At 53.7% G+C, this 69,458-nt stretch overlaps 3 protein-coding genes across 24 annotated transcripts in view; 1 reads left to right on the top strand and 2 right to left on the bottom strand.

Moving 5' to 3' along the window:
• JAKMIP3 (Janus kinase and microtubule interacting protein 3) overlaps window positions 1-2,669 on the bottom strand; it is a 92,791-nt gene extending 90,122 nt beyond the window's left edge. The window contains exon 1 of one of the 3 annotated variants that reach the window (XM_043925541.1): window positions 2,513-2,669. The gene's annotated coding sequence lies outside the window, so the exon portion shown is untranslated. Of the gene's footprint in view, window positions 1-1,294; window positions 2,087-2,154; window positions 2,284-2,512 lie in introns of those variants that run through there. The other 2 variants (XM_043925539.1, XM_043925542.1) reach the window with 2 other exon arrangements.
• A 15,503-nt stretch (window positions 2,670-18,172) lies between these two features.
• On the top strand, window positions 18,173-29,466 carry BNIP3 (BCL2 interacting protein 3). The gene is made up of 6 exons (XM_043925064.1): window positions 18,173-18,379; window positions 25,062-25,212; window positions 25,402-25,486; window positions 26,925-27,034; window positions 27,100-27,252; window positions 28,401-29,466. The coding sequence occupies exons 1-6, from the start codon at window positions 18,334-18,336 to the stop codon at window positions 28,444-28,446; spliced, it is 591 nt and encodes a 196-aa protein (XP_043780999.1). The 5' UTR covers window positions 18,173-18,333; the 3' UTR covers window positions 28,447-29,466.
• A 2,904-nt stretch (window positions 29,467-32,370) lies between these two features.
• Window positions 32,371-67,486, bottom strand: LOC122708690. Of its 20 annotated transcripts, none has more exons than XR_006345266.1 (9): window positions 67,206-67,456; window positions 42,963-43,124; window positions 41,027-42,566; window positions 38,646-39,104; window positions 36,999-37,315; window positions 34,636-35,034; window positions 33,607-34,561; window positions 33,125-33,402; window positions 32,371-33,058 (listed from the first exon to the last, which is right to left on the bottom strand). XR_006345266.1 is itself a non-coding variant. In XM_043925061.1 (7 exons), the coding sequence occupies exons 4-7, from the start codon at window positions 37,204-37,206 to the stop codon at window positions 33,263-33,265; spliced, it is 651 nt and encodes a 216-aa protein (XP_043780996.1). In that variant the 5' UTR covers window positions 37,207-37,315; window positions 42,454-42,566; window positions 42,963-43,124; window positions 67,206-67,456; the 3' UTR covers window positions 32,371-33,262. The 20 variants fall into 20 exon arrangements, 2 of the variants coding, with proteins under 2 accessions (XP_043780996.1, XP_043780997.1); XR_006345265.1 differs by having other exon boundaries at window positions 32,371-32,985; XR_006345257.1 differs by having other exon boundaries at window positions 32,371-33,402; window positions 33,607-34,065; window positions 34,365-34,561.
• Between the last annotated feature and the right edge of the window lie 1,972 nt (window positions 67,487-69,458).

The raw sequence follows: 69,458 nt of genomic DNA, 5'->3' as shown, positions 1-69,458 counted from the left end.
GAGGTCAGCCACGGGCAGGTCACCCTCAACAGGAAATGCTGGCTGGGCCTTAAGGACAAACCCTCACACCTCTGCCCTGGACTATGCTTGGCACAGCATGGTACTGGGGCTAAGTCCAGCTCACAGCCAGCTGAGCCCTGATAGGAAGGGTCCAGGCCTGGGGCCCTGCAGAGGGGCAGGGGGAGCGTGCAGGCCAGGCAGCTCTGCTGGGAGAGGGGGTCTTCAGAGACCCTGGCCGGGCAGGGCAGAGGGGAGGGAGCAGGCCGGAGGAGGGTGGAGGCCCAGGTGGAGGTCCCCTCTCTGGACTGTGCCTGAGAGACACGGGGCACCCTGCTCATCTGTGACTCGGACAAGGGCCTCCCGTGCCCCGGGCTCAGGCCCCTCGCTTCCGGAAGGTTCACTGTGAGACAGCCGCTTCTGCACGTTCCAGCTCCTGAGGACGTGCCCCGAGCCTGGCTCCCCGGCCACACCCCACCCTCGGGCCTCTCCTGGGCCCTGCAGTGCGCCTTCCTCTCAGGGCGACTCCCGTGCACAGGAAGGGGTGCCAGGACGGTGCCTGGCATGCAGCAGGGGCTGTGCAAGGAGTGACACTTTTATTACGACGTCCCTCTTTCTCACTTTTTTCTCTCTTGTAACAGTTTTTATCATTGCACCATGTTCACAATTGCCCAGACCTTGCCAGTATCATGAATGCAAACTTAGGGTTTCAAAATCCCAGACCCTGAGACTTGCTGGTGGTGTTAAGTCAGTGTCCGATTCTTTTCAACCTCGTGGACTGTAGCCCGCCAGGCTCCTCTGTCCACGGGATTCTCCAGGCAAGAAAACTGGAGTGGGTTGCCAGGCCCTTACTCCAGGGGATCTTCCCCCTCCCAGAGATGGAATCCAGGTCTCCCACATTGTAGGCAGATTCTCCACCGTTTGAGCTACCTGGGAAACACTCCTTAATACAAAAGAGAAACGTTGCTCCTTAATACAAGAAGGTCTGTCTGCCAGAACTGTGGGAGAAATACTGCAGGTATTAATAGTTGCCAAATCGAGTCTTAATTCACGGACACAAATCAGCTTTCAGAGACCCCCAAAGGGCTAGGAGGGTCCCAAGCCCCCGTGTTTATTCCACTCTGAGCCGAGCAGACACCCTGCCTGGCACCTGTCCCTCCCCCTCCCCAGGTGGGCGGTGGTCCTCCCAGCCCCTGACAGCCCTGCTCCCTGGCGGCTGGAGGTCGAGGGGCACTTCCCATTCCCGCTGTCCCACAGCTCAGAGCGAGGACCTGCGGAGTCACCCAGGCCCCGATACCTGCAGACAACAAGCGGTAGAGAAGCTCCCGCGCGCTCTGGCAGCGCAGGAAGAGGAAATGAATCAGAACCTAGGATGCGCAGCAGGAAGCGGACCCGCTTCTCCGGAGACGCAAGGTCAAAGGGAGGGGCGGGTTTTTCTAGGAAAACTGGCGGCCGCCGCCTCCTCTCTGGCTCCTGACAACCAATCAGACCTTTCACTCCGCAGCTTCCGATTCTGCGAGCCTCAGACAGCTACGCCGCCACCCCCGGAAACGGGAACGCAAGAGGTTGAAAACTGGACATCAAAAAAAAAAAAAAAAAAAAATCGCCAGGGCCGCGCCTTCCTGAGGTGGGCGACGCATAAACGCCGGAGTCGAGGCCCCCAGCGCCCACCTGCGCGTCCACCCAGGCCCGGAGGCCGCGGCGCAGTGGGGCCTGTGCGCCTGTGCGCCTGCCGCCGCGCCCCGCCGGGTCCCAGGAAACAAGCTCGGCCCAGAGCGGTGGCCGAGAGCCCGCGGGGGCACCTGGAGACCCCCTGCCCCCGGCGAGGGCGCCTCGGGGGCGCAGGACCCCGGGCCGCCGGGATGTCACCCCGCCAACCTGCCAACTTCGGGCCACCCCCGGACCCCCTCCGGGTCACCCCAAGGCCATCCCCGACCAACCCTGGGCCACCTTACGGCCACCTACAGACCACTCCCATCCCAGCCCTGGTCCATCTCCGGGCCATCTCCTGGGCCACCTCCGGGCCGTTTCCCGGCCGCGGGCGGGGATGAGCGTGCGCTGCCGGCCGCCACCCCGCAGCCACCCTGCCGCGCAAGGCGCGGGGGACGCACGGTGCCAGGCGCTGGCGCAGCGCGGAGGCCCGGCCGGGTCGCTCACCGAGGCTCCCCGCAGGCGGGCGGCTCCGGGACTCGGGCGGCGGCGTCCGACGGCCCGGCTCAGCCATTGCAGTGGCGCTGCGGCGGGCGGGGGGCGCGCGTCACCGCGGGCGGGCGCCCCAAACCCCGGCGTTCCCCGCCCTCCCCGCCCCGGCGCGCGGCCCCGCCACACCCCAGCCCCACCTCCTCACCTCTTCTTCTGCCCCTCCGAGTCCTTTCGGGAGCAGGTCTGCGGTCTGTTAAAATCCGGAGACCTCGTGGCCGTAAATAGCCCGGCTGCGGCGGGGAGGGCTCTGGGCGGCCCGCACGCCGCAGCCGGGCCCGCGGGGTCTAGGGGACGGTCGAGGGGGATCGCTCACCCGCACTTCAGTCGGAGAGCAGCCGCAGGAGGTGGTCGCACGCGTGTGTTTAACCGTTAACTCTCGGCAGCCCACCTCCAAATGCTGCCTGTCTCGGAGGAGGGAGAAGTGGTTTTTGGAGCCTCGCGGGGAGCAAATGAGCCCTGGCTCAGGACCCGGATCCCCAAATCCATGGTTAGGCCGCGCCTCCGGGGCCACCTGGCTCCAGGACCGCACCCCCCCCCCCAACCCCTGCCGCCGCTCCATCCTCCGGGGGCCCCACTTCTTGAAGTTTCTGGAGAAGGGCAGGAAGGAAGAGTGAATCGTGTCTACTATAACCTGTGTACGGGGGAAAGCTTCCCAGTGGGACGCGATCTTTCCCTGGATACCAGGATGTAGGACTGTCGAGGCCAGCGTCCGAGCTCAGAGCGCAAACGCGGGCCCTAAAGTGTGCGGGTGCCGGGGCTCGACCTCCGTGTCCCGGCCCTGCTCCCTGGGCACAGGACCGCCGGTGCCGCTTAGCGGCTGCCGGCTGAGAACACGTCTGAGAGACCGAAGTCTGGGTCCTCAGGTCGCCCGTCTGAATGACGGACACCGGGAGGCCCGGGCGCATGGGTGTCCCGCCCCTTGGTTCCTTGGTGAGTGGCCATCGTGGGGGGTTAGTGTGAACTGAAGAGGGCTCTCAGGAAGGCTCCGGACAGCAAGGAAAACCACGGCCAGGATAAGCGTCCCCTCCGGGAGGTCCCTGGAGAAGGAGGCGAGTATCTCGCCTGGAGAATCCCATGGACAGAGGAGCCTGGCGGGCTGCAGTCTGTGGGGTCACAGAGAGTCGGACACGACCGAGTGACTAACGCGCACGCGCGCACACACGCACGCGCGCGCGGAGGGCCCATGGGGTTAGGCTGGAGCCCAGGCTGGGACCCCACACCACCCACCGCTCCGTGTTGGTCTCACTGCCGATAGACTGCGTGCTGGGTGGCGGCAGTAGCCAGACTGGCCTCGGTGGGGAGAGACCCAGCTCGGTAACCCGCAGATGGTCTGCACCTGTGCCGACATTGGCCGGGACGACTTGGAAGGCTGTGTGCTCACTCCGTCTGCTCCAACGGCACACTTGGGTGGCTCTGGGCGGTCCATTTTTCAGCGTAACTCATTGAAGGTGACACAGACTCAGTGAGTCAGCCCCTTGGGCCCCCCACAGCATCACACACACGAGACCCCCTTTCTGAGGGAAAAACAACGGGCTGTCTGGTTGTTCTGACGCTTGGCAGGTGCCCGTGGAGGATGGACAAGGTGCCGGACGCCAGTCCAGCCTCTGTCCTCAGGGAGCTTGTGTTCCAGGGGGAGGAACAGGGAGACGTTAAGTCATCGGCTGGTAAGGCTTTGGAGAGAGGTTCACGCAGGTAAAGCAGGTGAGGGAACCCAGCGATGGCGGCAGGGGGCAGGGGGGTGTTCCTGTTTCACTAAGGAGGTCAGCCGGCCTGATGAGGCCACATCTGAGTGAGCAGGAAAAAAGAGGGAGCCGGGCAGGGCTCGGGGGAGAGCATCCCAACAGCGGCAGCCAGAGTGGACAGCTGAGCGTGGGCCGCCACCGTGCGCCGGGACGGCTGCTGTCACCGGAACCGACCGGCCTGAGCACCACTCACGTGCACGCTGGGCCTGCTGAGAGCTCGCGGTCAGAGACTGAACACCCCGGGGCGTCCCGGACGCCCGCCAGGGCCGGGACCAGGTGGGCGGCAGCCTCACGGGTGTGAGCCCTGGGCAGAGCTGCCGCTCCGGGCTTCCGCCTCCTCACCCGGACGTGGACCTGCCTGCACTTGCCGTCTGCCCTCTGCCCTCTGCGGGCCCCAGGCCACCAGCAGCGCACCTGCCCTCGCCACCCAGCACCAGCGGGCCCATCGCTCAGCCTTTAGCCTGCTCGATCTGTCACCGCGACCCTTCCCCCTCCGCACCGTCCGCCCGTCCATCCCGGCCTGGACGCTCGGGGCTGAGCTGTGCACACCTCAAACCTGGCCAGCCCACTCCCAGCTCCTCCCAGCCAGTCTTCCCATGGTCTTTCCCGCAACAGTAAACTCCCCTTGCTGTGCAGACTGCAAGCCTGTGGTCCTGGGAAATTCCCCTCTTTTCTTGCCCCGGTCTAATCCATCAAGGAATCCCACAGACTCTGTCTTAGCAGCACTGTGCCTTCAGGTCTGACAGTCTCTACCTTTCCACCCAGCCCAGGGCCAGGCCACGATCCTGGATTCTTGCCGCCCCCTGAGGAGTGGTCGGCTCCCACCCTTGCCCCTGAAGTGTGTTCACGCCCCGTCTTGGCCCAGTGGCTCCCTCTGGCCTCCGAAGCCCCCCTCCCACCCGTTCGGTCTCCACCCGCTTCTGCCCAGCGCGCCCAGGCGGCTCCCCGGGGGCCTCTGCATCAGCTGTCCCTCTCCCCGACAGCGGCTAGCTGACTCCCTCCCTTGCTTCCTCCAAACCTCTCTGAGCCCCAGCCGTGTCCTTACTGCGTCTGTCTCCGTTACACAGTTCAGCCCCTGAGACATGGTGTGTTCATCTGACCGTGTGTCTTTATGTGTCTCCCCAGGAGGGCACAGGCTGTCTTGGTCCTGCTCATGCTGTGTCCCCAGACCTAGGACAGTGGCCACCGCGTCCCGTGCGAGGACGGGACAGACCCGTGCAGGGCCCAGCACAAACGCTGGCCACGCTTTCTCCGCGTCCTCTCCAGCCCGCCTTGGTCCTTTAGCTCTAAGTGCATCTTCTGCAAATGCAGATCTGATCACACCCATGCCCTAGGGCAGGCACTATAAGCCTCTCCCCGACATCTTATCATGAAAATTTCCAAACACACAGGCAAGTTGAAAGAAGCGTCTGTGAGCCTGCACACGCTCACCGTCTGGAATCACCTTCCCAGAGAGCGTCCTCTGACACCGTTCACCATGGACTAGCTCCGCCTGGAGCGTCACATAGACGATCTTTCATGTAAGGCTTCTAAAGGGCTGCACGGATCAACAGTGCGTTCGTAACTAATACTGCATGGGTTGCTTGTGTGAATTCACCACCGTTTGCTTCTCGTCTCCGGTGGAGGGCCAGCTGGGCTCCCCCGACCTGCGGGTCTGTTATGAATAAACCCGCAGTCAACATCCTTGCACCAGCTCCCTGTCCGGGGGCTTGCCGGATTCTGCGTCTTGGACAGCAGGGGGCGCGCGTGAGCCAGGAGCCGGAAACCCGACTCTCCCCGAGGAGGAAGCGGCGTTGGTACCACCATCCCTCCGAGGCGATCGCAGGGGGAAGTCAAACTCTAGCCTTGTCAGACCTCAGTCATCGGAAGCCAGTTGTCATGGGATGCCCCACGCGTGGAGGGGTCCTCACGGTCCAGGGAGGGAGCCTGCCCGGGAGGATCGGACCGGGGGAAGAGGACCCGTGGCGCCTTCCCGGGACCTGGCGGGGATGTGCCCACGGGCGTCGTCACGCCAGGCCGGGGACGGGCATCCTCCCCGCGTGCCCTGTGGCGGTGGGGGGCGGGGAGGGGGTCCTCAGGGAGTCCCCACGGGGCCCCCGGTGCTCCCGTGACCTTTGCATTTCCGGGTGAACGCCTGTCTCTCCTGAGGCGTGTCCTGGGCTAGAAGCCCCAGGAGAAGCTCCATCTGGACGAGAAAAGCTTGAAGGGGTGTGACACAGAAAGACTGTTTTATAGAAACTATTTGTTTGTTGCTGGCTGCCCTGGATCGTCATGGCTGTGTTTGGGGAAGCATGCTGACTGAAACCGCCCACCCTGGCTGAGCACCACAGTGACCATTTGCATGAGTGGTTTTATGACGGGCGGTCCTGGTAAGGAACACGGAACTAACAAGCCACCAAAACTGGAAGAGCTTGGGAAAGGTCACAAGGAGACGCGACGTGTCCGACCACCTCCCAGAACCCTCCTCACTGGCGTCCACCTTGGCTGAGCGGCGCGTGCACCACCAGGAAGGACTCTGAGTCAGAATGACTGGCCAAGGACAGCCCGGACACTAATCCCATCACCATAAACCCCGGGACTGCGAGCCTCGTGGCAGAGCGGTCCTCCTGGGCTCTCTGACCCCACTCCTTTCCGCCGGGTGCCCCTTCCCAAGAAGTCTCTTGCTCTGTCAGCATGTGTGTCTCCTCAGACAACTCATTTCTGAGTGTTAGACAAGAGCCCACTCTCAGGCCCTGGAAGGGGTCTCCCTCCCAGTAACTGCAGGATGCGGCTTTTCTGTAGCTGTGGTGAGGACGGGCCACTCTCTATCTTCAACAGCATGTGAACCGAGAACTTCCAGGTGGTGAACTCGAATCCAGGTCAAGCTGGATTTAGAAAAGGCAGAGGAACCAGAGATCAAATTGCCAACATCCATTGGATCAGAGCAAACAGCAAGGAAATTCCAGAAAAACATCTTCTGCTTCATTGACTATGTGAAAACCTTTGCCTTTGTGGATCATGACAAACTGTGGAAAATTCTGAAAGAGATGGGAATACTAGACCACCTTATCTGCCTCCTGAGAAATCTGTATGCAGGTCAAGAAGCAACAGTTAGAACTGGACATGGAACAACAGACTGGTTTCAAATTGGGAAAGGAGTATGTCAAGGCTGTATATTGTCACTCTGCTTATTTAACTTATGTGCAGAGTACATGATGAGAAACGCTGGGCTGGATAAAGCACAAGCTGGAATCAAGATTGCTGGGAGAAATATCAATAACCTCAGATATGCAGATGACACCACCCTAAGGGCAGAAAGTGAAGAGGAACTAAAGAGCCTCTTGATGAAAGTGAAAGAGGAGAGTGAAAAAGTTGGCTTAAAATTCAACATTCAGAAAACTAAGATCATGGCATCTGGTCCCATCACTTTGTTGACTAAAAATTATACACAACTTGAGAGTTTCGAGTTAAGCTTTATTTAGGGCACAATGGGACTGCAGCCTGGGAGGCAGCACCTCAGATAGCTCTGAGAGACTGTTCCAAAGAGGCAGTGGGAGGAAGGTCCATATATAAGGTTTTAGTGAAGGTGGAGTTCAATACCATTAAGCACCCATTTTACAAAAGGTTTTCTGCTAGTCCCAAGGATCTGATGTCACCATGAAGGGGGTTAGTGCTTTTCTAGGCATGAGGAGGTGGTTCCAAATTGGGAAAGGTACGTCGAGGCTGTATGTTGTCACCCTGCTTACTTAACTTATATGCAGAGTACGTCATGCAAAATGCCATGTTGGATGAAGCACAAGCTGGAATCAAGATTGCCAGGGGAAATATCAACAACCTCAGATACGCAGATGACACCACCCTTATGGCAGAAAGTGAAGAGGAACTAAAGAGCCTCTTGATGAAAGTGAAAGAGGAGAGTGAAAAAGCTGGCTTAAAACTCAACATTCAGAAAACTAAGATCATGGCATCTGGTCCCATCACTTCATGGCAAATAGATGGGGAAACAATGGAAACAGGGACAAATTTTATTTTCTTGGGCTCCAAAATCACTGCAGATGGTGACTGCAGCCATGAAATAAGAAGATGCTTACTCCTTAGAAGAAAATCTATGACCAACCTAGACAGCATATTAAAAAGCAGAGACATTACTTTGCCGACAAAGGTCTGTGTAGTCAAAGCTGTGGGTTCTCCAGTGGTCACATATGGATGTGAGAGTTGGACATAAAGAAGGCTGAGCACTGGAGAACCGATGCTTTTGAACTGTGGTGCTGGAGAAGACTCTTGAGAGTCCCTTGATCCTAACAAAGGATTGGGATCGTGAAATCAGTTCCTGAAAATATTTAGCTCTCTGAAGACCTGTCCCACCAGATTCCCTGGAACACAGAGGGCCTCCCTCCACCCTGCACTCCCTCAGGGGTGTTGAAGTTTGGCAGCTGCAGCAGCACGCGTTCAGTCTCTGCAGAGGCAGATGGCAAATGCCCTTGTTGTCCAGTCAGTGGCAATGTTCTTGGCAAGTGCCAATTTTGGCAAATAGATGGCTGGAAACAGTAGCTGATTGTATTTTCTTGGGCTCCAAAATCACTGCAAACTCTGACTGCAGGCTATGACAAACCAGAGACATCACTTTGTTGACAAAGGTCCATCTAGTCAGGGCTTCCCTCATAGCTCAGTTGGTAAAGAAACTGCCTGCACTGTAGGAGACCCCGGTTCCATCCCTGGGTCAGGAAGGTCCCTTGGAAAAGGAAATAGCAACCCACTCCAGTATCCTTGCTTGGAGAATCCCATGGTCAGAGGAGCCTGGTGGGCTGTAGTCTATGGAGTGGCAAAGAGTTGGGCATGACTGAGCAACTGACACACCATCTAGTCAAAGCCATGGTTTCTCCAGGGGTCACGCGTGAACGTGAGAGCGGGACCATAAAGAAGGCTGAGCGCCGGAGAATGGGTGCTTTTGAACTGCGGTGTTGGAGAAGACTCTTGAGAGTCCCTTGGACTGCAAGGAGATCCAACCAGTCCATCCTGAAGGAAATCAGTCCTGAATACTCATTGGAAGGACTGATGCTGAAGCTGAAACTCCAATACTTTGGCCACCTGATGAGAAGAGCTGACTCACTGGAAAAGACCCTGATGCTGGGAAAGATTGAAGGCAGGAGGAGAAGGGGACGATAGAGGATGAGATGGTTGGATGGCATCACCGACTCGATGGACATGCATCGTGTAAACTCCGGGAGTTGGTGATGGACACGGAGGCCTGGTGTGCTGGCCCATGGGGTTGCAAAGAGTCAGACACGACTGAGCGACTGAACTGAACTGATGTCTTTGGGGCAAACCTGCAACTTGTCCCAGAGGCCACCAGAGAGGGGCCAGGGTCAAAGGCAGTTGGGTGGGGCAGCCTGGGAGTCCACTCCACTCCCTATGGGCAGATGGCACATCTGGGGTGAAATGGGAAAGTTCCAGGCCGTCGGAGTTCTGGAGTGATTCTGCTGGTTGCCCAAGTCCAGCGCTTAGTGGTGGCTTCCGCTTCCCACCTCGGCTGAGGGCTGTGAATCGTGCCGGAGCTCAGGCCGGCTGTGGGCCGGCTGTGGCCCCGGCCCGCCCTCCTCCTCCCGCAGGTGCCTGGCTGTGGCTCAGGTCTCTCGCGCTCTTCCGGGTCCTGGTCTCTCATCCACACGGCTGCTGCCGTGTCCAGGGGCTGTGACCTGCTCCTCCTGCTGCCTCCCGGCAGTCCCCAAGTACACCCAGCCTGCACCCGCCCGTGAACGCCGAGCCTCCTGCAGCACCAACCCTCTGCCCACCCACCTTGTGCCCACCCGGCTCCTGAGCCGCGCTCCGGACTTGGCACATAGCATCCCCCACCCGACCCGGGCACCGAGTCAGCCCTGTCCTCTGCGCCGCGGGCTCGATGTCCGCAGCTTAGCAGGGTCATCGTGGCCTTCCCTGCACAGCCCTGCTGGGCCCCTCGGGGTGCCCCAGAGACAGCCCCAGGCCCCCCACTCCCCCGGGGGCAGGGAGCCGGCTGGGCTGAAGACGAGGGCTCTGGAGCCGTGTCTCCAAGCTCTGGCTGAGGGCTCTGCCCTGCTGGTGCGCCCAGGCGCTCCTGTGGCGGGGCTGGGCCCTGCCTGCTGCTCCGGGATCATCCAGCTCTGGCCCCTGGTCTGACTGAGCGGCTGCACTGCCCCGGGCCGTGGTCCCCAGGCCTCTCAGACTGGTCCCCTTGGCTGCACCGCTGCCCACACAGGCCCTGTCTTTTAGGGATGACAGAGTGGTAAGACCAGGCCTTGGAGCAGGAAGGCCTGTTCTCAAACTCTGGCTCATTCATAGGCCTCTCTGGGCCTCAGTCTCCTTGCAACCCTGTGGCCCCCTCGGCCAGCGGCCAGCGGCCAGCGAAGGGCATTACCCCACAGACCTCCGCCTTCAAGGTAAGTCTAAGCATTTTTCATGCACACAACCGATGGCTTGACCCTGGGGCTGCTCCCAGCCCAGACTTTTGGGCATTTGAGAGCCGTCAGTCCAGCCCCTCACGGGTCCGCCCGACCCGCAGCCTCTCCCCCTAGGCCCCTGGCATGCTGCGGGCGCGGGAGGGTTTGGGGGCTGAGCTCCTGTTGAGGCCACCTGCTGGGCCTGCGGGCGGGGTGTGTGTGTGTGTACGCGCGCGTGTGTGTGTGTGTGTGTGTGCATGCGTGCGTGTGCCCCCGCCCCATGCTCAGGAGCAGCTGCGCCAGTGCTTCAGAAGAGAGGCAGACAAACAGCCCCGCCGCCCCCGGGCCTCGGCCCAGGCTTGGCAGGGACGCGGCTCCGCTCTGGGAGCCCTCTCCTGTTGCGAATGTTTCACGCCAGGGCAGGCGGGGATCCTAATTGAGGTGCAGCCTCTCCTTGGAAAGGATCCCATTCCTCAAGCGCCTGGACGGGAGCTGGGACACGCCGGACCCCATGAGCACACACTGTTTACAGCTCCTAGTGTTGCATCACGCCGGCCGTTCCTAAAAGCAGCCTGGCATGGTGTGTGGACATCGCTGGGACTGCGTGGAAAAACCCAGGTTTTCCTGGAAGAGGATGGGAACCAGGACAGCACAGTCAGAGCCCAGGTCTGAGCCCCAGGGCGGCGTCTCCGTGATGACGCCTGGCGGGGATCCTAGAAGGCGAAGGATAAGCCCTCCCCAAAGGCTCTGGCCCCCACGGTCAGGGTCAAGCATGTCCATCTGGCCTCCTCCCCTCTGGCAGCAACCAGGGCCCTAGGGGAACCAGTGACTTGTGCATCCTTCCCTGGGGCAGCTCCTCCCTGCCCTGGTGAAGCCACACCTGAGGCTTTTTCATCATTTCCAGGTTCCACAGAATGTCCTCCACTGGCCTTGGCCAGTTCAGTTCAGTTCAGTCGCTCATTCACGTCCAACTCTTTGCGACCCCATGGACAGCAGCATGCCAGGCCTCCCTGTCCATCACTAACTCCTGGAGCTTGCTCAAACTCATGTCCATCAAGTCAGTGATGCCATCCAACCATCTCATCCTTTGTCATCTCCTTCTCCTCCCACCTTCAATCTTCCCCAGCATCAGGGTCTTTTCCAGTGAGTCAGTTCTTCTCATCAGGTGGCCAAAGTATTGGAGTTTCAGCTTCAGCATCAGTCCTTCCAATGAATATTCAGGACTAATTTCCTTTAGGACTGACTGGTTTGACCTCCTTGCAGTCCAAGGGACTCTCAAGAGTCTTCTCCAACACCACAGTTCAAAAGCATCAACTCTTCGTGCTCAGCTTTCTTTATGGTCCAGCTCTCACATCTATACATGACTTCTGGAAAAACCATAGCTTTGAGTAGATGTACCTTTGTCAGCAAAGTAATGTCTCTGCTTTTTAATATGCTATCTAGGTCCCTCATAGCTTTTCTTCCAAGGAGCAAGCATCGTTTAATTTCATGGCTGCAGTCACCATCTGCGGTGCTTTTGGAGCCCAAAAAAAGAAAGTCTGTCACTGTTTCCATTGTTTCCCCATCTATTTGCCATGAAGTGATGAGACTGGATGCCATTGTCTTAGTTTTTTGAATGTTGAGTTTTAAGCCAGCCTTTTCACTCTCCTCTTCCAATTTCTTCAAGAGGCTCTTTAGTTCCTCTTCACTTTCTGCCATAAGGGTGGTGTCTTCTGCATGTCTGAGGTTGTTGATTTTTATTTAGGTTTTCTCTTTAGGTCTTTTTAAAAATAATAAAGTATCTATTTCTGATTCCATAAACTTTAGACAGCACCTTCTGGTGTCCACTCCCTTAGAAGGAAAGCAGAGCCTCAGCGCTTCTCGTTGCCCTTCTCCCAGCCCCTAGTCTGCCACGCGTGTCAGGGCGCCTGGCTCGGGAGGCCTGCCCTGCCCACCTCCTCCTCTCTCCTGCACCGAGGCCAGCTTGAGAAGGGCTTTTGTTAACACCCTGTTCTCAAGCTGGGGTGCGGCTGAGTACGTGTGAAGACTTATCAAGGAGGGAGAGGCAGATAGTTTGAAGGAAATCAATTTCTTTCCAAAAATTGATCTGCCTTTGAACGGTTTCTGCCCACACCCTTTGACCATCATCTCTTCCCACTTCAGTCCATTAGATGCTGTGGGGTTTTGCCCTGAGCTGTGCAAACTTTCAGGAGCTCCTGAGGGACAATTTGAAATGTGTTCCTTTTTGCTGACAATGTGAATGTTTGCAGGAACTGATGACTCCTTCAGCAAGTCAGAGAAATTCTAATTCTTTAAGTTTCAACAGACTTGAAGAGAGCTCAATTTCTCTCCAGTTTAGCATAGTTTTTTGGCGAAAGATCAACATATGACCTTTGGTATATAACTCACAGTGTTCAGAGAATTGAGCGTCAGGACTATTAACACACACACAAGCCCACAGTGCTTTCTGTTCTCATTTGTTTATTTATGTGACCAAGGCTTCTCAGGATTTACAGCTGTAAAAAGGAAAACTCTAAACTGAATGCGGCTATACCTGTCTCATTCTTAATAATTACTTACCAAGATTTCAGATTTGTTATTATGTTGAACTGTGAAATGCTGACCATCAGAATGACAAGCTTATCAAAAAGAAATTTTTAAAGAGCCTTAGGGTCCTAAGAACTTTTTTTTATTACATTTAAATGTAGGTTCATGGTCATCTGGCAGAAAAATGATAGGGTGATAAATGAAAGATTTTCAAAAGTAAAAAGGTATTCTGTGTGTGCCCAGCGGTGTCCAGCTTTTTTTGACCCCCTGGACTGTGGCCCTACAGACTCCGCTGTTCATGAGATTTCCCAGGCAAGAATACTGGACTGGGTTGCCATTCCTTCTCCAAAGGATCTTCCCAACCCGGGGATCAAACCCACACTTTCTGCCTTGGCAGGAGGGTTCTTTACCACAGAGCCAAAAGGGAAGCACTGAAAAGATTACATTATGATAAATTTTTAAGGAGAAAGTGAAATTGATATAAAAGTTGAAGAAGAAAATAAAAGATATAAAATTTTCTGTTAAAGAAGGATAATTACCAGTGCATATTTATGATGAGAAAATCAAATTGTTTTGGTAGTTAGTAGCCACTGTATACCTGAAAAGTGTGATGAGTAACTTCCCTAGTAGTCCAGTGGCTAAGACTCTGCACTCCCAATGCAGAGGGCCCTGGTTCAAGCCCTGATGAGGGAACTGGATCCCATGTGCCATAACTAAGAGTTCGCATGCTGCAAATAAAGCTCTTTCATGCTCCAACCAAGACCCAGTGCAGCCAAATAAATATTTTTCAAAAAGTGTTAGAACTTGACCTGCCTCTTGAGAAACCTGTAGGCAGGTCAGGAAGCAACAGTTAGAATTCAGCATGGAACAACAAACTGATTCCAAATAGGGAAAGGAGTATCTCAAGGCTGTATATTGTCACCCTGCTTATTTAACTTATATGCAGAGTACATCATGAGAAATACTGGGCTGGAGGAAGCACAAACTGGAATCAAGATTGCCAGGAGAAATATCAGTAAACTCAGATATGCAGATGACACCACCCTTATGGCAGAAAGCGAAGAACTAAAGAGCCTCTTGATGAAAGTGAAAGAGGAGAGTGAAAAAGCTCGCTTAAAGCTCAACATTCAGAAAACTAAGATCATGGCATCTGGTCCCATCACCTCATGGGAAATAGATGGGGAAACAGTGGAAACAGTGACAGACTTTATTTTTTGGGGCTACAAAATCACTGCAGATGGTGACTGCAGCTATGAAATTAAAAGATGCTTCTTCCTTGGAAGCAAAGTCATGACCAACCTAGACAGCATATTAAAAAGCAGAGACATTACTTTGTCAACAAAGGTCTATCTAGTCAAAGCTATGGTTTTTCCATAGTCATGTATGGATGGATGTGAGAGTTGGACTATAAAGAAAGCTGACTGCCGAAGAACTGATTCTTTTGAACTGTGGTGTTGAAGACTCTTGAGAGTCCCTTGGACTGCAAGGAGATCCAACCAGTCCACCCTAAAGGAGATCAGTCCTGAATATTCACTGGAAGGACTGATGCTGAAGCTGAAACTCCAATACTTTGGCCACGTGATGTGAAGAATTGACTCATTGGAAAAGACCCTGATGCTGGCAAAGACTGAAGGCAGGAGGAGAAGGGGATGACAGAGGAAGAGATGGTTGGATGGCATAAGTGGCTCAATGGACGTAAGTTTGAGTAAGCTCCGGGACCTGGTGATGGACAGGGAGGCCTCTTGTGCTGTAGTCCATGGGGTTGCAAAGAGTTGGACACGACTGAGTGACTGGACTGAACTGACAAAAGTTTGATTAAAAATATAGTATGTCAGAAATAACATCCTTCACAAGCATTTACATTTATAATGCAAAACTTAAGACGTCTACTTGAAGTATGGAAGGAAAAATTTTTCAAAGTTTTTCAGCGACTATAGGAGCAAAAAGTTTGATGAGCACTGCCTCAAAAGCCACACTGCTTTTTCAGGGCAGGGAAGTGAGAGCAGGACAGGGAAAACATCTTCAGTCACTGAGTTTGCTTTTCCATTCCCCACTTCTGTTTTTCTTGAACCACCAACTCTGACTTGGGGCTCCTTGGGCTTCCGCAGGGCAGACTGGGCTGTGATGTGTTTAGGCAATTCAGTTGTGTCGAACTCTTTGTGACCCCATGGACTGTAGTCTGCCAGGCTCCTCTGTCCATGGGATTCTCCAGGCAAAAATACTGGAGTGGGTTGCCAGGCCCTCCTCCAGCGATCTTCCAGACCCAGGGATGGAACCCACCTCTCTTAAGCCTGGAATGGCAGGCAGGTTCATCGCCACCCAGGAAACTACCCCACCCCTAACTTTAACCTTTGGAAAGGCAGGCTACTTTACAGGGATGCTGTTAATCTCTAGGCCTCAGGCCTCTCCCTCCCTCTCTCACGGCAGCCTCCGAGTGATAGAACTTGGTGGGAGTTGTGGAGGGCGCCATAAGAGGAGGGAAAATCAGGTGCAATAAGAAAGATTTTCCTTTGAACACTTCCAGGTAATTGCCTCTAAAGACTTCAGAGGACTTAGAAAATCTGTAGATTTCAGTGAGCTTATCAGGTTGCAACAATACACACAAATCCAGTATATTTCTATATCAGAGGCTTCCTTGGTGGCTCAGTCAGTGAAGAATTGACCCGCAGTGCGGGAGACCTGGGTTTGATCCCTGGGTCGGGAAGATCCCCTGGAGGAGGGCCTGCAACCCACTTTGCCAGTACTCTTGCCTGGAGAATCCCATGGACAGAGGAGCGTGGCGGGCTGCAGTCCATGGGGTCACAGAGTCGGACATGACTGCGGGACTAAGCACGTATCAGTGAGCAACCAAACGGAATAGAACAATGGTGATCACAACGTTATAAAAGCATGGCTAGGGGTACAGCCAAAGAATGCTCAAACTACCGCACAATTGCCCTCATCTCACACAGCTGTAAAGTGATGCTTAAAATTCTCCAAGCCAGGCTTCAGCAATACGTGAACCATTAACTTCCAGATGTTCAAGCTGGTTTTAGAAAAGGCAGAGGAACCAGAGAACAAATTGCCAACATCTGCTGTATCATCAAAAAATCAAGAGAGTTCCAGAAAAACATCTATTTCTGTTTTATTGACTATGCCAAAGCCTTTGACTGTGTGGATCACAATAAACTGGGGAAAACTCTGAAACAGATGGAAATACCAGACCACGTGACCTGCCTCTTGAGAAACCTGTATGCAGGTCAGGAAGCAACAGTTAGAACTGGACATGGAACAACAGACTGGTTCCAAATAGGAAAAGGAGTACATCAAGGCTGTATATTGTCACCCTGCTTATTTAACTTATATGCAGAGTACATGATGAGAAACGCTGGGCTGGAAGAAGCACAAGCTGGAATCAAGACTGCCAGGAGAAATATCAATAACCTCAGATATGCTGATGACACCACCCTTATGGCAGAAAGTGAAGAAGAACTAAAGAGCCTCTTGATGAAAGTGAAAGAGGAGAGTGAAAAAGTTGGCTTAAAGCTCAACATTCAGAAAACTAAGATCATGGCATCCGGTCCCATCACTTCATGGCAAATAGATGGGGAAACAGTAAACAGTGGCTGACTTTATTTTTCTGGCTCCAAAATCACTGCAGATGGTGATTGCAGCCATGAAACTAAAAGACCCTCGCTCCTTGGAAGAAAAGTTATGACCAACCTAGATAGCATATTAAAAAGCAGAGACATTACTTTGTCAACAAAGGTCCGTCTAGTCAAAGTTATGGTTTTTCCAGTAGTCATGTATGGATGTGAGAGTTCGACTATAAAGAAATTTGAGTGCAGAAGAATTGATGCTTTTGAACTGTGGTGTTGGAGAAGACTCTTGAGAGTCTCTTGGACTGTAAGGAGATCCAACCAGTCCATCCTAAAGGAGATCAGTCCAGGATGTTTATTGGAAGGACTGATGCTGAAGCTGAAACTCCAATATTTTGGCCACCTGATGGGAAGGGCTGATTCATTGGAAAAGATCCTGATGCTGGGAAAGATTGAGGGCAGGAGGAGAAGGGGACGACAGAGGATGAGATGGTTGGATGGCATCACCGACTCGATGGAAATGGGTTTGGGTGGACTCCGGGAGTTGGTGATGGACAGGGAGGCCTGGCGTGCTGGGGTTCATGGGGTCCCAAAGAGTTGGACACGAGTGAGGAACTGAACTGAACTGAGGGATAAATCTGAAAAAAGATAAGCAAGCCCTGTAAACTCAAGAAGGCTTGAGTCAGGAAACAGAAGGTGTTCAGGGACTGAAAGGTTCCATAGGAGCAGCTTTCGAGGGCAGGCAGCTCCCTGGGGGGAGGACCAGGCGCTGGGAGGGGCGCTGCGGGGGAGGTGGGGGGAGCCGGAGGTCCGGGGGGCGCCTTTTTAATTTGTCCTCTGCGGGGTGCTGCTTGCTGCCACCCAGGCCGTCCCCTCTTGCAGAGCGCAGCGTTGGGACAGGGTTTGGTGAATGCACGGTGAGCTGGTAGGATCGAGGGTCCAGGGGAAAGAAGGCCGGCGCTTCTCCATCCGGACAGAGGGCCGGGAAGACCAACGGTCCTTAGGAGTGGCATCGCCCAGAAAGGCGACCCCAAGAGAGAGCGTGGGCCCACGTTTGCACAGACCCAGGGCGGGCCCTCGGAGGCGGGGCTGGGGGCTGTGATTGGTCACGTCTGGCTTCCTCTGGCCGGTCCTGAGGGGGCGGCGGGGGCAGGGACTGGGGGCGGTCGGTCGTCCATCAAGTTCCCGCCGCCCGTCACTGGGGCCGAGGGGTGTCCGCCGCAGAGACCGTCCTACTGGCAGCCGGCCTAACGGACGGCGGGTGGTCACCGCAGCTGAGGGCCGGGCCTTCCCAGCCCCGCGTCTGAGGGGCGCGGGGCGCGGGCCACAGGTACCGGCCTGGCTCCACGGGCAGGTTTACAGTCAGCCTGCCGGCCCCTCCGCGGCAACCAGGCCTCAGGCTGCATCGCCGGGCCGAGCCGCCCCGCCAGGCCCCGCCCGCCGGCCGCCTCAGCTTCCAGGCGGCTCCCGCACGTCCCGCGCGTACCTGCCGCACTCCCGCGCTGGGCGCCGCCTGCGCACGCGCGGACCCCGTCCTCCGCGCCCCGGTTGCGCACGCGCGGTCCGCTCCTCAGGCGCCCCCGCCCCGCTCTGCCCCCGCCTTGCGCACGCGCGATCCGCTCCTCAGGAGGCCCCCGTACCGCCCCGCCCCCGCCTCGCGCACGCGTCGCACGCGCCGCACGCGCCCCGCGCCTCGCGCACGCGCAGGCCCCGCCCCGCGGCCAATGGGCGGTGCCGCCGCTTATCTGCTTGTGCGTCGGCCGTCGGCGTCAGTCAGTCGGGGCCGCGGGCCGACGACGCTTAGTCCGCTGCTCGCGGTGCTCCGGCCCCTGCGCTCCCTTGGCGCGCCCGCAGACCCCGACCCGCCGGCCGCGGCGCCCTCGCCCCGCCACCATGTCGCAGAGCGAGAGCCCCGGGCTACAGGAGGAGAGCCTGCACGGTGAGCGGGGGCCGGGCCCGGGCCGGGGGCGTTCGGCGAGGGGCCCGCGGCGAGGGGGCGGCCTGCGGAGAGGACCCCCGGGCGGCCGGGGCGCGGGTCTCCGCGTCGGGGCGGCCGGAGCCCGCGGGTGCCTGGTCTTCCGAGGCGCAGCCCGGTGCTGGTGCCGGTGCCGGTACCGGCCCGGGGAGACTGGGGAGGACACGGTCTGGGACTCGGGGCAGGGCGGCCTGAGGGGAAGCGTTGGGGGTCCCTGCGGCCGCGCCCTTCTTCACGATCGCTCGTGCGGGGTCGCGGGTTGGCCTGCCGGGGGACACCGGGCAGCTGGCCGAACTGCCGCCCCGCGAGCGGACACCCGCCCCCGGAACCGGACGGGGGCGGCCTGGACCCCCGCTCCGGCCGCGGCTGGAGGAGGGGCCGAGCGCCGACCTTTATTCTCTGAAGCAAGAGTTCAGTGGGCCGCGGGAGCGCGTAAATAAGGTTTGGAGAGGACCGTGGACACCGTAGAGAATTTTAAAGGTTCATTAAAATTTAAAAATCTTCACAGTGCCTGAATTTGAGCCACTAATTTTCTTTATTTGTTAAAACAGCATTTTTACTCGGCAAGACTTGGCCAAATTCGTCGTATATTGTGAAACCGCAATCACAGCCTAAAAGTCCTATAATCTTTTCTTAAATTTCGACATGGGCTATTTTCTTTGAGACAGATTAAGGGACTGAATCTTTGCCTTAAAAAAGATCTAAAGAGCGTTTGATGAACCGCCTTTAAGTCAGTCCTGTAGGCAGACAGCTCTGCCCCTACCGAGGTGTGTTCCCTTAGTGGTCACGTTGGACCGAAGAGTCCGCAGTGTCCAGAGCGGCTTCATCGCCAGTCCTTGGTTGGCAGACCCAACTGCTGAGTCATTGGCAACGCAGAGTGCCAGCTCATGGGTTAAAAGATTTGCTCCTCTGTTTTGTGTATTCTATAAAAAGACCGTTACACGGTGAGTGGAAACCTTCGAGGAGTCTTTGGGCCGCGGTCGGGGTACGTGCAGCCGGGCACTCGCGCCTCTGGCCAGTGTGGGAGGGGTCACGTGGGCAGGGCCACCCTGGGAAACCGAATCCGGGCGGGATTGGTGGCTGGGCGGACACTTGTCCTGGGCTCGGTTTTGATTTGATTACCTCTTGTTTACCTCGGAAAGAACTGGGCACAGTTGGTCGCTGAGCCTGAAGACAAAGGCTAAGGCTCTCCCCTCTGCTTGTCTCCTCTGGCCAGATGCTTTCCCTGAGTCTTGCTGCCTCTGCTCCTGGTCCGTTCTAGTTAAAGCTGTTGAAGGGCAGCAAGATGTCCTCCACGCCTTTCCTGTCTCAGATAAACAAGCCCTAACATGCAGGGGGGAAGGTGAAGTTTTGTAGTATTATCTTGCAGCATCGTGGGAGGGGGTGCGAGACTTAACTTCCCAGAGGTGCGCCCCCCCCCCCCCACCCCGCCACCCTGCCTGCTCTGCTGAGTGGGGATCAGTGCCATCAGCTGGCACTGGCTTACCCTGGGATGGCCCCCACCTCTTCACCTGCTGGTTTGTCTGCAGCCAGTCAGAGGCTTGTGTTGTCACAGGCCCCCACCGTGGACGAAGGTGCGGTGTATGAAGAGGCACAGGACGTGCAGGTCTCCTGTCCTGCCCTTTGAGAGGGAAGGGGTTTCCGGCATCGGGGTCCTGGCCCGCCTGTGCTTTGCAGCTGGTTGCAGTGAGGCCGAGAGGGGAGGCGAGGCACGCGGCAGGCAGGTGACGGCAGCTGGGGCTCTTCGGGCTCCCCACTGAGTGCTGGGCTCCTCGGGCTTCGGTGACAGAAGGCCTCAGACAGGCAGACGGAAGCGGGGTCTACCGGGACCTGTTCAGACACAGGAACCTCAGTGACCCGCCTGCCTCACTCTGTGTTTGAAATCACTTGTTGATCAAGCCTCTCATTCTGTCCCACCTCACTCAAGAAGCTTTTAGAAATGGGACTTCTTAAGGCCCATCTCTGGGGAAGAAGCCTTCTGACGGGGGTGGGCCTTGCCTCCAGGCAGAGCACCTGCGCTGCCCCAGGGCTGTGCTCAGGATTCCACCTGTCCCAGAGATCCCAGGACATTGGCCCTGGCGTCTTGTAGGTCATTCCCCTGTAGTTTTTAACCCTGGCTGCCCACCGTCACCATTGTGATTTCTTCAGAGTAAAGGTACCAGGGTTCTGTTCTAGCATTCCAAGTCAGGATTTTCCACTGGTGGGTGAGACTGCTGGAGAACAGGGGAGGCACCAAAGGGGGTCCTCCATAGCCAGGTTGCAACCTGTTGTCCCCGACTGGGGTGTGGGGTGCTCTGCCGGGGGTGCTGGAGAGGGATGTTGGCCTGGGGCCAGGAGTGGCGAGTCTCACAGTGCAGGCAGGGACTGTGAGAAACCCTGTGCAGAATACTGAGGATGGAATGTGTGGGTGCTGTGTTGAGGTTATTTGATAGGGTAAGGCTCCACAGGTTAAGAAAGACAATTGCCATTATCTGTTTTTCAGGCTAGGGTAAACTGGAAGCTTTAGTCAACCACCCAGCTCACCGAGCAGTGGCTCCGGGAACTGTTTTAACACTCTACCTGTGATCACAGCTTGTGCCCAGTTACTAGCAGTTGAGGTCAGCTGAATTAATGGCTTTTGTGGCCCAGCCAGTAAGTGGTTGTGTCTGGGTCATTCCTGTGGCCTCTCCAGAGCCTGAAGACGGGACAGCATTGTTGGTACAGATCTTTTTGGGGCCCACAAATCATCTCATTCAAGATGTGGTCTTTCCTTCCTTTGGGACCAAGTATCCTGGGGGTCACAGGAGGTTTTTTTAAACAAAAGTAAGAAATGGCTTATAGTATAGGCTTGTCCTTCTCTTCTGCAATGATGGGGTATTGGCCTAGGCTCTCCGCCCATCTCATCTGCCCAGCCCACCTGCCCTGTGTCTTGTTAGTGTGAATTACGGGTCAGGGCGGCCAGTGGCCTGAGTCAGGGCGAGACTCGCCGGGATCAGCACCGCCACCCCTCTTCCTGTGGCCCGATTATCTCACAGGCTGTGTGGGGTTCTGAGGAAGTGATCTGAGGTTGGAAAGCAGCTCGGGGGCTTCGCTGGTGGCTCAGCGGTGAAGGACCCGCCTATAGCACAGGGGACATGGCAGGTTTGATCCCTGGGTCGGGAAGATCCCAGGAGAAGGAAACGGCAACCCACTCCAGTACTCTTGCCTGGAGAATCCCATGGACAGAGGAGCCTGGCTATAGTCCATGGGGTCACAAAGAGTGGGACACGACCTAGTGACTAAATAACAACAAAGCAACCTGAAACCCCTCTTTCTTGCTTAGAAAGGTGAGTGATCTTAACTGCAGGTGAAAGAAGATTAATGGCCCCTTGTCCTCATTTTCCAGGGAGCTGCTCCCCTGGGCAGTGGCTGCAGGTTAATCATAAACTCTGGTCCGTTAGTGAATCACAGCCTCTGAGCTGGCCCCAGAGCTCCTCTGTAGACAGCCTGGATAGAGGTCTTTCTAAAGGATGCCCAACACTTTCAGTGAGATGGTTCCGTAAAACATGCTTATCTCCGTGGAGTCTGGAGTGGAATCTAAACATACACCTGAAGCTAATCGTGGTGTTATTTTTTAAAGAATATTCTGTCTGCAGCTGTGCTGGGTCTTGTTGCCGCGCTTGGGTTCTCTCTAGCTGCGGCGTGCAGGGCTCCTCTTCGCTGTGGTGTGTGGACTCTTCCCTGAGGTGTCTTCTTCTGTGGAGCGTGGACCCTCGGCCTCCAGGGCTTCAGGAGTGCGGCTCCCGGGCTCTGGCGCACAGGCTTGGTAGTTCAGGCCTGTGGGCTTAGTTGCTCTGCGGGCATGTGGGACCTTCCTGGGATTGAACCTGTGTCCCTTGCATTGCAGAGGGGATTCTTAACGACTGGGCCACCAGGGAAGCCCTGAGACTGACAGTGTTATATGTCCATTATATTTTAATTTGAAAAATATATTTAATCTTTGTCCCTGGTTCCAGATCCAGAGCTCAGGTCTAAGAACCTTTGGACTTTCTTGAGATCTTTGAAAACACTTGAGTCGGTGCTAGTGAGGGGACTCCTGAGGCCCTCGGTAGCCTCAGGGTGGGGTGGGGATGGCCGGAAGCTCAGCACTTGCCCTCCCCAAGCCCGCCTAGGGAGGGAGGGGCGCTGAGGTGGGGTTACGGGATGTATCGGGAGAGGGCGGGGAACCAGCCTCGCCCACCTCTGCCTGCATACCTGCCCTTCTGAGAGGGCGTTCGTGTAAGCACAGTACTGTTCTGACTTCTGTGACCTGTCCCAGGGAATTGTTGAAGAGGGAGGGTTGTAGGAACCCCTGAATTCTTGGTCTGTCAGGCATTTGAGGTGGCCACTGTGGGGACAGTCTTGTGGGACTGAGATCTTTAACTTGTGGGATCTGAAGCTACTACAGGTAGTGTCAAAACCAAATTGCTGGGCGGCCAGTTGGTGCTGGAAAACTGGTTATTGATATAAAAGCCCCCCCACCACCCAAATTTCATGTCAGAGGTGGCGTCAGATGCCATACGTAAAGGTGGTCTGGGCAGCCGGGCCCCGAACCGGGCCCCACAGAGCCCAGGAGAGGGGTCCGGGCCTGGGCTCTGGCCCCGTTGCGCGGTGAGCGCGGGCTGGCTGTGTCCACTCGCCCCGGGGAGGAGGGGGCTGTGGAGGCGTCCACACGGAGCCGCTCTGTGAGCTTCAGGGCTTTCCTCCCCCGGGATCGCCACCGCCTCCAAGCTGGGCTGTCGCCCGAGTGACGCGGCGTCCTCGTCGCTGCTGACCTGCGGAGGCTGGGGCGGGCAGTGCCCAGGACGCCCCGGGCCTGCTGTGGGCCAGGCCGGTGTGAGGAAGCTGGAGAGGCTGAAGAGAAGACAGTGCGTTCGGTTGGAAACTGGTGATTGGTTGGCGGCTCCGTGGGAGGGTGCCTGCGATGGACGTTTACATTTTACTCCTGGGATTTGCCTTTTTGATGACCTGTTTGCAGCAGGCCGCTGTCTGGGCAGGCAGGACTCTTGAGGAGGGGGTGAGGCGGGGGTCTGGGCTGGGTCCGGGTGTCAGGGGGTGCAGAGCAGCGCTGAGGTGGGCCCCTGGAGGGCTGGGGTTTGCCGCCGGCCTGGGCACTCCCATTCTGCACCCACCGGGGAGGCTGGCCCGTGACCCGCCGTGGACGGTCCTGGGCCCAGAGGAGACCTGTGTGAGCGGCTGACTCGGGAGAGGCCGGGGCGGGGACGGCAGTGTTATCCGTGGACAGGGCAGCGGACGGCCGTGTGGAGTAAGCTCACCGTGTTGGGGGCCAGGTCCCGGAGGGAGGCAGGGCAGTGGACCTTCGTGGCCTCAGATCTGACGGAATTAAAAGCAGAACTTGCCGTCCTCTCACCTGAAGACCGGGATGGAAGGGCAGTCTCCACGGTCACCAGCATTCCTGGAGCGAAGGACGGCTCGTGCCAGCTGTCCCGGTGGTCTGGCGCTCAGGGTGGATTCAGTCCTGCAAGCCCTCCTGTGTGGCCGGAAGAAGGAAAGGCACATGTCCTGAACATTGAGCTACATAGAGAAAGATGCTCAGCAGAAGAGAGGAGCAGGTTTCAACAGCTGATTCGGAAAAGAAGCTCTCCCCACGGCCCGCAAGCCTGTGGGAAAATGTCCAGCCCCTGAGGGGGCAGCAGCGCTGAATGAGCCGGACGACCCGCCCCCCCACCCGCCAGCACCTCCGACCTGACCCCTGCTCGCCCACGGTGATGACCCACCCCCCACCCCGCTTGCCCGCGGGGGCTGCGTGTCAGTACTGGTCCCCAGGCTGATGCGCGGAGGTCGGTTCTCCTGCCCGGGGCTGTGGTGGTCCCCGACTGGATGCACAGCAGGGCTCCCCGCCCCACACCCAGCGCCTCGCGTGGTTCAGACGTGAGAGCCTGTGGCCGCCGGCCACGCAGCTGAGCGCGGAGAAGTGGGCAGCGGCGCCCTGTGGGGCCACGGGGCTGGGCCTCCGGTCCACACCGCAGGCGGACCTTCTTACCTCCGGAGCTCTCTAGTGTCCACCCCTGTCCTCCCGTGGACTCGCCACGCTGCTCTCCTCCTGAGTTCACCCCCACGTCAGCCTCCACAGCACCCAGCCGGGAGCAGCGGCGGCGCCGGGACCAGTGACCCCTCCCCTCACAGGGGCCCGGAGGGGCTCGGCCCGGTGACCGGGGCAGTGGAGGGCCTGCCAGCTCAGCTGCCGTTGCCCCGGTGAATTTACCAACTCAGCTCTGCGGCGGACTGGGGCACAAAGCTAAGCCTTGCTAATCGGTCACCCATCTGTGGGGCCTCAGGGTCAGAATGTGAGGCTGGAATGTGGACATTAAACCTTTCCTTAATTTCTAAGTCCCCAAGGCGCTGGTTGAGCCCTTTTTCTTCTGAGAGCTGAGTGTGGGGCAGAGTCCTGGCACTGGCCTCTGCTGACGGAGCAGATGGTCTGGGGGCAGCTCCCGAGGGTCCCTGCGGAGGCTCACTGCGCACAGGGCCCGAGCCGGGCCTGGGGGCGCTACGGCCGGATTCCCGGCGGAGGGGCCCTGGCGGTCTCCGGCATGTCTCGAAACAGACGGGGTGAGCTGGATATCTTAGTGCCAGACTCTGGGATGGGCGGAAAATTGCAACCCTGTCCTTCCCTCGTCCCTGGCAGGCTCCTGGGTAGAGTTACACTTCGGCAGTAACGGGAGTGGGAGCAGTGTTCCCGACTCCGTTTCTATTTATAACGGCGACCTGGAGAGAATCCTGCTGGACGCGCAGCGCGAGTCCGGGCGCAGCAGCTCCAAGAGCTCTCACTGCGACAGGTGGGCGCGCGCGCGGCCCGGCGGGCGTCGGGGCTCAGCTGAGAAGGCGGGCGGTGGGGGAGCCCGCTGTGACTCTGCGGCCCTGGCCCCCCCAGGGCTGGTGGGAGCGCTTCCTCTCCCTGGGGCACCGTCCCGTGTGGGGGTCTGTGTGTCTTGATGGAAAGGTGACCGTGTGCTGTTTCCCCCAAGCCCGCCCCGCTCACAGACCCCCCAGGACACTAACAGAGCTTCTGAGACAGACACGCACAGCCTCGGAGAGAAGAACAGCTCCCAGGTAAGGTGTGCACGGCCTGCCTTCACGATCTGTCGGTACAGGCTGCTGGGTGACCTGGCCCGAAGCAGACTTCTGGTTCCTCAGACTTTCTCTCAGCAGTGAGGGGTGGGGGCATCTCCCGCACCTCACAGAATGGACTGGAGGCGGCGGGGCCCAGTTTGGTTCAGGGTGTGTGGCCAGGGCCCCCTCGGCCCCACACGCCCTCCCGGGGGATGCGGGTGGGAGGTGGGAGCTGTGGGGGTCCGTGGGGGTCCGTGGGGTCTGGAGTCGCTGGAGGCCTGCCCAGGGCCTCCCCAATGGGATGGCGCTGCTGCTGTGCCTTCCTCGACGGCACTGGTTGCTTCAGGAAACCGTGCCTTGGGCTGCAGTGACCAGCGCTTGCGTGGTTTGGGTTAGGAGCTGACTAGGCTGGCTGAGGCTGCGCTGTTTTCTGACCTGCCTTTAATGGATCTCTGAGATTGGGGGGGGGGCCATAGCCCCTGCTGGGGGAAGTCCACGAGAGCAGGGTGGGCTGTGCCCCGAGCTGCCTCTCTGTAGCCCTGGGTCGGGCCCGTGCGGCCTTGCTAGGCCGTCTCCCTGCCTGCCGCCCCTTGTGATGCTCAGGGGTGTGTTGGGATCTAGGAACCTGGGGGGCCCTGCTTTCCTGGTGGCTCAGCTGGTAAAGGAGCCGCCTGCAATGCAGGAGACCCCGGTTCTACTCCTGGGTCGGGAAGATCCCCTGCAGGAGGGAAAGGCTCCCCACCCCCTGGCTCCCTGTGAGAGCTGTGGGGACCGAGCCTCCGGCCAGTGCCCCCTGGTCCCCCTGCTCCCTCCGGCCGCCCCCCAGGTTCTCCCTCCTCCGGGAGTCAGCAGCCCTTGCGCTCAGGCTCCTCTGGGGCGCTGCCCGCCGCTCGCAGATGCGCGGCTCCAGCCCGGCTTCCTGTGTCCGGGCAGCTGCCTGGTTTTGGTGCTGTGTTCTAGAGTGTTTCCATAATTTGCCCCCAAATTTAAAGAGGAATTCTATCATTAGGTAGAGAGTTTTTAAAATTCAAAGAAATGCAGCTTCTTACAGCTCTTCAGTTAGCGTGTTATCACTAACACGTGCATTTTTGAGAAGGCCGCTGAAGCCGGGGTACACATCGGGGTCTGGTCTCCTCTCCGCAGACGTGGGCGTATTTGCTCTCACGTTGCTCAGCGTGCCGTCTGCTTAGGCCCATCCCTGCTGGGGGCCTTTAGGGGGTTTCCGTTCTCTCCTTTTATAGCCAGAACCACAGCTGGCGTCTCTGTGGACGTCTGTCCCTGCTGGCCAGTGCCTCCCTGGGGCGGTGCCTGCAGCTCAGGGCCGCTGGAGTCCGGCGGGCCCTCCTTGGGGGTGTGGTGGGGCTGGGCCGTGGGCTCGGGTGGGCGGCGAGCTTCCTGGGGTGGAGGCAGCAGGTTCACCGACTTCATCTCCCCGCAGTCCGAGGAAGACTTCATGGAGAGGAGGAAAGAGGTCGAAAGCATCCTGAGGAAAAACTCAGACTGGATTTGGGATTGGTCCAGTCGGCCAGAGAACGTCCCCCCGGCCAAGTGAGTGTGCGTCCGGGGCCTCGGGGGCCGGGTGCCGGCGCCCGCTGACCGCCCTCTCCCCGCAGGGAGTTCCTGCTCTTCAAGCACCCGAAGCGCACGCCCACGCTCAGCATGCGCAACACGAGCGTCATGAAGAAGGGCGGCATCTTCTCCGCGGAGTTCCTCAAGGTCTTCCTGCCGTCACTGCTGCTGTCCCACCTGCTGGCCATCGGGCTGGGGTGAGTGGCGCTGCGCGGGGCCCGTGCCGGCCTCGGGCACAGGAGGGGGAGCGGGGCAGACCCCGGGGCGGTCCACACGTGGAGGGCCCTGGTTGGTGAGGTGCGGGTGCAGGGGCAGAGCAGCTCCTCCTCAGGGGCGGCTGCAGGCGGGAGTCCACCACTTTGGCCGTGTGTGTGCCTGTCAGAGCTGCTCGGCAGTGAGACTAGCCAGGGCTCCTATCCTTGTTGACGTGGACACCTGAGCCCAGAGCCGCTCCCGGGGCTCACCCCGCCTCTGTCCAGGCGGGCGCGGCTCTCCCTGGTCCTGACGCGGGCAGATGGGCTTCTCCTGGGCAGCCTGCCGGGCTGCTGGATGTCAGGACAGGCTTCTGACGCGGGCTGGGGCCACCGAGCTCTGAGAAGCTGGCAGAGGAGGCGCCGGTCCTCCCTCCCCCACCTCCTGAGCCCCGGCCCACAGCCCTGCCTCCCGCCGCCCCGCCCCGGTTCCCCCTCTCAGCACAGCGCAGGCTCTGTCTCCACCTGTCCTTCTCAGAGTCGGGCTGTCAGGGTCCTGCAGGGAGCCTTGTCCAGAACCAGCAGGCAGGTCCTCCGGGGCCGGGCGGGGTTAGGCTTCAGCCTTCATCTCGGGATGGATTTCCGCAGGTGTGTCTGCCCCCTGACCTCCTGGGGGTCAGGATCCAGCCCTCTTGTCCAGTCTCCTCCGTTGCTCTGTGGAGACTCCCCCTGGGCTGCAGGCCCTTGGTGTCCTCCCCCCGCCCTCCTCCTGGGCGGCCCCCCGAGCCCCTGCGTTCCGGGCTCCCTGGCGCGCCCCTGCGCGGCAGTGGTTTTTGTGAGATGTGCGGAAAGACCCGGGGCCGTCAGCTGTCCTGCGGGCGACTGCCCGATCAGGTCAGAGAGTGGAGAGGGAGCCTCTCAGCTCAGGGGTCCTCCTGTGTGCCGAGTGTGTGCCTTGCACCGCGTTTGAGCACAAGTGGATTCTTCTGAATGGGGTGCTGAAGTGCGCGCTGGTAGGCGTGAAACACCAGTGTTCAGTGAGTGTGGACAGCCAGTCCCCTTCGCAGATGAGCCGGGCCAGTCCGCTGCTGTCTCGGCTGCGCACGCCCAGGGAGACAGGACGCCCTTTAACGACCGCCTCCTTTCTCTGCCAGGATCTACATCGGGAGGCGCCTGACCACATCCACCAGCACGTTCTGATGCAGGCTTCAGCCCGGCGTCCCCACGCTGCGAGGCCCGCGCCCCGCAGAGGGCGCGGAAGCAGCTGTCGTCCTGGGCGGCCGCCCCGTGCGCCATTTCTTCTGTCAGCGCCGCCTTCCTAACTCTGAAACAGACACTAAACCTCGCTCTCCCGCAGCCACGCTTACGGGATCGAGCGACAAGCATGTCATTGATTAATATCTACTGTAATAATTCGGTAGTAACCTTTCTTCCGATATTATAAATATCAAAGTATAAATAATTTTAAAATATCTAGCTATGTTGTATGTAGTATTTTAACGAATTACCTGCAACCGTGATTGAATTAAACACTATTTTGAGAGAAGGAATACTACTGATACTAGAAGGACTACCTGAGGGGTTTACCTGAATAAACACGTGGCCTTACTCCCGCTGCAGACGGCCCTTAGCGCCGAGTGTCTGGTGGCTTTGGTAGGCGGCGTGCAGAATCCAGGCCGCAGCACGGCGGCGCCGAGTGGTCGGGCAGCACAACGCGGACCCCCGAGGCTGTCAGCACCACCGCGGGCAGCAGCCCCTGGCGGCGTGTGGGATCCAGGCTGCAGCAGGCCGGGCTGCGCTGAGCCGTCCCCGCCCCGGGCCGTCGGGCAGCACGGGCGGACCCCCGAGGCCGTCAGCTCCGCCCCGGGCAGCAGCCCGTGGACAAGCACTGTCCCTCGCGTCTCCGGATTGCTGACTTTAGTCTGTGTTCGGTTTCTGTGTGGTCTTAGTATCAGCTTCATTCTAAGCTATTGTCTATTTTAAAAGGCTGGAAATAGAGAAAAAATAAATCTTTGCCAAATCTCTGGTTATGGTATTAACATACGGTTTAAAGCCAAACGGCACACAAGCTTCTTGGTGAAGCCAGGTGTATCCCCACTGCCTGGGTGTTAAAGGATGCCCTTTCATACACTGTATCAATAAATGCTGTTGTATTTGCTTCACTTTTCCACACTAAATTCCAGTTGTGTTCAATAAATGTAACATTCTAATTTTTAAAAACTTGGTTTATATTTAAACGATGACCTTGGAGGTAGCTCGCAGGCCTTCCATCTGGAGGCGAGGCGTCAGCTTCTGTACATGATTGGTCCTGAAGAGGCGAAGCCTGCGTTGCGCTGACCCGCCCTGGCCATGGGTGTGTCCCACCGCGATGGGCGTGGTTGAGGCTGCGTTCGGGGCCTCCTGGAGGCCAGGGGTCCCCAGGCCAGCGCACTTGGAGAGCACCGGTGAGTCGGGCCGTGACGGTAGGCGGCTTCGTGCAGCCAGGCCTCGAGGACGTGCCCAGGGCTGGGGAGTTGTAAGCTCTTGAGGGTATCCTCCCTCTAGTCTCTGGAACACCAGTTTTAATTCAGGACTGATTGCACCAACTTCCTTTTGGTTTCGTTTTTTAAAACCTTGGTTCTCTCGTTTTCTGGCGGGGTTATTTTTCTGTTCCTATCCCCACCCCCACCCCCACCCCCCCAGGTTGCGTATCCTTTCTCCCAGCTGCCCGCTGACTGATGCTGTCGCGGGCACAGCTGGGCTGCCAGGCTCCCTGAAGCTTCTCTCCCATCACTGATGTTAAGTGGATGTCTGATCCAATTAAGGTGTGGGACTGTGTGTGTGAGCGTTTTCACTTTTTGGGGCAAGAGGACAGCATGGTGACAGCTTCCATACCCCATCCTGTTAACGCAGATCACACTGTCATCCATTTTACTGACTGAATAGCAAGTTCACACAGCCTCATGTTCAAGCCTGTGCTCGGCTGTTTCCTGACTAGACTCTTGCCGGCCGCGCCTGCAGACTGTGGGGTCACGCTGGGGGAGGAGGCAGGGAGGGCCCCCTGGTGGGAAGCGGGCAGCACCTTCAGCGATGTGTCTGGGCCACTTCTGGTTTAGCACTTGACAATGCGTGTGCACGAAGATGACGACTTGGGAGAACGTGACAGGGTCCCTGAACCAGTACCACGTGGTTTCCAGCATAAAATAAGCAGTGGGAAAGCATCCCAGTGTCCCCAGTTCTGTAAGCAGCAGCCAGGCTTTCTGAGGCCCGGCCTTTAGCCCCACCCCCAGCTGGTGAGCAGGCCCGCCCGGAGAGCTCGGGCAGCCCTGTGGCTGGCCCGTTCCCCACTGAGCTGTCCCGGGGGAGGGCTGAGTGACAAAGTGTGTGCAAGTGAACGGTTTAGTATTGTTCATGCAGAAGAACTGATGCGTTTGGATTGTGCTGGAGGAGACTCATGGAAGTCCCCTGGATGGTGAGGAGATCCAACCAGTCCATCCTAAAGGAAATCAACCCTGAATATTCACTGGAAGGACTGATACTGAAGCTCCAATACTTTGGCCACCTGATGTGACGAGTTGACTAGTTGGAAGAGATTGATGCTGGGAAAGACTGAAGGCAAAAGGAGGGTGGCAGGGGATGAGATGGTTAGATAGCATCACCGATTCCACGGAAATGAATTTGGACAAACTCTGGGAGACAGTAAAGGACAGTGAAGGCTGGCGTGCTGCAGGTTCATGGGGTCGCAAAGCGTCGGACATGACTGAGCGCCTGAACAACATGCAGAAAAGAGCCAGAGTGTGGACATCTGCTCACTTGTGCCAGAAACTTGGGATGAATCTGCCAGAAATGAAGGAGCCTGGCTGTCCCCACAGATGGGGTGTAACCAGGAGAGGGGGTGGAAACATGGTTGTGGGGGAACCCTCTGAATAACCTACTCCTGCGCCCACAGTGCTGCTTCATTTACTGCAAAAGTGATTAATTCAAGTCGGTGATAACATGGGAACCTAACTATTGAGAATGTGAACTTTCGTACCGGTCCAGTGCTTAAGAATGTGCCTGCCAGTGCAGGGGACATGGGTTCGATCCCTGGTCTGGGAAGATGCTACATGCTGTGGAGCAATGAAGCCCGTGGGCCACAACTACTGAGCCCGCGCTCGACACGTGTAGAGAAAGCTCGCGCACAGCAACTAACACAGTGCAGCCAAAAATAAACACATGAGCCTGCGTCCAACGGACCACAGGAATTTTACATCATCGGGAGGGGAAAGGGCTCAAATGGAGTCAGGGTGTCAACTGGCAAAGAACACGGGAGAAGCTCCTGTGCGTCTCTCAGATTACACCCTCCGCAAGAGCAGTTCTGAGGGCTGTCAGCCCGAGACGGGGACCCCTGCCTGGCCATGCACACCCCAGCACAAGGCCCTCTGAGAGGCAGAAGGCTGCTTTCTTGTTCAGTGGGAAGTATGTCTTGAAGGAAACATGGAAAAAACTGTCCAATTACACAGGACAAATCTAGTTAAACATTTGAAATTTATTACAATAGCTAAACAAATATGTACAACCCCATCTTTCCAGAACTGCTTAAGGACCAGGGCTGACTTGATACTTAGACAACTGTTCAATATCTCAGATTTGTGAACTGCATCACAACCAACACAGAGTACAAGAATTACCTTTAAAGTAAGTGTATTAGGTTGGTGCAAAAATAACTGATTTCAGACCGTGAATTTTAAATCGTCATCAGTCAGTTCAGTCCCTCAGTCGTGTCTGACTCAGCGACCCCATGGACTGCAGCACGCCAGGCCTCCCTGTCCATCACCAACTCCTGTAGCTTGCTCAAACTCATGTCCATTGAGTCGGTGATGCCATCCAACCATCTCATCCTCTGTCGTCCCCTTCTCCTCACCCTTCAATCTTTCCCAGCATCAGGGTCTTTCAAATGAGTCAGCTCTTCGCATCAGGTGGCCAAAGTATTGGAGTTTCAGCTTCAGCATCAGTCCTTCCAATGAACACCCACGACTGATCTCCTTTAGGATGGACTGGTTGGATCTCCTTGCAGTCCAAGGGACTCTCAAGAGTCTTCTCCAACACCACAGTTCAAAAGCATCAATTCTTCAGTGCTCAGCTTTCTTTATAGTCCAACTCACATCCATACATGACTACTGGAAAAACCATAGCTTTGACTAGACAGACTTTTGTTGGCAAAGTAACATCTCTGCTTTTGAATATGCGACCTAGGCTGGTCATAGTTTTTCTTCCAAGGAGCAATAAATCATTATAATTAATCTCTATAGCATAAAAACCTGTGCTTTGGGATTTGATGAACTCTTGGAAAGTATCTTCTGCCTCCTGCTGGTTGTGGAAATGTTTTCCCTGCAAAAAGTTGTTGAGCTGCTTGAAGAGGTGGTCTGTTGGTGAGAGGTCAGGTGAATATGGTGGGTGAGGTAAAACTTCATAGCCCAACTCGTTCAACTTTTGAAGCATTGGTTGTGCAACATGCGGTCGGGTGTTGTGGAGAACTGCGCCCTTTCTGTTGACTGGTGCTGACTGGCGCTGCAGTTTTTGGTGTTCACTGATCCGCTGAGCCTACTTCTCAGAAGTAATGGTTTCCCTGGGATTCTGAAAGCTGTCGTGGATCAGAGGGGCAGCAGACCACCAAACAGTGACCTGAGCTTTTTTTGGTGCAAGTGTGACTGGAAAGTGCTTTGGAGCTTTTTCTCAGTCCAGCCACTGAGCTGGTCATTGCCAGTTGAATAAAATCCGCTTTTCATCACACATCACAATCCAACCGAGAAGTGGCTCATAAGTTTTGCATACAGTAAGAGAAGAAAGACAACTTAAAAACGACCATTTTTAAAATTTTCAGCCACCTCACAAGGCACCCACTTAGTGAGCTTTTTACCTTTTCAATTTGCTTCAGATGCCGAATGACCGTAGAATAGTCGACACTGAATTCCGTGGCAACTGCTCGTGTGGTTTTAGAGGATCAGCCTGGATGACGGTCCTCAATTGCTCGCTGTCAACTTCTGATGGCCGGCCACTACACCCTCATCTCCACGGCTCTCGTCTCCTGTGCAAATCTTGAACCCCCACTGTACTGTATGTTCGTCAGCCGTTCCTGGGCCAAATGCGCTGTAGATGTTGCGAGTTGTCGCCGCTGCTTTCTGACCCATTTTGAACCTGAATAAGAAAATCGCTTGAATTTGCTTTTTGTCTAACATCATTTCCCTAGTCTCATATAAATATAAAATACACAGCAGGTCAGTCATTAGCAAAAAAACATAAAGCAAGAAATGATATATAACATAACCACATTAAGGATGTATTCCAGTATCAAACAGTAAATTTCAACAATGCAAAAACCGCAAATATGTTTGCACCCACCTAATATGTTTGGTTCTCAATTTGCAACTGAAATGTGCGCTGATGGGGCCTCCTCCACCACAGTGACTCCATGAGCAGTGCATGGGTCCAGCCGCCGGCCCCCCAGAAGACTGGGGCCCCGGCTCCAGTGTGGAATTCCACAGAGCAAGCTCCAGTGACTTACTGTTACCTCTGTTTTTTTGGGGGGTGGGGGGAAATCTTGATTTCTGATACCAAAGATCCTACTGTTAAAACAAACCATCAAGGGATAGAAATTAAAATGCTTTAATTTTCGCTGCCTTTAAGTGTGAAATCTAGGGTATAATTTTAATATTTTAAAAAAGTATGTTATCCCCCCACCCTGCACCTAGTACTTTTAAACAAATTTTAGAAAAAGCACAAAAGTCTTCAACTGCAGAGCATCTGTCGTGTGCTCTAAACCCCGAGCTGGCTTCTCGGCAGCGGTCCTGTTACTCCTCCCTGTGATTTTCTCTCTGTTAAGGCTTTGTCCAGTCCTCACCTGGTGGGTCAGGGGTACCAGTTCTACAGAAACGAAGGTTACAGAACTGGGGATACATACGCTCAGAGCCTCAAGCACTACACACATTCCACCATTCTGTCAGTGAAGGATAAAAGAGTTTTAAAGTCTTAATTCTGCATAATTTTGTTATGTGCAATGAAAGCAAATAAAAAGACGATGCCTATTTTGGACTTAAAAACACTCTTTACAGTGCGTTCTTTTACTAAGCGGTTGCCCCAGAAGGGGTGACAGTGGATACCGGGGCAGCGGAGTGAAGCTGCCTGAGAGACCCGGACGCAGAGCCGCCGAGGCCGGCGGGCGGGTGGCAGCCGGAGCCGTGTGGGTGGAGGCCGGCTGACGGCAGAGGAGGAGGAGGGCTGGCAGGAGAGGTTGCACCTGACGCCTCTTCTCTGGGGTGTGGATGTCTGGTCTCTAGTCTGGAAGGCAGGCTCAGACCTAAATAAAGACATCTACATTAGTCACGGCCTCTCGAGGCCTGTCCGTCACTCCGCTTCCAGCTGGCTTCTCACCTGAGCAGCGACACCCAGGGCTCCCCTCCCCGGAGCAGAAGCCGGGGTCCCCGCTAGGAACCCCAGGCAGCCTGCGCTGAGGCAGGAGGGCGTCCCGGCTTCTCCGAGGAGAGGCGGCCACCTGTGCTCCGCCAGCGAGAGGACGCGATTCCGCAGACGCGGGGCCTCTGCTGCCGCAGCTGACCTCATCTGGAAGGTGTACAGGCAGCTGGCGGCGGCCGCGGCGATGACACTCCCGGCCGCGTGCCGGTGTGTGCAGGGTCTTCCTGCTGGTCCAGGCTGCCCACGCTCACCTTGCCCTTCCGCTACCTGCCCGCACACACCCTGCGAGGCTGCAGGCTGGCCTGGGGCCTGCTGTTCTCCCTGGAGGCCTCCAGCGTCTCGTCCCTCTGGGTGGACCTATCGAACATCCGGAAGAAGCTGTTGTAGGGCCCGTCAGGACACTGCCGCGGGAAAGACGATGACCTGTAAGCCACGAGGAACCCCCGCCCCGCTGCCCAGATGAAGCGGCTCACCGCCTACCCCACCGCTGCACAGGTCACCTTCAGACATCAGACACGAAAGATCCTAACGGCCAGGGGACAACCGCGGTGAAAATGTCTGACTGAGCCTCATACACAGTTGTATCAGTAAAAACAAATACAACAGAATCAAAAAGGGAAAAGTAGTGAATTTACACTTTTAATTACATTAATGTGTTTTTGAAAAAGGTAAAAACCTTGACTTTCTCCTTAGAATGTTTCCCATCTTCAGTGAATTCAAGATCTCTTCAGCCGCACAGGGCGCGCTAAATCCACAGTGGGCTTTCAGGACGCAGCTCCCGTCCTGAGCCGCGGCCGGGGTCCCCTCCCAGTGTGGGGGCCATGTGCATGTCCATGAGCGCGGCCTGGCCCCTTCCTGCACCCCGGGTACACTCTGCTGCGCGTGACTCCCATAGCTGGATTCTCAGGGCTCCACGTTCTATTGTTTCCGGTGGTGTGCCTGGCCGTCTGTGCCTGGCCGTCTGCGCCGGTGAGCTCCGGTTTCATGGGTTTCAGCCCGGGGAAATCCTGGGCCCTGGAGCCCTGGGAAGGGCAAATCCTCCATGGGGGCCGGGCACCCTGCATGGCCTCAGCGGGTCTGCTGAGAAAGCAATTTGTGAGGGCTCTGAACCTGGGTCCCATTGCAGGCCGCAGCTGTGTTTTCCACCTTCTGAAGCCGGCGGGGGGGGACCCTGAGCTCCGTGTGCTGCTGGGACATCAAGTCTGTCACAAGGGCGGCCCGCCCAGGCCCGGGGCCCCCACAGGACTCTGACGGTGCCCAGGCGGCTGTGCTGAGGCCTGAGGGCGAAGTCCTGTCTCTGCCCCGGGCGCCACACCCTCTGCGGGCACGGACACCACGCGGGGCACGTCTACCTGTGAAGAGTGGGCATGCAGACCTGACGCGTCCGTTCCCCACGTGCCTGGCCAGGCCTGCTGGGCATGCTCCGCACATCAACACACACACAGGCATGCTCGTGGTCACAAATCTCAGGGTACGTGATCCACCCCAGCCCAAGGTCTCTCACACACACGTCTCCCTTGGGGCCAGTCTAACGCAGATGGGTGCCTTCTACGGATCCCAAGGGTGTCCGTCTCAAGAGCCAACCTCTGCGGGTCCAGGGTCATGGCTCCCCCCAACCCGGGCTCCCGGCTCCTGGGTCCAGCTGAGGCCCCGAGGCCAGCGCCGCGCCCTCTTTACTCTCAACCAGATGCACAAAGGACGGCGGCGTTAAGGTCAGCAGTTCCCAGGGCCTGTGCCGCAGGGCGCCTCGGGATGTCTAACAGCCCCTCACCACTGCCGGGAGGTCCTTGGCTCAGACACGTGCAAGCCCCACACGGCACACAATCCCATCACAGACCCACGGCAGCATCTCCTCCCATCTCACGAGATGAGATGTTTCAAATGTTATTAAACACAGACCTCTAGGCAGAACCAGCGTGGTCGTCACTTCTAAGGCACGTGCCCACAGACGACCAGAAGCATCGAAACGGCTGTAGCCCCGTCAGAGCGGGGCGTCACACCAGCCACCGCACTGGCGTCCCCACACGGCAGCATTCTGGGGTCTTGTCCTCTGCTCATTCCCAAAGCAAAGGCCATCCCACCCACACTAGCTTCCTCACCTCCTTCCTTTCACTCCTCTTGAAAATAACAGAAAATAAAAAATTATCATCCACTAAGCATTTCGGAAACAGCCAATGTGAATCTAGCACAATGCTTGCCGTTCAGACTGGGATGGAATTGCAAGCAACGAGACACATGCCCAGACACCCCGTGTCCACCCTGGGCAGCCGGGCTCATGCCCACCCTGACCCTGGAAGGCCAGGTCCCCACGCAGGCCTCACCTGTCGGAGCCATTCCAGCAGCACTTGGAGTTGTCAAAGATGCAGTCATTGTAGAGGGAACACAGCTTGCTTCGAAGGTACTCGTGGACCTCATGGAAGCACAGGAAGGTCGGGGCGGTGGCGCCCACGGCCTCGCCTGGTGGGTCTCGACAGGCCGGCGCTGCGTGTTCAGGTCCCACACCTCCACCGACAGGTAGTCCCGGCCCATCCAGTACCGACCACGTGGCTGAAGTTCACGTCGGACACGGAGGAGCTGCTTTCTGAGAAGGACCTACTGCTGGGCTCTTCCCAAACCGGAAAACACAGTGTTTCCACTTCTATTTAAAAACCAGAGAACAACCCACTCTGCAGTGCAAGCGAGGCCCCCAGGCTCACCCGGCCCTGGCCCGCAACCCGGAGCGCCGCCAGGGCGCAGACGCCCTGCATATCCTGCGGCTCCACGGGGGCCGGGGCCCCGCGCACCCCAGGTGGCAGGCTCCATGCCGGACACCACGAACGGCAGCACGAGAGGCGGACACGGGCGCAGGGCCCTCTGCCACCCGGAGCCGTAGGCACTGCAGGGCCAGCCCTCAGCTGGGGACGGCTGGACTCCAGCCGGAAAGGTCCCACCTGCCACGGCCCGTCAGGAGAGGGGTTTTCCTTCACTATTCAATGGGCAAGACTCACTCCAGCAAAACCCAGTTACTGTTTTCAGAAAGATTCTGAAGACTTCCTGGGCAGACCTTTCTTCCCCCAACACTTCTGCTCTGTCAGCAATAACTCGAGTGCCTGTCTTCCCTCACCCGCCTGTGTGCCAGACCCCAGAGCCTGCTCTGGCTCGGGGAACTGCGGGCAAGGAGGCCTGTCCTTCCTTTCATTTTCAGCTGCTGCTTTTTTTTCAGCTGCTGCTTTTTAAAAAATAAATGTATTACAAGGAACCTATATGTTTATTGACTCTGCATCTGAAGTTGATCCTAAGCAACCTAGTGGCAATACTGAGCGTTTACTCACATAAATAACTTGGCTGACAAATAAAACCGTTCTTGGAATCTAAACCTGCTTACTCAAGAGTGTTGTCTTGAAAACGAAGGCCAAATGCTCAGGCCCTGGCACTTTACAGCAGGAGACGCTCTGGACGGACTGACCGATACACTGACATCACTGCAGGACAAAGCGTCCAAGACAGGAAAGTCCACGGCGCGCTGGGCCGTGATGCTGTCAGCGCTCAGGGCCCAGGGGCGTGCTGGCAGAGTTCCCGGGACACACACGATGTGTCACATGACACATAGACTTCCTGGTTGTCTACAAAGCAGGGCCTGCTCCTTGTGACTAAAAATGACAAACCCAAAGCTCTCCTCCCCCAGAACTTCAAGGCTCAGTGGGCGAAAGCCTGGACTTTCCTGAGGGAACTGGCTTCCAGGCCAGCAGAACTCTGCAGGGACAGAGCCCATCCAGAGGGGGAGATGGCCTCCGGCCTCAGCAGAGGGCCCTGTGCACAGAGGGGCTGGCCGGGGTGACCGGCAGGCCCTACCGCGGGCACCCAGGAAGCAGGGCCTCCGCGCAGGCAGGCACACAGGCGGCAGGCGGCACCGCAAGGTCTCTGGAGGTGGTGAGAACCCAGACAAGGCGGGCTCCGGACGGGAGGTACGTGAGCTCGCCAGAACTTACCCTCGGCGTGCCGGCAGCACGGGGTGGACGGGCCCCTTGCTGGTGCTGTAGAGGAGCACGCTGCCCTGGAGGGGACGGGCTCCATTGTGGACGAGCTCACTGCCCTGGAGGGGGCGGGGCTCCGTTGTGGATGGGCACGCTGCCCTGGAGGGAGTCAGGCTCCGCTGTGGACAAGCACGCTGCCCTAGAGGGTTCGGGCTTCGCTGTGGACAAGCACGCTGCCCTAGAGGGGGTCGGGCTTCGCTGTGGACAAGCATGCTGCCCTGGAGGGGGTCAGGCTCCGCTGTGGACAAGCATGCTGCCTTGGAGGGGGCGGGCTCCACCGTGACCACCTCCATCAGCTCCTCCATGTTGGCTGGCTTCTGTCCACGATTTCTGGAAGCGCATGGTTAAGGCAGGGCTCGCAGGCAGGAGGTTTAAGAGCTTAGGTGTGAAGGAAGTGATTACAGGCACTGTAATCTGCCAGGTAAGAGGATCTATATTAATGCACTAATCAGATCCAGCAACGCGTGGGGAGAGGGGGCTGCCTTCGTCTGATTCAAAGCAACATAACACACATTAAAAGATAAGGAAGAAAAGCAGGCAAGTGCCCACTGCACTCGAGTCCCACATAACAGCCACAAAACGGCACAGACCCAGGAGTATTGCCAGACTCCAGTGGATCCCGACAGAGTCGAAGTATCTGATACCAAGAGCCTGTCCTAAGCGGTCAGAGCAAGGTCACATGGCAGGCTGCCAAACACAGACATCACTTGACTGAAAACACGAGGAAGAGTGGAACCTGGCTGTGGGCCCGGCCAGGAGAGCAGGAACTGATGACAACATGGAGGCTGATAAACCCGGGGACCCCCCAGCAGAGCCTGCAGCCGTCAGACAGCACGCGCAGGGCCCCAAAGTGCCGGAGTGCGACGCTGCCCAGCACTCGGTGGTGGGTACCGCCAGGCTGCCGAGCAGGGTGGGGACCAGGCTAGCCCAGAGTCGGGGAAGCATGCGGGGCTCATAGGGCCGTAAAGCCAATGGGTTCCGGAGGACTGGTCAGTGCAGGCCTTCGAGGACACCCCCCGACTGGGGGAGGAATCACCCCCAAAATGAGAGAATGGTGACCCAGCGCGGGAGAGAGCTGGCAAAGGGGCATGGCTGGCCATTGGGTGAAAGTCAAGTGGGAGGCGAGGAGCCACAGGGCGCCAGCTCGCCCCTGTGAGTGGATCCAAGGCACAAGAGTGCCAACATACCCCAGGAAGCACGTGCCAGTTCCCAGGCTTTATGACCTCGGTCACAAGAAGGGCATCTGAATCCTGATGGGGGGACAGAATCTTTACAAAAACCATGATAGATGCTACTGCATAAACAAACCCTTCGTGACTTACAGTCCTCACAAACTACTGAGAGAGGATGTGAGCTTCCAACAGGAGAAAAACGATAAAGGACACTAAAAGTGTCACAGGAATGGACATCAACTAACAGACGACATCCTAACTCACCAATAATCAGAGAAACGAAGGCCAGTCTGGTTTCACAGAACTGAGAAGTGACTTTTTTGAGAGCTCCGACGTTCTGCTGAAAACACTCACCGACGGCGGGGAGCACCCGGTCACGCAGGCGGCCAGGGAGTCGGGGTGCACAGCCCGCGTCCAGTTCCAGGCCTGGGCACTGAGTCTGACCAAGCACACGAAGGCGTGTCCACAGGGGTCACTGCAAGTGACCTGCGGCTCCAGGAGCAGGCGTGGCGTCCAGGCCACGCGCACCGTGGAGCCGCGGCTGTGACAGGCACTCCTGGCACAGACAGGTGTCAGGAGGGTGGGAGAGACCTAGGCTGAGTGCTCGCTGCTCTGAGCCAGGCGCGGAGCTGGGAGCCTGCAGCGCTTCTCCTAGTCTCCAGCGTCATCCTAGGAGGCTCATGCCAGCGCCTCAGCTTACAGAGGAAGAGGAAGGCTGGAAGAGACCCCCCGACTGATGCCAAGGTCACTGAGTAAGCCCAGGCCCCGGAGCCCTCCCACCGCAGGGACACTTCAGCAGGCGCCGGCCGGACACAGAAGCCAGCGCTGCATACACTGCTTCAAACAGCGAGCCACTACACCAAGCAAAAGGACAGAAACGTCAGCACGACGCATCAGATGCTGCAACCATGGCCTGGCCAAGCAGACGCCATTCCAAAATGCAGCGTATCACAGGGCTCCTTCACTAGTTTCTAGAGAAACCAATAACCTAATTTTTTACTATTCCGTACACAACTTGTCTTCTAGAACGTCATTCTTACATGAGAAGTCACTTCTGGATTGGGTAATTAAATGTCATTCTAATCAAAGCCAGTATTTTCCACCCTTATTATCTATTAGCAAGTTTAGAAAAAGAAACACAGAAGAACAGGCAGCATTATTTACCTTTGACGTACACACTGTTTAAAACTGCCTCTGCGTCGACCCTGGAGGCAGGAGCTGAGGCGATTCCCTTTACAGAGACAGTGAGCTTCCCCGAGGGAGAGGGAAGTTCCCACTTTAGAGGGAAACCCTGGAAGTCACAGTGAACGTCCACTGCAGGTCTCTGCAGCAAACCACATCCAGAAGAACAGACTCCGAGACACAGCAGTAGGACGGAGGTGAGGAGGACCGTGCGAGAACAAGCCTGCAAAACACTGCTTGGATCCAAACATCCTGGTTCAAATTAGGGTCCAGATTTCACCCAACTGCACAGCTTTCTCTGCCTCACCTCCTGGAAGCAGGGTGCTGCCACTGACCTACACGGTCCCCCACCCTGCTCCCTGGGAGCACCTACCATGACCCCCCGTCCTCCTCACGGCGGGGCCGCGCCTCTGTCCTGTGTGGCCGCCCAGCACTGCGTGCACACGGCCGGCAGAGCGGGAGGGAGGCGGGCCCGGGCCAGGCTGCTGCAGGCGTGGGGGGCTGTCTGCCACACCCCGCCCTCTTCTGGCTCCTTGGCCACTAATCCACAGTGTGCTCACGCACTGGGCCCTCACCGGGCAGACCACTCCCAACAAAGCTTGAACTGACCGACCGACCGCGCGGCCCACGGCGCTCAGGGGACCCAGGCAGGCGGCTGAGGGGCACTCTAGGCGGTGTCGGGGCTGGTCTCCGGGGTGGGCGGGCCGCCTGGCCCGAGGCAGCACCCCAGCGTCTCACCAGGGCAGGACTCAAGCTTGTTGAACCTCCTTCACACACTTCATTTTATTACAGACACCATCCATGGGGTCCTCACTAGGCCAACAGCAAAATACCAGATTTTAAGTTTTATTCAATTTCACAGATGTCAAAATGTGATGAAAAATTAAGATATCAGAATGGATATGGCCATTCACAGCGTACCTATGCACACCAAAAAGGGACTGAAGAATTTATTTATGAAAAAAGAACTAGCAATGATGCTAATGGACTGATGAGCCAAGAATTCCGGGACGTCAGGCTCTACCCTAGCTGGCTCAGAGGAAACCTGGCGGAGGCCTCCCTGCCTGTCTGCAGGTCAGCTTCCCACAGGGAACTGCGCTCAGCGCCACCTGCTCCATCCCCACCGACCGAGCTACACCGAACCTCGGAGGGAAAGACAGCAGATGCACTCAGAGAGACCTGTTGTGGAATTAAATCAGCCTTTTCTTCAGTAGCATTGTGTGACTTTTCGTCTTTGTGAAAATAAGGACCCCCACTCCACAGCACACGAGGTGACTGTGCCGACACTCACGGGAAGGCAGGCCTCACAGCATTTCTGTGCGCGGCACAGCGCTGTCTGCACAGCCGACTTGAGCGCTGCCACTGACTAATTCAAGACAAGTACCGGATAGTTAAAAAAATATATGTACCCGCAGTGCCGTGACTCTAAACGGATCTCAGAGTCGTCCATCTTCGTGTTTTAAATTATAGTCTTCTGCTCTTTTATCCCCTTCACTTATTTCCCATACGTTAACAGTTTTATCTGAAAAGAAAAATTTCATTATCTATATTAAAAGAAAAACTGTATGTTATGCACTGGTACTAGCTGAGTGTTACAGCAGAAAACTGTGGTTCTACCCTGGTTTACAGGGTAGGAGTATTAAACATTAGTATTTCCAATTATACACAAACATCTTGTTTCCTACAAATGAGTAAAGACATAGAGACGCATGCAGAATTAGGAAAGTACTACTGGGAGTGTGTTTTGCATACTTTGACTTTTCAACCTGTCACTTGCTATCTAATAATTTACCATCCCCCAAAATTTTAAGGCAGAAATAACTTCCAAAGAAGGTTAAAATAAAAATGAATCTACACATAGAAATTAAAAATAAAATCCTAACTCAAACAGCCACTTAAGGAAAAAAATAGCTCTTACCATTTGTAGAGAGCAGAAAATAAGCAGCATTCTGTTAGGTAACCACCTAATTTTATCAATTTTTCCTTCAATTTCTAGACTTTTCAAGTAGTCCAACTCTTAATGACTTTGAAAGGTACTGTAAACGTTACACTCCCCCCTGGAATGAGGGTGGCTTTTATTCTGCAAGAAAACAGAAAGCCGTTTTAATGAAAAGAACACAACGTAGAAAAACATTCAGTACTCCCCATGTGAATATCAAATGACCACATGCATTTTAAAAAGTTATTAAAAAGTCTGGGTCAAATAAATGTCAAACAGGTGACACTCAGAATTAACTTTACTTGGAAGAAACAAATAATGAGGCCAAATCCCCAACCTCCTTTTCCACCTGCAGGCATCTGGCTGAGGGCAGGGTCTGGAGCGCTAGCCCTGTGTGCACAAGGGCTCCGGCCGCCTCTGCTGCTGGGTGGGGGGTGGGCGCTCTGAGAGCGACCGAGGACCCGGAGGGGGGAAGGGGCTGCAGCCTGGCCCCGTGGAGAGCCCTGAGCTCACTCCTCCAGGGTGAGCCACGGGGCACGCTCCCCATCACCTTCGACAGCCGCCAGCACGCACCCGCGCCTCCAAGGAAGGGAGTGCTACGGGTAGAGTCACGAGTGAGCCGCTACGGTCTAGGAACCAACGCAGGCACATCCCGCAGCACGTCAAGGGGAAGCGAGCTGCGTGAACACACCTGTGGTGAGATGCCTCTCGTGCAAAATTTTCACACACACAGAACAATCCTACACACTGCAGTGAAAACAGACACACAAGCTAATGACCAAGTCTGGGAGGCACAGAGATAATAACATAAGGTTTGGGAGTAACAGGGCAAGATGACATGGTGGTGGGTGGGGGTGGGGCGAGACGCGTGTGTCGTCCACAGGCCCAGCATCTCCTTTTCTTTCATAAAGGAAGACGAGCCTGGGTGCTGGGTTCATAAGTATATTTATACTAATCTCTGAAATCGTCTGCATGTCCAAAATGACATTTTCTATGAAACAGTAGTGAAGTGAAAGTCACTCATTTGTGTCCGACTTTTGGGACCCCATGGACTATACAGTCCATGGAATTCTCCAGGCCAGAATACTGGAGTGGGTAGACTTTCCGTTCTCCAGGGGATCTTCCCAACCCAGGGATCGAACCCAGGTCTCCCGCACTGCAGGTGGATTCTTCATCAGCTGAGCCACCAGGGACGCCCAAGAATACTGGAGTGGGTGGACTTTCCCTTCTCCAGGGAATCCTCCCAACCCAGGAATCGAACCAGGGTCTCCTGCACTGCAGGGGGATTTTTTACCAACTGAGCTATGAGGGAAGCTCCATGAAATAGTAAGTATTTCATAACTAAAAATCAAGGAGGCCAGCATTTTAATTCTTACTCTGTAACCAGGATCTAAAATCTTACACTTCTTAACATGTTAGTATGTGTGTCCAATAAACGGAATAAGCAACCTTTATGTCTAGACAGACACCTCCTTATGATTCTGCACCAAGACCATGTATCAGGGAAAACTCCCCAGACCACCCACATCCCCTGCGGCCCAGCGCTCCTCAGCAGGACCCTGGCGCTCCCAGCCTGTCCCCACGGGCGCGGGCTCAGCAGTTCATGCTACTTATGCTGCTCTCCCTCTTCATGGCCCTCACCTGCTGGCCCTCACCTGCTTCACATAAAAAGCCAAATACACCAACAGATACTTCAAGCTCTCGAATGAACAAATATTTAAAGGAAAATCTGTGGCACTGGTGGGTCCCGGGCCTCAGACGTGACTCTAGGAAGAAAAGCAGCCGTCACAGTGCTGCCCGACCTTCCCGGGTCACTCTCTCCTGGAACAGCCACCCCGAGCACCACCCTCAATTCCTGGAACCTGAGGTCACTGCGAACCCTCGGCCCTTGTCTTCCACCCTGAGGCCCCATGAGCGGGGAGGGTGGGAACAGAACAGGGGACGGAAGGGACTCCAAGCAGCAGAGGGTGTGGGGAACAGGAGACGGGGAGAGGGGGACGGCGGAGTCCACTTTGTTTTGGGGCACGCCGGTCCCGTTAGTTTCGATGTCTCTGGGGGCTCCCGCAGAGAAAACCCATTCTGCATAGAGGTGGGAGCCATATCCACAAACTGCTCAGCCCAGACAGGCACCCTGGGGTCCTCGGGCTGAGGGCTCTGCTGCTAATGTGGAAGAGAGCTGGAATATCCAATGCTGACTAGTTTCAGTGGCTCCCTCCTGACTGAACGTCCTGCGTCTCCCCCAACCAAGCAGAGGGCTGCTCCAGCCTCCACAACTTCCACACTTCACTGATTCTGAAAGGCATATTCTGACCCCTCGGGAAGTTTTCTGTGGCTTCTGATTGAGAGCCGTGGCACTGTAACGGGAGCGGTGCCATCAGCCTCTGAGGTGACAGATGAAGAGTCAGTCCACGCCCTCACCCACGCTGTAACACACAGGTCCACAACGCGGACTAACGTACAGCCACCGCTGAGACAGCTTACAGGCAGATGGAATAGGAAAGCCTTCCTTTTATATTAACCAAATATGAGGAAAAAGACGGGGAAAAACGTTGCCCAGGATTTATGAACGTGCCGTTGGTTGGGCTTATCAAATTTAAACAACTTTAGGTACCTGCTACTGTACAAATCTGTCACAACCTTCACTTAATACTTCTTCACTGAACACTTAATGAGACAGCTTCTCAAAACTACAATACTTATTAACACATTTTATAGCTGGATGCTTTTTACTGTAATCTAATTCACATTTGAAGCTAGTGTATTCTTAGGTTTAAACATGACCCCCCCAAAACAAGAAAAACTTCATTTTCTATAAGGACATTAATAATGTCCATTTTAATAAAATGGCAAACTTCAAGGAGTTAAAAGTGAACTCTTAAATTTAAGATAGCTATGGCTTAGTAATCAGTTGAATTATCCTTCTGCTAAAAGTAATATTCAAATACCACCACTCACTTCCACTTCTGTTGAAAAGCGTATACAGTTCTTTTTACGTAGCTGTGTGATAATCTACCTCCAAAATAAGAATGCAAAATTATGAATTTATCAAATGGTCTGCGAAGATTCAGAAATATGAAAGACATACATATTCGCAAAAGAACTGTTACCACCCCAATCAGAAAAAATACAATTAAAAATTCTTAATGTACACAGACATAATTAAACTGAGGGCTGCAACAGGCACATGTTAATAAAGAGCTGCTATATGTTAATAACCCAGGGGGTGCCCCACGGATGCTACTGCGCACCCCTCTGCGGTCACAGAGGTGCATCTCCTGCTGCAGGAGAGGAGAGAGGGCCCACCAGCCCCGACACCGGAGCTTCACCGCGATGCAGAGACCAGAACGTGGAGAGGAAAAGGGAACCGCACACCGACCTGCCGGGCAGCAGACAGGAAGGCCCCGGGTCAGGGAGCCCCAGGCCTGGCCGCTGCGAGGGGCCCCGCCCTCAGGAGCACCGCCAAGGCCACTCGCCAGGGGCCAGAGGGGCTGGGGGGCCGGCGCCCTCGCCCACTCGCCTCTGTGTAGTGAGTCAGAGGGGCTTCTCCCCCCATCCCCCGAAGGGAGGGGCCTAACAGACGCGCCCACGGGCGAGACTCACCCACGGCTCCTCCAGGGCCCGTGCGCTGAGGCTTGGGGCGCACAGGGCAGGCAGCAGCCAGCGGGCGGCACCTCCACCGCGGGGGAAGGGCTTCCCTTCGCTATGGGAGGAGAGCAGACAGACCCAGCACCTCACCACCACCCGAGCCAACCTGGGGCAAGGACCCTCCTCCCGCCCTGTGGATGGGGGCTCCGGGCTTGGCTGGGGCTTCTCGTTGACCCCAAGATAGCCTCTGACAGAAGCCCCTACACGGTGAACCCTCGGGAAGTTAACACTGAGAAGCTACTGTGCTTGTTTCCCCACGAGTGAGACGAGAAGGGCCGAACGACCTCACCAGCTGGTGGACTGCAACTACTGACCTGTTCCTGCTGGAAAATAAGTCCGCCTCTGAGTCCCCTGTGGCAAGAGGTCTCCAGAGCAATTAAACTCAACAGTTGAGATGATGTCAGCTGTCAAGAAACAGAAGCAATCCACCAGGCTATGGTAAATGTAAAAAATCATCAAAAAGGATCAAAAGAAAGATGAGCACATCTGAAATTTCTCCTTGGATAAAGAAAAATTTCCCGAGAAACCTGTAAGTATCCAGCAGCCACTTCCTGGCTCTGGAGCCCAGAGTCTGTATGGGTTCATTGGTCCCTGGCATGGCAGCATTTCTCTAGACTGGGCTGTCTTGATATATGATATAGAGTAGAAATTTAGGAAATTAATTTTGAGAAAAAACAAAAACAGAGAAGAACTGGCTCTAGAAGACTGCTGCCCATTGAATAACCCATGCCTGGCATCACCTTTAAAAACAAACCTGGTTCTTACACGACAGAGACAGAAATGCTTCCCCCTACGTGGTGACTGGTTAGCTTCTGTGCAGAGAGTGCCGGTCAAATCTCAGGTCTGGGGCGTCACCGCCATTGGTAAGGATGACATCATCACCCAGTGGGACTCTTGAGACTTCCGACACGGTCAGCAGAGAGATCTGGACATCCGCTCGGGAGGGTAAAGCCACAGGAACAAAGAGCAAAGCCCAGGCTGGAAAGGCCTTGGGTGTGCAGAGGCGAGCACTTCAGGCGGAGGAGACGGATCTGGGCTTAGGACACGGATTTCTGGTCAGGAAGGACGCCCAGGCTGGGCTTCAGGGGAAACCACCTTCCCTGGGGTTCAGCTTTGCTGAGCACCGACCGATCAAAGCCTTGGGTCTGGTCTCCTGAGGGGCTGGGGTGAGCGTGTTTTCTGACCACAAGTAGACTCTTCACCTTGGTCAGCTGCTGCAGAGAATCTCCTTTCTGGCTGCTCCGTGGAAGGGTCGGAGCACTACAGACCTGAGCCTGCAGCTGGGGCCGGCTCAAAGCAGGTATCCTACCTCCGCGTTACAGAGGATAGAGCGTTCAAAGACAAACAGTGTAAACAGCTGTTATACACAACTTACCTACTAATGGAAAATAGACCCCAAAGTTGAAACTACTTGAAGAATGTCCCAGAAAAGTGGCCACAAAACAACGTAACTCTTGAGTGAAAGTGAAAGTTGCTCAGCCGTGTCCAACTCTTTGCGACCCCATGGACTATGCAATCCGTGGACTTCTCCAGGCCAGAATACTGGAGTGGGTAGCCTTTCCTTTCTCCAGGGGATATTCCCAACCCAGGGATCAAACCCACGTCTCCCGCACTGGAGGCCGATTCTTTACTAGCTGAGCCACAAGTGAAGCCCAACTCTTAAAAGATCTGCACAAACATTATTTGTTAATATACAATATCCTTCCTAAAAATAAGTTCTTACTTAGATGAGATGGTTGGATACAATCACTGACTCAATAGGCATGAATCTGGGCAAACTTCAGGAGATCCTGAGGGACAGTGAGGCCCGGAGTGCTGCAATTCCTGGGTTCACAAAGAATCAGACACGACTTACTGACTGAAGAACAACAAAAATGTACTGAATTCTGCCACCTGGGTTTTTTTTTTTTTAATCTTCAGTAAGCCTTGGGAAAGAATAAAGCTTCTTGTTAAATTAAATTACCTGAAATAACCAAATTTGCTTAAATGAAACCAAAATATTCTTATTGGACTAAAAGGGACTAAAAATTTACATCACTTATACCCAGGGGGTGCACATATTATATAATTAATGGTATCCAGCTCTGCCAGTGATTCTCACACTTAATTAAAATGGCATGAATCTTTTAAGAGAAACTCCGTGACTGCCAGGGGTGAGAAAAATTATTTTCATTAAGCTATGTAAATATGTATGAGCCTAGACTTAGAAGTACCCTCTGTAGCTTTTAGAAGAGCTCTAAAATCAAAATAAACAAACTAAATACTAACAAAATAATACAACCAATAAAATTTAAATTTCCAACATGAATTTAATCTGATTACAGATGCTAGTTAAAAGCAAACTATAGTTTATCAAAATGTGAGGTGGCAAATGATGGTCTCAAGATTTAAAATATTTCTCCTATATGTAAAGGTGTATCAGAAAAACAATGAAATTATGACATTTCTTTAAACTTGCAGATTCACAGGTCTGTGTAAACGGCTGAAACGAAGCCAGAAGCAGCCCCCATGGTTAATAGAGTGACGCACGGATGCACACAGGCCCTGAAGGCCCCCTTCAACAATCACCATGAGCAGGTTTATCATTTTGCTTTGTTTTACATCTAGTTACAAATACTAGAGCTTTAGTAATAGATACGTTTTGAGGGGTATCTATTTTGTCGTTATAGATGCCTCGGGCAGAACTAAAACTCGGAAAAACAGGGTTAATGAATACAAACTGCTATACACAAAATAGATAAGCAACAGGATTTACTGTGTAGCACACCTATAGTCAGCATCTTGTATCTTCTAGTAATAACCTATAATGGAAAATAATCTGGAAAAAAATACACAGAACGGAATCACTTTGCTGTATATCTGAAACTAACACGATACCGTAAATCAACTAAACTCCAAGAAACAAAACCAAAAACCCCTCAGAACAAAACCTTACAATGTTTAGGATGACAAGTGGCAGCCTCAACAGTAGGTGTTCATAAGCAGCAGGAAGAGGAACCTTTCTCCATTGTTATAAAGCTAGTCTTTCCTTCTTCTTAACAGGTCTTTTTATCATCACAAACAATGCCTCCACAGTGTGGAACATTAAGTAACACAAAAGCGTAGAATAAAAGCCAAAGTCTCTCTTTGCTGCAAACCTGAGCCCTCACCCCCCGGCCCCCAGACATTAGCCATCCAGCACCTTCCCGACATTTACAACCCCTCTCAGTTTTACACGGGATCACTGACCTGTCAACTGCTTCTCACCTAACTCACCTAACATTTCACAAGCTGCTTTCTGACAGGCACAGACCCTTTAATCCACGATATGGGTGCACCACAATGCGTTTAATCACTTCACTACTTTTTGCACATTTAAGTTTATCCAGATATTACATTGCTGCAATGCACAATTCTAAATATGTCTTCATGAAATGCTGACATATTCCTGTAATGGAGCCATATGCTCCCAATCCTTGCTTAAAGTTTGACAGATACTGTGAAACTGCCTTCCAGAAAAATGAGTTCAAGATACTCTTTCCGGAAAGTGAAAGTTGCTCAGTCGTTTCCGACTCTTTGCGACCCCATGGACTACACATTCCACGGAATTCTCCAGGCCAGAATACTGGAGTGCGTAGCCGTTCCCGTCTCCCGAGGATCTTCCCAACCCAGGGACTGAACCCAGGTCTCCCACGTTGCAAGCGGACTCTTACCTGCTGAGCCACCAGGGAAACCCAAGAATACTGGAGTGGGCAGCCTATCCCTTCTCCAGCAGATCTTCCTTCCTGCATTGCAGGTGGATTCTTTACTAGCTGAGCTACCAGGGAAGCCCAAGAACACTGAAGTGGGTAGCCTATCCCTTCTCCAGCAGATCTTCCTTCTTGCATTGCAGGTGGATTCTTTACTAGCTGAGCTACCAGGGAAGCCCACTCTTTCCAGAAATGTAAAGCAAAAATAAAACCTCATCATTGCTTTAATTAAAATGTTTATGCTCATTAATGCCCTTTCTTTGATGATCTGTATTAACTTTCTTACCCCTTTTTAAAAGTGAATGACATGCTTACAGATATGGTTAAAAATGAGGACTCATCATTTGCTTTTCTCACGTGAATTTCCCACATTATTCTCAGGAGAGGTAACGTAATACCTCTGGGGCAGGTATCATGACTCACTAAGAAGTCACGATGCGTTAAGGTACTTCCTATGTGCCAGCACTGTACTAAGTCCAGCCCAAGATGCAGAATTCACACTCCTGAATTTTAGTTGCAGCTTTCTATCTCTGGAGATCTAGATAAAATGGGATGAACTCTGTTTCCAGCCTGCCTAAGTAAAATCCTCACCAAGTTTTCTGAATCTTCCAGGCTCTTCTGTTTTCATGGTCACCTCTGAGCTCCTGCTACTATGAATCACTCTTCTTGCTCCACACATTGTTCCTCTTCTGCATCATTAACTGACCCAAACAAGCATCTCAGCTTTTTCTTAAATCCCAGCAGCAGCAACAAAAAAATCCGCTTTTACGATACATATATACAGTAGATATAGTTGAAAAATTAAAAATCAAATAAAAAATATTCAGAGATTAATATTTGTAATGCATACAAAGCTTTTAAAAACTGATTTTTTAAAAAACTCAGCAGAAAAATGGACAAGAGTTACAATTTGACAATTCATGGAAGAAATGGATATAGTGGATAAAAGATCTCAATTGTGTAACTGTAAGGAAATGCAAATTACAACATTAAAATTTACACTAAAATAGCAACAATGAACAAGACGGATGTTCTCAGCATGCGTAGTGAAGGTTTAAGTGAGCAGCGTCTCTGGAGGACAACCCGGGCCATGTGGAGAGGTAATGTCCAAGGCCTGTGTGTGTCCTGAGTCTTCCAGCTACAGACATGCCTGCAGGGCAGATGGAGGGACAGTCTCTTTAACACAGCATCTTCTGAAACAGCAAAAACTGGAACCCACTCACTGAGGGCTTGTTAAATAAATCAGTAATTCATCCAACTAAATACTGTGCAACCGTCAGAAAGCGTCCAGTTGAGCTATGCAAGAAGGCACAGCTTTTTAAACCATTTTTAAGCATGAAAATCCATGAAATTAGAAGATGCTTGTTCCTTGGAAGGAAAGCTATGACAAACCTAGCCAGTGTATTAAAAAGCAGAGACATCACGTTGCCAACAAACATCTGTACAGTCAAAGCTATGGCTTTTCCAGTAGTCATATATAGATATGAGAGTTGTACCATAAAGAAGGCTGAGCACTGAAGAATTGATGCTTTTGAACTGTGGTGCTGGAGAAGACTCTTGAGAGTGCCTTGGACATCAAGAAGATCAAACCAGTCAATCCTACAGGAAATCAACCCTGAATATTCATTGGAAGGACTGAAGCTCCAATATTTTGGCCACCTGATGCTAAGAGCTGACTCACCAGAAAAGACCTGGATGCTGGGAAAGATTGAGGGCAGGAGGAGAAGCGGGTGGCAGAGGAGGAGATGGCTGGATAGCATTAACAGACACGACTGAGCAAACTCCGGGAGACTGTGAAGGATGGAGGAGCCTGGTGTGCTGCAGACCGGGGGGTCACAAAGAGCGGACATGACGAGCGGCTGAACAACAACACCAGCAACAGCTGGGTTCTGGCCCCGGAACAGCTGGGCTGAAACCCTGACCTCAGCACCACCAGCTGCGCGTCCCCGGGAAGGCGACCACAGCTTCTGAGATCCACAGTGTGCATCTGTACACACAGCAACAGAAGCCCTCGCATCTCCAGGGGCCGTGTGCAGGGTCGGATGGGCAGAGGGCACGCAGAGCTCAGAAGCAAGCCTGGGTCACCGCACGTCTCACACCACGCACTGGGGACGCAAACGGGCAGCAGCAAACCACCACCGACAGCAGGACTCGGACTGCGCAAGGGACAGAGAAACCGCTGCTCACACACAAACTAACCGCCAAACAGAGGTACACAGAGACACATGAACAGAAAATGGTCTGAAAAATACACACACCCTGCTCAGGGTGGCTACCTCTCGGGAGGAAGGAGGGGAACGCTTGATTTCACTCTTTTTTACACCGGCATCATTTGAGTTACTTTAAACAGTGAATGCTCTGCTTTGGTATTCTGAGACAAAACCAACAAGCTCCAGGAAAGATGAGAGGCAACAGATAATCTTGAAATCTGCCCTGTTCTGTTATTCCTATTGCTTGAGGCTAGCTTTAAAGCAGTCACTCTCGAAGTGTGGTCCGTGGACCCCTGGGGCACCCAAGAACCTCTCTGAGGCCTATGAAGTCAAAACTGTTTTCACAACAATGTGAACACCGCGCGTGCCACCTTCACCGTATTGTCAGCTGCGTGAATGACCAGCGGCAACGGTGGCTGGAGCTGGGGTCCAGCACACGTCAGCAGCGCTGCCGTTCACCTCACCGTGGCAGGAAGGAAGGGAGACAGCCGGCGTGACTCAGGAACATCCCGATGACCCGTCAGACGGGTTGATTTTCTCAGTCCCACGCCTGAGTGTGAGGCTTCTCAGCATCTCTGTGGTCCTACAATCCCAACGCCTGAGTGTGAGGCTTCTCAGCATCTCTGTGGTCCTACAATCCCATGCCTGAGTGTGAGGCTTCTCAGGGTCTCTGTGGTCCTACAATCCCAACGCCTGAGTGTGAGGCTTCTCAGGGTCTCTGTGGTCCTACAATCCCAACGCCTGAGTGTGAGGCTTCTCAGGGTCTCTGTGGTCCTACAATCCCAACGCCTGAGTGTGAGGCTTCTCAGGGTCTCTGTGGTCCTACAATCCCATGCCTGAGGGTGAGGCTTCTCAGGGTCTCTGTGGTCCTACAATCCCAACGCCTGAGTGTGAGGCTTCTCAGCATCTCTGTGGTCCTACAATCCCAACGCCTGAGTGTGAGGCTTCTCAGCATCTCTGTGGTCCTACAATCCCAACGCCTGAGTGTGAGGCTTCTCAGCGTCTCTGTGGTCCTACAATCCCATGCCTGAGTGTGAGGCTTCTCAGGGTCTCTGTGGTCCTACAATCCCATGCCTGAGTGTGAGGCTTCTCAGCATCTCTGTGGTCCTACAATCCCATGCCTGAGTGTGAGGCTTCTCAGCGTCTCTGTGGTCCTACAATCCCAACACCTGAGTGTGAGGCTTCTCAGCATCTCTGTGGTCCTACAATCCCATGCCTGAGTGTGAGGCTTCTCAGCATCTCTGTGGTCCTACAATCCCAATGCCTGAGTGTGAGGCTTCTCAGCGTCTCTGTGGTCCTACAATCCCAATGCCTGAGTGTGAGGCTTCTCAGTGTCTCTGTGGTCCTACAATCCCAATGCCTGAGTGTGAGGCTTCTCAGGGTCTCTGTGGTCCTACAATCCCGATGCCTGAGGGCCACACTTCTCAGTGTCTTTGTGGTCCTACAATCCCGATGCCTGAGGGTGAGGCTTCTCAGGGTCTCTGGGGTCCTACAATCCCGATGCCTGAGGGTGAGGCTTCTCAGGGTCTCTGTGGTCCTACAATCCCAACGCCTGAGTGTGAGGCTTCTCAGGGTCTCTGTGGTCCTACAATCCCGTGCCTGAGGGTGAGGCTTCTCAGCATCTCTGTGGTCCTACAATCCCATGCCTGAGTGTGAGGCTTCTCAGGGTCTCTGTGGTCCTATAATCCCAACGCCTGAGTGTGAGGCTTCTCAGGGTCTCTGTGGTCCTACAATCCCAACGCCTGAGTGTGAGGCTTCTCAGGGTCTCTGTGGTCCTACAATCCCAACGCCTGAGTGTGAGGCTTCTCAGCATCTCTGTGGTCCTACAATCCCATGCCTGAGTGTGAGGCTTCTCAGCATCTCTGTGGTCCTACAATCCCATGCCTGAGTGTGAGGCTTCTCAGCGTCTCTGTGGTCCTACAATCCCAACACCTGAGTGTGAGGCTTCTCAGCATCTCTGTGGTCCTACAATCCCATGCCTGAGTGTGAGGCTTCTCAGCATCTCTGTGGTCCTACAATCCCAATGCCTGAGTGTGAGGCTTCTCAGCATCTCTGTGGTCCTACAATCCCAATGCCTGAGTGTGAGGCTTCTCAGTGTCTCTGTGGTCCTACAATCCCAATGCCTGAGTGTGAGGCTTCTCAGGGTCTCTGTGGTCCTACAATCCCGATGCCTGAGGGCGACACTTCTCAGTGTCTTTGTGGTCCTACAATCCCGATGCCTGAGGGTGAGGCTTCTCAGGGTCTCTGGGGTCCTACAATCCCAACGCCTGAGTGTGAGGCTTCTCAGGGTCTCTGTGGTCCTACAATCCCGTGCCTGAGGGTGAGGCTTCTCAGGGTCTCTGTGGTCCTACAATCCCAATGCCTGAGTGTGAGGCTTCTCAGCATCTCTGTGGTCCTACAATCCCAATGCCTGAGTGTGAGGCTTCTCAGTGTCTCTGTGGTCCTACAATCCCAATGCCTGAGTGTGAGGCTTCTCAGGGTCTCTGTGGTCCTACAATCCCGATGCCTGAGGGTGAGGCTTCTCAGGGTCTCTGGGGTCCTACAATCCCAACGCCTGAGTGTGAGGCTTCTCAGGGTCTCTGTGGTCCTACAATCCCGTGCCTGAGGGTGAGGCTTCTCAGGGTCTCTGTGGTCCGACGTGCGACATGCACCCGGTGTGTTCCCTCCATCCCGAGCATGGCAACGGGCTAGAGGGAAAGGCCAGGCGTGGCTGCGGGGCTGCAGGCACTGCTCACAGAGCGCCGCTCAGCTGAAACAGCAACGCGCTTCTTCAGACTTTGACACTTGGCGCAAATTTTCTTAAAAATGAACCAAGTGAGCTACTCTCTACACAAACTGGACAGTGTTTGTTGCCGATGATAAAATCCAAGCCTTTGAGAGAATCAGAATTCTTGAAAATGTGTTTCGACTACTACTACTTTGACAGCTTCCTACTTCTAAGGCTTTTCTGATGAAATCAGAATTCATTTTCTCGATCTTGTATAATGAAATATATTAACATTTAGAAGATGTGAATGAATACACATCTAAAGTATAACTTAAAGAAGCCAGCGTGTGCACAGTTTGTTGTAGTACTGCTATTAAAGTGGAACATTAGGGACTTCCTTGGAGGTACAGTGGTTAAGTCGCCCCACTTCCATTTCAGGGGGCATATGTTCAATCCCTGGTGGGGGAACTAAGATCTCGTATGCCATGCAGCATGGTCAAAATATAAAATAAGTAAACAAACAAAGTGGAATAACCATAATCAGATGAAAAGGCTATTAAATCATCCCTCCCTTTTCTAATGACATGTAAGTATGAGGCCAAATTTTCATGTATTTCAATAAAACACTTGTTAAAAAATTGAATGCAGAAGCAGATCTGGAATCCAGCTGCATCCTATTAAGCCCCACACTTAAAACGCTTGCATCGTATAAGACAAAGGCACTCTTCTCTATCTTTGTTTTGAGAAAGCTGTTTTTCACTAAAATATGTTAAGATGTAATAGATTATCACAGTGAAGCAGTAAATATTTTCAGATGTCCTAATTTTCAACACAGTAAATACTGATAGCTATAACCCTCATGGTCTTCAAAAATTACTAAGAATATAAAACCAAGAGGTTTTGGAACCAAAAGGCTTTGAGAACCACTGGCTTAGCACAGGGCAGGCAACCACCACCTGAAATCAAAACCTGGCCCTTGCTGGTCGGTAGATACTGGTCCCGGCTGACGGCCCTGCCCTTGCTGGTCTGGAAGCAGTGGTCCTGGCTCACGGTCCCTGCCTGATGCTCCTGGGGCCTGCGGCTGCTTTCCTGCTACAAAGGCATAGCTCAACTGAGCAGATGAGACAAAGACAAGACCGGCCTGCAGCGTCTGGAAGACTTACTGTCTGGCCCTTTAAGGAGAACTGGAAACCTTCCGATTCAGGTTAAGTCCACGCTCCTGGCCCTTACTACTGCAGTAGTGCAGCCCTACGCGTTTCGGCCTCCTCTCTCCCCCCATCACCACCCATCTTCCAAAGGCCAGAGTGAGCTTCCGTAAAGCTGATGCTGCGCCTCTACTTAGAATCTGAAAGGTCTGTGAGCACATTCCAGGTTCTCAGCATGGAACTCCAGGCGCCCCCTCACCCCTCGGGCCCTCCCCTCTTGTCAAACACTCCAGGCCCTGCTTCCCAGAGTGCACACACCTCACCCTCTCCAATCTCCACTCCGAGCCCTCAACCTGGACGCTCTTCTCCCCCTCCCAACACCCTGACTCCCTGTCACTCCCCACCCAAGTCTGTGTACCAGGCACACGGGCACCTTCCCTCCGCACACCCTGCCCTCGCCACGGGGCAAGGACCCATCTGCCGGCCAGTCCCTGTCTAAACGGAGGTTCCGAGGCGGACACTTGGTCTCTCCATCCCAACACGAGCAGCCCCTCAGGACTCTGCTGCGAGCTGTGCAGATGAACCAAGCTGAAGTCAGCCCCCATAACACCCTTCATTTTCCCAGGCCGGCTTCCTGGAGTAAGTTGTTAAGTAACAGAGTAAGTTATGGAGGAGGAAATGGCCACCCATTCCAGTATTCTTGGCTGGAGAATCCCAAGGACAGAGGAGCCTGGCAGGCTACAGTCCATGGGGTTGTAAGAGTCGGACACGACTTACTGACTAAATCACCACCAGAGTAAGTTATTCACCTATGCAAGAGGGTCTCTTAAAAAAAAAAAAAATCAACATTTCCCTATCATCAAAGAGAACACAACAAATGCCCAGGGTGTGGAGAAAAGGGAACCCCATGCACTGTTGGGTAGGAATGTAAACTGGGGCAGCCACTGTGGAAAACAGCATGGAGCTGTCTCAAAGAACTAAAATTGGACTTAACGTATGATCCAGCAATTCCACCACTAGGTATATATTTGAAAAGAACAAAGACATTAATTTCAAAAGATATATGCACCCCAATACTCACAGCAGCGTCATTTACAATCGAAAAGATATGGAAGCAACCTAAGTGTCCAATGGACAAAGACATGGTACATACATACAGTGGACGATGACTTAGCATAAAGAATGAGACTTCGCCATCTGCAGCAACACAGATGGCCTTGGGGGGTATTGTGTTTAGTGAAGAAAGTCAGACAAACACTGTATGTTATCATTTATATGTGGAATCTAAGAAATACAACAAACTAATGAATATAGCAAAAACGAAGGAGACTAACAGAACAAACTGTAGTTATGGGGGGAGGGGGATCTGGGGCGGGGAAGCGAGGGGCACAAGCTACTCGGTCTAAGACAGGCTTAAGGGTGCACTGTACCACGTGGGGATACAGCGAACGTTTGTAATGACTGTTAAAGGAAAGTAACCTTCAAAAATCGTATAAAATTTTTTTTAAAAAGATACCAACATCTTAACAGTTATCAGTTACTGTGAGCCAGTTTGCTGACGCTTTCCCTGCATCATCTGGAATCTAACAAACCTGTAACGGTCACAGGAAACAGCACCCCTGTGTTACACATGAGGAACAGATGGTAAGTAACCTGTCAGGTTAACACAAAGCTAGTAAGAAAGTTGAAAGGGATTTGTACCAAAGTCTGTATCTTGATGAACACCAAGTTGAAGAGCAAGCCTAACCTGTAAGATAAAACTGGAAAACAAGCAGGATACAGCCAGTGCTCAACACCATGACCTGCTAAGTGACAGCAAGGTCAGGTTCTGATACAGAATACTGGATGTGAAGAGTGGCTGGGCAATGGTCCATAAAGTGGAATCTGAGATGGATTTAGACGGATCAGTAGGTATGGAAGGAAGACAGGAAGCTAAAACAGTACAGAAATCCGCCACTTCAGGTTTTTTAAATTTTGGTCACCCCATTTGGCTTGCAGGATCTTAGTTCCCTGACCGGGGATCGAACCTGAGCCCCCAGCAGTGAAAGCTTCGAATGTTAACCACTAGACCACCAGGGAATTCCCGAGAAATCCCCCACTTTTTGAAAGCTTGCTGTATATCATTTCACTTTAACAAAAGGCCTGCATCAATAACCTGTCCTTGCTATCTGAAAGACAGCCGAAGAGTCTCACTTTTGCAAAAAAAAGAAAACCGTCAGTGACTGTTTTGCAGGAAGTGTTCACACAGGCAGTGCGCCCTGAGCAGTGGGGGCCCTGGCAGGCCATCTCCAGGAACTACGTTCAGCACCTCAGCGCCAGGCCGGCGGGGCTCTGGACTGTGTCTGAGTGTCTGGGTCCTACCTCGGCTCCTCTGTGCCTCCTCAGCAACATGCGTCTTAAGCAACTGCCTCTTGCCTTCACACCACTTCAGCTTACGGAAGGCTCTGCAGATAGGATGGGCTCTGTAGACAGGCTCTTCCAGATAGGAACGCAGGGGAAACAGGTATTCTACACCGGGAAAGAAACAGGAGCCAAGAGCAAGGGATGGGAAAGATCATTAAATAATAACAGAAAAACCAGGTCCCCCATGGAAGGGACCTGGGTGAGAGGAGGCGGAGGTCAGGAAAAAATAGGAAACTGCTACTTTCACATTTAAAAATAGGTACAACCAAACCCAAACATCTTAATATACATGAGAATTAATGAACAGCTGGACCTAACACTCCAACAGCACCTTACAGGTTCAAAAGCACTGCACTGTTTTATCTCAACAAAAATCTTATTATGTGATTTCCAGATAAGCAAGCTGAGATTTAGAAAGGGCCTTCAAACTTGAAAAATAGCAGACACAAACTGAACCCAGAACTTCCCATCAAAACAACAGATTTTAAAAGTCAAGGGATATGATCTGGCCCTACCATGAACCCTGTAAACCTGCACCTGATTGTATCATCAGGGTCAGTCCTGCTCCCTCACCGCACAGCCTGACTGCGGACACAGAGACGGACCAGTGCTCGGCAGGCGCAGTGGAGGCATCAATCTTAAGGAAACCACCGATCTCTGATTTCCTGAAGGCAGAATCTCCTAAATAAAACTGCAAGAATGCTACTAGATTGTTTTCTTGTTTGATGGCCTTCCCCACAAGATGCTTTCCTGAAGGCCCTTTTTAGTGACACGGGTATAAATATTAAGTAAATGGGAATTCTAAAACAGAAGGTAGACACCAGACTGAAAACAATTCAAATAATCAGATAAGATGTCCCACTGTGACCTAAAAAAAAAAAAAAAGATCAATGATAAACACGCATCTCTGTTTTCTTTTCACAGGAAACAACTCAATACTCCAGAAATAATGACCTTGACTGAAAACTTCTGCATTCACAAATATGGTATTTCACTGATTCTAGAGAGCCCATTTCCTCTCATTTAAACGTCTTGTGAAATCCCATGTATCTAACAGTCAATGAAACATACTGAACATTCCTTCTATTCATGCCCAAGTGCTCTTAATTTTTGTTATCCTGCCCCAATTTAAATGTTTCTTTCTTTCATAATATCTATGCAAACCCATTTATGAAGGGTGGCCATACCAGATTACCCAGATACGCATATGATTTATACAACTTCCCAGACTCAAGATTGAGGTTAGCAGATGAACCTTTAATTTTGTTAAGCACTATTTCTTTAGAAAAAGATTAATGCCTAATTCAAAGGAACAGATTAGATTATGGATTAAGAAATGGATTATACAAAAAACTATTTAAATCCGGGCAGCAGTTCATAGAGTTTTGCCAAGAGAATGCATTGGTCATAGGAAACACCCTCTTCCAACAACACAAGAGAAGACTCTACACATGGACATCACTAGAAGGTCAACACTGAAATCTGATTGATTATATTCTTTGCAGCCAAAGATGGAAAAGCTCTTTATAGTCAGCAAAAACAAGACCGGGAGCTGACTGTGGCTCAGATCATGAACTCCTTACTGCGAAATTCAGACTTAAATTGAAGAAAGTGGGGAAAACCACTAGACCATTCGGGTATGACCTAAATCAAATCCCTTACAGTGGAGGTGAGAAATAGATTTAAGGGACTAGATCTGACAGACAGAGTGCCTGATGAACTATGGACTGATGTTCATATGGACGAAGGTTCATGACATTGTACAGGAGACAGGGATCAAGACCATCCCCAAGAAAAAGAAATGCAAAAAAGCAAAATGGCTCTCTGAGGAGGCCTTACAAATAGCTGTGAAAAGAAGAGAAGTGAAAAGCAAAGGAGAAAAGGATATACCCATTTGAATGCAGAATTCCAAAGAACAGCAAGGCGAGATAAGAAAGTCTTCCTCAGCAATCAATGCAAAGAAATAGAGGAAAACAATAGAATAGGAAAGACTAGAGATCTCTTCAAGAAAATTAGAGATACCAAGGGAACATTTCATGCAAAGATGGGCTCAATAAAGGACAGAAATGGTATGGACCTAACAGAAGCAGAAGATATTAAGAAGAGGTGACAAGAATACACAGAACTGTACAAGAAAGATCTTCATGACCCAGACAATCATGGTGTGCTCACTCACCTAGAGCCAGACATCCTGGAATGTGAAATCAAGTGGGCCTTAGGAAGCATCACTACAAACAAAGCTAGTGGAGTTGATGGAACCCCAGTTGAGCTATTCCAAATCCTAAAATATGATGATGTCAAAGTGTTGCACTCAACATGTCAGCAAATTTGGAAAACTCAGCAGTGGCCACAGGACTGGAAAATATCAGTTTTCATTCCAACCCCTAAGAAAAGCAATGCCAAAGAATGCTCAGACTACCGCACAATTGCACTCATCTCACATGCTAGTAAAGTAATGCTCAAAATTCTCCAAGCCAGGCTTCAGCAATACGTGAACCGTGAACTTCCACATGTTCAAACTGGATTTAGAAAAGGCAGAGGAACCAAAGAACAAATTGCCAACATCTGCTGGATCATTGAAAAAGTAAGAGAGTTCCAGAAAAGCATCTATTTCTGCTTTACTGACTATGCCAAAGCCTTTGACTGTGTGGATCACAATAAACTGTGGAAAATTCTTAAAGAGATGGGAATACCAGACCACCTGACCTGCCTCTTGAGAAATCTTTATTCAGGTCAGGAAGCAACAGTTAGAACTGGACATGGAACAGCAGACTGGTTCCAAATAGGGAAAGGAGTACGTCAAGGCTGTATATTGTCACCCTGCTTATTTAACGTATATGCAGAGTACATCATGAGAAACACTGGGCTGGAGGAAGCACAAGCTGGAATCAAGATTGCCAGGAGAAATATCAATAACCTTATACGCAGATGACACCACCCTTAGGGCAGAAAGTGAAGAACTAAAGAGCCTCTTGATGAAAGTGAAAGAGGAGTGAAAAACCTGGCTTAAAGCTCAACATTCAGAAAACTAAGATCATGGCATCTGGTCCCATCACTTCATGGGAAATAGATGGGGAAACAGTGGAAATAGTGAGAGACTTTATTTTTGGGGGCTCCAAAATCACTGCAGATGGTGATTGCAGCCATGAAATTAAAAGACCCTTGCTCCTTGGAAGAAAAGCTATGACCAACCTGGACAGCACATTAAAAAGCAGAGACATTATTTTGCCAACAAACGTCTGTCTAATCAAGGCTATGGTTTTTCCATTAGTAATGTATGAACGTGAAAGTTGGACTATAAATTGTGCCAAAGAATTGATGCTTTTGAACTGTGATGTTGGACAAGACTCTTGAGATTCCCTTGGACTGCAAGGAGATCCAACCAGTCCATCCTAGAGGAGATCAGTCCTGAATATTCACTGGAAGGACTGATGTTGAAGCTGAAACTCCAATACTTTGGCCACCTGATGTGAAGAGCTCACTCATTTGAAAAGACCCTGATGCTGGGAAAGATTGAAGATGGAAGGAGAAGGAAACAACAGAGGATGAGATGTCTGGATGCGACAGAGGATGAGATGTCTGGATGGCATCACCGACTCAATGGACATAGGTTTGGGTGGACTCCAAGAGCTGGTGATGGACAGGGAGGCCTGGCGTGCTGCGGTTCATGGGGTCGCAAAGAGTTGGACAGGACTGAGCGAGTAAACTGAAGGGAACCAGTTCATGACAAGCCCCTCCTCTAACTCTTTCCCACTGTTCCTCCAGAAAATCAGGAAAAGCAGTGAACGTACCAATCACAGACCCAGAACTCCCCTGCAGGAGGGCAGCCATGGTCCTGAGAGGGCGGGCGGGAGAGGCTATCTTGGCACCTGTCTGAGGTGTCTGTGTAACGTGTTCTCCCAGACTTTGAGAATGGCCACTCTGAAACCGTTGTTACTTAGCTCACAGCATTTTGATAGGCACCTCCTTTAAAGACCTCTCATTTCCATTTTCTTTCAGAGGCCACTTTCTACAATTCTTGGTGGGGAGATCTCTCCTGGGCTTTTGAAGGACAGGGCAATCCCAAAGTGGGGCAGCCACATCCCACAGCGAGGGCTTCATCAGTGCTGGTCACAAACGGCCGCTGACACAGGCCAGCAGGCGTGGGCTCTGGAGCCAGCCGGCCAGCTGCAAACCCTGGCCTGGCCACCCTGCCGACCAAATGACCTGCCCCGGTGCCCTGGCTTCCCTGTCTAAAGCTGGGAAGAACAAGAGCCCCTCCTTCCCAGGGCTGTGTGAAGACTGAATGAACGCACACAAGGCACCTGAAGCAAGCTCTGGAACATAAGAGACTCAACAACTCTTAGCCATCTTTACCTCCGGGTTGGGTCTTCTACAACAGGGGTCCCACCATCCAGGTCATGGACTGGTACCTCCCGTCAGACCAGTGATGGCATCAGGTTAGAAATGCAGTGCACAATAAATGTAACAAGCTTGGATCACCCTGACCCCACCCCCACCCCTGGTCTGCAGAAACACTGCTTTCCACAAAACCGGCCTTTGCTGCCAAAAAGGCTTGGGGACTCGGCTCTATAAGGTGGTGGGGTGGGGGAGGGGGCACCTAGCCCTCCAGCTTTAAGTAGAGCGCACGCTACTGCAGACGGACAAGGGAGGAACTGTAACACGGGGGACACCTGCAAAAGATGTCCGTGGTGAGAGCGGCCCAAGGGAAGCGACAGTGCTGGGAGGAGGCGAGTGAGCACCACATGTGAAGAACCTGCCCCCGTTCTGAACAACTTCCCAAGGGCAGTCGCTGTCTAGGGCGTGAGGGCCTGGACCAGGAGCTGACAGCTCTCCTCACTTCCTTCTGGAAGTCTCCCCCGGCTTTGTTACTTTGACGCCTGCTCACTTACTCCACCTTCAGGGGTGATGGCCTACCACGAGGGCCAGCTTGTCGTAGGGGAAGGAGAGAGGCCAGGCCACCAGCAACTGTCACTCACATATCCTGTCACCAGCAGCAGATACTGACTAGCTCCTCTTGAGTCCACCTCTATCCCTGCCTAAGGGGAGCACGATGGCTGACCTGACCCACAAACAATACCCTGTTATTAAAAAAAAAAGCCACCGTCAAATTTTACACATTATAATTCCTTCTTCAGGAGTCCCCCAAAATTAACAGTTTTAAAAGCAGAAAGGAAATCAAAAGCCTCTCTCCACTGTACTGACCCTTTAGCCTTCAGAAGTCAGGGGAGCCCACACCGCCCCACGCCTTCACGCTCACTCAGCACTGCCCGCACTCAGCGTAGGAGAGGTCCACCTCAGTCTCCCCTTCTCATCCCCCATGGCAGCAGAAAGCAGAATGACCTCCGTACTCTAAGGTTACCAGAGGACTCTTCAAAGTAGAGCCTGGAGTAGAACAAAACACTCACCAGCCACAAATCTGAATAAATAAATTCACCGCACCTCTAGTCCAAAAGTCCAAGGATCAGTGCACAATAACCTCCCTTAAACTACGAATCTGCCATTAATCATCTCTCATCAACATTTCTTCACCAAGGTTGAGTCTCGCTTCATTGACTCACTACAGCCTTTGACTGTGTGGATCATAACAAACTGTGGAAAACTCTTAAAGAGATGGAAATATCAGACCATCTTTCCTGTCTCCTGAGAAACCTGTATGAGGGTCGAGACACAACAGTTAGAACCCTGTGTGGAACTGACTGGAGAAAGGAGAAACAAGGCTGTTTACTGTCACCCTGTTCAACTTATACGCAGAGCACATCATGCAAAATGCCAGACTGGATCAGTTACAAGCTGGAATCAAGATTGCCAGGAGAAATATCAACAACCTCAGATATTTGGACAATGCCACTCTAATGGCAGGAAGTGAAGAGGAACTAAACAGCCTCTTGATGAGTGTGAAGGAAGACAGTGAAAAAGCCAATTTAAAACTCAATATTAAAAAAAAAGATCATGGCATCTGGTCCCATCACTTCATGGCAAATAGAAGGGGGAAAGGTGAAAGCAGTGACAGATTTCCTCTTGGGCTCTAAAATCACCACAGATGGTGACTGCAGCCATGAAAATTAGAAAAGGACTGCTTCTTGGCAGGAAAGCTATGACAAACCTAGATGGTGTGTTAAAAAGCAAAGCTACCACTTTGCCAACAAAGATCCGTATAGTCAACATGTCTTTCCATTTGTCACGTATGGATATGACAGCTGGACAATAAAGAAGGCAAAGCACCAAAGAACTGATGCTTTTGAACTCTAGTGCTGGAGAAGTCTCTTGAGAGTCCCTTGGACAGCAGGGAGATCAAACCAGTCAATCTTAAAGGAAATCAACCCTGAATACTCTTTGGAAGGGCTGAAGCAGAAGCTCCAACACTTTGGCCACCTGATGCAAACAGCTGACTCACTGGAAAAAACCCTGATGCTGGGAAAGATTGAAGGCAGAAGGAGAAGAGGGTGACAGAGGATGAGATGGTTGGATGGCATCACTGATTCATTGGACATGAACTTGGGCAGACTCTGGGAGATGGTGAGGGACAGAGAAGCTGAGCGTGCTCTGAACAACAAAAATCAACATTTCTTCACCAAGATTGAGTCTGGGCACAACCAGCTTCAGGACCGACTTGGCTTCTTAATTCTGGTTGCTTAATAATCACTACATTACTTTTTCTTCCTTTCTCATGGACTTTCAAGATAATGATACAATTTAAACAGGGTCACACCTATTTGATAAAATGATGAATGTTATCAATGTTAACCCTGAAGGGTCACTAAAACCAAAGTAGTATGTGAAGTAAAACAGAAAGCTTTGAATACATACAACAACCAAAAAAAAAAAAAAGTGAGTAATTGCCACAAAGTGATCTAAGAAAATAGATAACTCAAAATATCAAACTTTTAGATATATTCAAAATTTTAGTTAAAGTAGGGATTTAAAATTGGGAAAAAAATAAAAATAAAAAAAATAAAAAAAAATAAAATAAAATTGGGAAAAAAAGTCTGAGTTTAGTTAAGAAAACAAAATATTTTTGTGAAGATTTTTAAAAGTAAAAATACCATTTTCAAAGTATAACAGCAACACTTAAAATAGACTGTTTTTGTTAGACTTAAATTTTAATTCACTCAGGTTATCAACTAAACCTTCTTATAAAAAGGGAAGAAACCGGAAGTTAAGACAGACAGTAAGCCCTCCCACCTCTCTAGCCATAAACAAATGGGTTTTGCTTTACTCCCAAAAGCAATTTTCAGTAAACTGAAGTTACCCATTTGAGACTGCAAATGAAAAATGCGTTAAATGAATACAAAAAAACAATTCGATCTCAAATCATATACATCTGCACAAACGTCCCAAGCACAGTTTTACCTGCTTAGTAATCTAGGCACTGTTTTGCTCCCAGGCCAAGGATGTCCAGATGTCACTCTACCCCGGAGAGGTGCAGAGTGAAGGAGGACTCAGCCGAAGGTCATGGGAGGGGGCCGAGGTGGAGGAAAGGGACCGGAGACCTGAACAGAGGCTGTTAGTTCCTTGGGGCAAAGAAGGTATACTTCACGGAAGGACACACACTTTTAAAAGAGAAACCTAAAGGCTGGACTATAAGGAAAGCTGAGCGCCGAAGAATTGATGCTTTTGAACTGTGATGTTGCAGAAGACTCCCTTGGGCTGCAAGGAGATCCAACCAGTCCTACTAAAGGAGATCAGTCCTGAATATTCATTGGAAGGACTGATGATGAAGCTGAAGCTCCAGTACTCTGGCCACCTGATGCGAAGAAATGACTCATTTGAAAAGACCCTGGGAAAGATTGAAGGCGGGAGGAGAAGGGGACGACAGAGGATGAGGTGGTTGGATGGCATCACCGACTGGATGGACATGAGTTTGAGCAAGCTCCGGGAGTTGGTGATGGACAGGGAGGCCTGGCGTGCTGCAGCTCATGAGGCCGTAGAGTCGGACACGACTGAGTGACTGGACTGAACTGAAGGTTCCCTAGGTTGAGTAACGTGGTCGCACACAACACGGTCACTACACGACTCCAAATAAACCGCGCCCCTGCGCACCAAGGGAGAGTCAGACGACACACAAAGGCGGCGGGAAGCGCCCCGCGCCCTAAAGCTCTGCGCCGAGACTAAGGGAAAGACCACCCGGCTTCAAGTAATCCATAAGGTCCATCAGCGCAAGCTGGAGTGGGAACTTCACACCGCATCACTGGAGGAGCGGGAGGGACGGACAGGAAACCCGGAGAGAGCGGCCCAGCGCAGGGGGCAGCCACCTGCAGCGGAGTGACCCGGGGGCCCTCGGGCTCTGAGGCTGACCCTGGGCTCCTCAGGCAATCCCGGGGCCGCCTCCCCGCGGCGGGCCGGCCTCCGAGCGCCTGGGGGCGTCAGGTGCGCGCCCTCACCTTCCGCCCGTCCTGTCCACGGCCCCCTGGACCTGCGAGAAGCACCACAGCAAGTGGATGCCGCCAGCCGGGCAGCCGCCGGCTCCGGCTCCCGCGGAAGCGCCGGGCGCGTGAGCCACGGTCCCCGCCCGCGCCCCTCAGGCGCTCCCGTCCCCGCGCAGCGGGGCCCTCACCCGCCACAGCCGCAGCGTCGCCGCAGCCCAAGCACCTCAGCCCGGCCGCCGCCGCTGGATTTTTATCCCTTTCCAAAATGGCGCTCAGCGCGATGACGTCATTGTCCCCGCCTCCTCAGGCCCGGGCGGGGGCGGGGCCGCCGGGAGGCTCCCCTGAAGGGAGGACTCGGGGCCGCCGCGGGCGCTGGAGCTGGCGTGCAGCCTTGGGCCTCGAAGCCTGGCGCTGCCCTGAAGGTCCGCCGCGGGGCTGCTGCTGGCCCTCCGCCCCTCTGGGCAGCTTTGCAGGCCGCGAGACGGCCCCGGGCCCGCCTGGCCCACTCGGGGCATCCCTCGCCTGAGGGCATCTTGCCGACCCGCTCTCACTCCTCGCGCACCCGGCTCCGGTGCCCGGGGGTCGGTGTCCACCTTTGACGGCAGCCTGGTCTGCCTGGGTTCCTTCGGCCTCCGCGCCCCCGTCAGTGGACGATCTTGGAGAAGTGGTGTTGCAGTGCAACGTGGCCCAGCCTTCCTTCATTCGTGGGTGTGTTTGCTGTGGCCTGCGCAGAGATTATTCATTTGTGGGGTTTATGTGTCCGAAATCATGACTGTAAGTGATATTGCAAAGCTGGTGATGACCGTGTGGCACCGCTAGAAGATGCTCCTCCTACATCAGGAACATTTGTCCGCAAATAGTACTTCTTGATTAGCTCAGGCTGTGTGCCACACTGCTCACGTCCCAGAAGGCACGACGGTAAACAGAGCAAATGCCTGCCCTCAGGGAGCGCACGTCTTGGTTTGAGTGAGTGAAGGTCCCTCAGTCGTGTCCGACTCTTTGTGACCCCATGGACTATAAAGTCCATGGAATTCTCCAGGCCAGAATACTGGAGTGGGTAGCCTTTCCCTTCTCCAGGGCATCTTCCCAACCCCCGGATCAACCCCGACCTGCACTGCAGGCAGATTCTCTACCAGCTGAGCCATCAGGGAAGCCCAAGAATCCTGGAGTAGCCTATCCCTTCTCCAGCAGATCTTCCCGACCCAGGAATCGAACTGGGATCTCCTGCCTTGCAGGCGGATGCATCTTGGTTTAGGGATACAGAAAATAACAGGAATATAGCAAAACATGTAGTAGGTCAGATGGAGTTGGGCAGAAAAACAGAGGGGGTAGGATCACGAGGGAGTGCCTGTTGGGAGGGTGGCGGTTTTAAACGGGGTGCCTGGAGAAGACCTCAGGAGGATGAGGGAGCAAGCCTCGCCGTCCTGGGAGGAGCGTGTGCGGGAGGTGGGATGGAGTCCAGGCAAGATAGGAAGCTGTGGGGCCATGAGCAGAGAAGGGTCATGGATGACTTGGGAGGTATCAGGGCCACTGTGCCTGCGCTGCTGAGATTACACTGCAGGGAGCCACGGTCGGCCAGGCAGGGGTGAGGGCTGAGCCGTCGTGGATGTGGCGATTATAGGGCGTGGACTTGAGAACTGGTCAGCTGTCAGAGATCGGCATTTTGAAGGCGAAGCACTCGGGGCTGCGGTGGAGTAGGTGCAGTGTGAGGGAGCCGGGACTCAGGGACACTGCACTCCTCGGCCTGAGTGCCCGGTGCGAGGGCGTTTCCTGGCCCCGAGGTGGCAGCGGCCGGGCTGTGCAGATGAGCAGGCTGATTGAGAGGCTGGTCGTGAGCTCGTGGAGTGGTCGCAAAGGGTGCGGGTACAGGTCTGGGGCCTTGGGGAAGGAGGCCCTGGAGGCGTAGACTCCGGAGGCCCTGGCAGGTAGAGGCATTTCAAGCCAGAAGAGCCTGGTGAGCCCCTCACCCTAGTAGGGAGGGCAGATGGAGGAGAGGACTGAGATCAGAGCCGGGAGGAGGCTGAGGAGGAGCCGTGTGAGAGGACCAGGAGCCCAGACGGGGCGGGGAGGGGCCCGCTCGCAAACCCCGCGGGAGGAGCTCCGAGGGACGGCCGTGTGGATGAGGCCGTGTGAGTGCTGTCACTGACCTGAGAGCCGGCTCTCTAGGGGACCAGTGCGCCTGCTATGAGAGGGTTGAAGGGAAGTCAGAGGAGAGAAGGCCGTGAGGAGCAGCAGTCCTTTGTGAGCGGAGAGGAGAAGCCGGCCGTA

The sequence above is a fragment of the Cervus elaphus genome, chromosome 15, assembly GCF_910594005.1.
Source record: "Cervus elaphus chromosome 15, mCerEla1.1, whole genome shotgun sequence".
Classification (NCBI taxonomy): domain Eukaryota; kingdom Metazoa; phylum Chordata; class Mammalia; order Artiodactyla; family Cervidae; genus Cervus; species Cervus elaphus.
The sequence above is the reverse complement of the archived record's forward strand: the minus strand, read 5'-3'. Positions and strand labels throughout refer to the sequence as shown.

Coding starts and splice junctions, on each gene's coding strand:
- BNIP3 (XM_043925064.1), top strand. CDS start 18,334: ATGTCGCAGAGCGAGAGCCCCGGGCTACAGGAGGAGAGCCTGCACG. Junction 25,487..26,924: donor GAGAGAAGAACAGCTCCCAG/GTAAGGTGTGCA, acceptor ATCTCCCCGCAG/TCCGAGGAAGACTTCATGGA. Junction 27,253..28,400: donor CTGCTGGCCATCGGGCTGGG/GTGAGTGGCGCT, acceptor TTTCTCTGCCAG/GATCTACATCGGGAGGCGCC.
- LOC122708690 (XM_043925061.1), bottom strand. CDS start 37,206: ATGGGCCGGGACTACCTGTCGGTGGAGGTGTGGGACCTGAACACGCAG. Junction 34,562..34,928: donor GCAGGTAGCGGAAGGGCAAG/GTGAGCGTGGGC, acceptor GTCTTTATTTAG/GTCTGAGCCTGCCTTCCAGA. Junction 33,403..34,364: donor AGCTTCACTCCGCTGCCCCG/GTATCCACTGTC, acceptor TTTCTTATTCAG/GTTCAAAATGGGTCAGAAAG.